This window comes from Mustelus asterias, chromosome 22 (genome assembly GCF_964213995.1).
Source record: "Mustelus asterias chromosome 22, sMusAst1.hap1.1, whole genome shotgun sequence".
In the NCBI taxonomy this organism is placed as follows: Eukaryota; Metazoa; Chordata; class Chondrichthyes; order Carcharhiniformes; family Triakidae; genus Mustelus; species Mustelus asterias.
In genome coordinates, this window is record NC_135822.1 from 53174418 (window position 1) to 53246506 (window position 72089).

Genomic DNA, 72089 nt, shown 5'->3' on the forward strand with positions numbered 1-72089 from the left:
CGGTTCCTCAGAGTTCCACATTCTTACTGCTCTTTGGATAAAGACGCTCATTTCGAAATCCCTATTGGATTTTGGAATTAATTCTCATATTCCCCAGCTCAATCCTCTTAAACCCCTTTCCTAATTACAAAGAAGGATGACTCCCAACTTCATTCTCCACTGGAAACGAACAAGTTCGGTATTTCCTGATAGTTTTACCAATCAGATCTGTTAACATTCCAGGTAACATTCTTGTTTTCACTTCAGAAATTCTTAATCTAACAAGTTAATTTTATTCTTAGGTTCTTATAGTCAAAAAGCCAATCAGGAATATTTACAAATTTATCTTCAGTGTTTCTTCATTGCAACTAACCACATCTGGAATGGCAATTATCCACAATGAATTGTAATTTAATCATATCTGGATGGCCCCTTCCGTTGTAACAACCTCGACTGGGGCTGAACAGCTTCCTCCTGTTCCGGTGTAACAGTCTCGAGTGGGGTTGCATGGCCTCTTCCTGTTCCTGTGTAACAACCTCGAGTGGGGCTGAATGACCTCTTTCTGTTTCTTTGTAACAGACTAGAGAGGAGTTGAATGGCCTCCTGTTCATCTCAAAGATGTTTCAGGCACATGGTCCTAGTGCACCTCCCTGCAGTCCAATTGGGGAAACCCAAAGCGTGAAGAACCACGCTGATGTTACCTGCCAGAGTGTCTCAAATTCCCAGAGGATAACCTGAAACACTGGTTCTTAGTGGTGAATGTCTGTTTGGAATATTGTAAGTAACAACGTACAACCCAGCGAGTAACCAGTCCAGTCTTGTGTAAACAATTATTAAAGGGTATTTATTAATGGAAAATTAAAAAATTAAAAATTACACAAGAAAGACTAATGAGCACAATGACACCTAAGTGTCTCAATGAAATTAAATGTATCGCTTTAAGTGAAATTGTCTCTTGTTCTTAAAATATACCCACATCCCCTGAATTCACTGACACACCCCTTTTCCCAAACAGCATCCAATTTAGTAACTCGGCCCGACAGCTCCATGCTGGTAACTTTAAAGACCTGGTAAAATGCAAACTTGTTCATTTTGAAAGAAGTAATGAGAAGGCGGATTATTATTAACTGGAGAGAGACTGCAGTGCTGTACCACAAAGGCACTTGGGGACCCGTGTTCATGAAATCCAGATGCAGAAAGTAATAGAGAAGAGAAATTGAATGCTAGATTTTACTACAAGGGGGCTCGAGTATACATTTGAAGGGGTATTTCTGCAATTGTACAAGTTACTAGTGAGGCCACATTTAGAATACTGTGTATAGTGTTGGCCTCTTTATTTAATGAAAATTATATTAACATTGGAAACAGTATGGTAGAGGTTTACTAGGATGATCCTGGGTACGGAGGGACAGCCGTACGAAGAAATACCAAACAGGTTGGTGTTGTACACCTTGGAGTTCAGAGGAATGAAAGGAGGTATGGTTGAAGCATAGAAGATTCTCGGGGTTAGGCAGCGTAAAGCTTTAGGGAATAATTGCTCTCTCGCACACTGGAATGCTGCATACAGTTCTGGTGCCCTTGCCTAAAAATGATACAGTAACATTGGATATCCACCAGACTATTTCCTGGGATGAACGAGTTGTCCTATCAAGAGAGACGAAAGGGCTTGACAGGGTGGATGGTAAGATTTTTCCACTAGTGGGAGCGCCTCGAACAAGGTGACGTAGCTACAAGAGAAAAGGCAGGTCATTTAACACTGATGTGCAGAGAAATTTCTTCTCGCAAAGGGTGGTGAATTTCTGGAATTGTCTGCCACAAAGGGTGGCGGAGGCTGGATCATTAGAAGTATTTAAAGTCGAGGTGGATAAAAATGTGATAAATCAAGGAATATGGGGAACTGGCAGAGAAAAGGAGCTGAGGCCATGATTGTACTGAATGGCAGAGTAGGCTTGAAGAGCCTGGTGGCCTATCCTGCTTCTATTTCTTGTGGTGCTGTGTTCTCTTCGGAGAGGACAGAGAAATATCGGGGCGCTCATTTAGGACAGGCCTGAGGAAGAATTTATCTCAAGCAGGGGCGAATCTTTGGAATTCTTTACTCCAAGACGGCGTGGAGACCGAGTCCTAGACATTTTCAAGGCTCAGATCGATAGGATTTCGGTCAGTTGGAGAATCAAGGATTACGGGGATAAGGCAGGAACGCGGACTTAGTGAGTGTTAGATCAGCCATGGTCTTATTAAAAGGCGGAAGAGGCTCGACGGGCTGATTAGCCCACCACTGTTCCTATTTCGTATGGCTCTAGCAGGTCTCACCACAATCTTCTCTATTCTATTGGTGGATATAGGAAGCTATTCAGCCTTTCCTGCTGGTTTTAACATCTCAGTTGTGATGTCAGACATTACCGATCTTTCTGTGTTCCTCCTGCACTGCGTCTATAATCATAGAATCATAGAAACCCCAGTACAGAAAGAGGCCATTTGGCCCATCGAGTCTGCACCGACCACAGTCCCACCCAGGCCCTACCCCCATATCCCGGCATATTTACCCACTAATCCCTCTAACCTACACATCTCAGGACACGAAGGGCAATTTTTAGCATGGCCAATCAACCTAACCCGCACATCTTTGGACTATGGGAGGAAACCGGAGCACCCGGAGGAAACCCACGCAGACACGAGGACAATATGCAAACTCCACACAGACAGTGACCCAAGCCGGGAATCGAACCCAGGTCCCTGGAGCTGTGAAGCAGCAGTGCTAACCACTGTGCTACCGTGCCGCCCGATAATCTAAGATCAATTACTCTTCATTTCACAGTAAAGTTCAACTTGCAAAATCGACACCAATTGAGAAAATGCTGGAAAATCTCAGCAGGTCTGGCAGCATCTGTAAGGAGAGAAAAGACCTGACGTTTCGAGTCCAAATGGCCCCTTGTCAAAACTCAAGGCTCAAAGCAGAGGCCGACATAGATGCCTCAGCTTTGTCAAAGCTCAAAGCTTTTAGCTTTGACAAAGGGTGATTTCCACTCGAAACTCAGCTCTTTTCTCTCCTTACAGATGCTGCCAGACCTGCTGAGATTGTCCAGCATTTTCTCTTTTGGTTTCAGATTCCAGCATCCGCAGCAATTTGCTTATTGTCGACACCGATAGAACCAGTTTTCTCATTCACAGCTGCTTGCTGCTGTCTTTGGGATTTTTGTTAAACTGCTGCATATCTCTCAGTCACTATGAAGACTCCAGGCGCAGTAATACATGGTCGAGTGATTCAACCGCAGGCTGGAGGAATTCAGGTTGAACTCATCGGCATTCGGTCCCTTCGCTGTGAAACCTTTCACCGGTCCATTTGGACTGACATGGTCTTTCGTGTGGGAGAAAAAACAACAGCTGCAGCTCCCTTCCGGGTATTGTCTGTCCCAGAATGCTAAGAGTACTGCTGTTCCCCTTCACAATGCATTTCAGTTCCACTCTCTCCCCAGGAAATTTGGAAACCGCAGGGGGAGTCTGGTGCATAGTCTGAGACTTCACATCTGAGGAAGAGACAGAGAGCAGAAATCAGGAAATGGGACACTCCGTATGATAGAATGAGAGGAAAGAGAAAAAGGGAAGACAATTAAGTGAAATAGAAAGAAAGAAGGACAGAAAGAAAGCAAGCAAGAGGGTGGTCAGCAGTGGAAGGAAAGTAAGATGTTGAATAAAAACTGTTCCGCAAGTTCCTCACGGTGAAACATGATGAACAGAGGCAGCGACTGATACATCTTCCACTTCAACTTTCCTTTTAAACAGTCTTTCTCACTGGAACAAAACAATTGCAATACTCCGCCTCCTCACTGTTTGATTGACAGCCCGACCCCTTCCGCAGCCGGAAGGCCCCGCCCTTTTTCTGCATCAGCCCCGCCCCTCACTCCGTGATTGGTTTATCTGGAACTAGCAGCAACAGGAAGTTACAAAGACACATTGAGGGGTTGGTGGAGGAATCACAGCTCAGGTCCACAGAACAATCCTGGGGTTTAGAGGGGAAATTCAGAAGACAGATTGCAAAAACCTGGATTACTTTTCCCTCAATGTAGAATATTGAGGGTGGTTTAATTAAACTGTTCAAAAGGGGTTTTGATAGACTAAGTGGGAGACCAACAATTTGCAATAATCCGAAAATTCGAGTTAGCAATGAGAGGTGAAGTTGTTGAGACAAATAGGATTGGTTTGAGCGGGTAAATAGTCGCGGATGTCTCCCTTCAGAGGGAATAGAGAACAAGGTATCCATTCAAAAAAAGAGTCACCCACTTAAGAGGGAGGTGAAGAGGAAGTTATTTGAAGATGGTGATCCTTTGGGCTTTTCACGTTCAGATCAGTGGGGCTGGGTCATGGAATCAAGGGAAGCCTGGTATAGATATTGAATAATGGCAAAGTACCGGATGCTGGATTCTGAAACAAAAGCTAAAAATGCTGAAAAAATTCAGCAGGTCTGACAGCATCTGTTGGAGAGAGAATAGAGTCAACGTTTCGAGTTGGGCTCCGACGAATGGTCATCCCGACACGAAACACAGATTTTGAATTATGAGGTGAGGGGGGCGGGGGGATTGGTAATGGTTTGGGATAGGTGCAGGCAGGAATACGAGGGAAAGGGCACAATGAGATCAGCAATGATCCTATTGAACAACGGCCCCGGCTCGAGGGGCGGAGTGGCCTACTCCTGTTACATAGCAGTTTATATCTTCCCCGGATATACCAGACTCAGACTTGGCTTCCATTAATTTAGAAACTTGATCAAATCAAAGTGTTTGAGATTAATACTGTAGTCACAAACTCTCATTTCTGGGATTATCCTTGTTAATCGACTCCAGTGTTTTTAAGAACATAAGAACTAGGAGCAGGAGTAGGCCATCTGGCCTTTCGAGCCTGCTCCGCCATTCAATAAGATCATGGCTGATCTTTTTGTGGACTCAGGTCCACTTACCCGCCCGCTTTATCCTCTCGGTTTTACGTTTATCGAGTACCCTCTTCTTGTAATAATTTCTGCAAGGATGTGGAAAATGAGGCATCTCCTTTTATTTTGTTTCCATTAACACCCGTTTCCTGCTGCCTTTGGGGTTTTTGCTGAACTGCTCCATTTCTCTGAGTCACTGGCGTGTAGACTGTGAGTTCACAACTGAGGAAGAGGTAGGAAGAGGAAGGGGTGAGGAAATTGGGAAATTCCAGATAGTGGGGAGAGAAAAAGTGTTGAGGGAGCAGCAGTGAGACGAACAATAAAAATGGATCATCAGACTTCGGAACAGAAGCACCGTTCAGTTGAACGTGGCCTCTTAATAATTTCACGGACAGAGCGCAGAGGAGAACTGCTCTTCTCAAATACTGAGGAAAGCACGAAGGAGCAGCGAGGTTTTAACATCCCCCACCCTCACCCCACTGCCGCCCATCAGAATTCAGGTGGTTGATAGTGAGGGAAGACTGGCTGCAGCTTCTCCACCGCATCCACCACCCCCTCCACCCACCTCCCCCGCCCCCCCACCCCGCGCCCCCCACACCGCCCACCCAAACGGGCTATTCAGCTTGAAAAGAATCAATAAACCTGATGTCTGGGAGATGGAGTCAGGAAATATCAGCAACGGGAGGTTGTCAATATCAAGGGTTTGTGTACTCAGTATGTATACTCAATCAAGATGAGGTACATGCTTTTGGTGTGGGTACTCTGTGTGTATATGCAGTGAAGGCGAGGATGTGTGCACTTAGTGTGTGTACTCAGTCAAGGTGAGGGTGTGTGCGAATTGTGTGTACTCGGTTGTATACACTGTGAAGGTGAGGGTGTGTACTCGGTGTGTACATGGTGAAGGTGACGGTCTGTGTACTCCGTATGCATGCACAGTGAAGGTAAAGGTGTGTACTCTTTGTATACATGAAGATGAGGGTGTGTGTAATCTGTATGCATACACAGAGAAGGTGAGGGTGTGTGCTCTGTGTATACACAGTGAAGGTGAGGATGTACGTATTTAGTCAAGGTGAGAACGCATACTTCCTATGGATACACACAGAAGGTGAGGGTGCTGGAGATTACAACAGTGCAAATAAATATCTAAATATTTCTTAAATGTTACCAGAGTTTCTGACTCCACCACCGTTTCAGGCAGTGAGTTCCAGACTTCCACCGCCCTTTGGGTGAAAAAGTTTATCTTCAACTGACGGATCGTGATCTGCACTCAGAGCCCTGGAAACCTCACAGAGAGAGAGAGAGAGCGAGATAGAAAGAGAGATAGAGAGGGAGACACACACACATACACACACACACACAGAAAGACAGACAGAATGACCACATCTCCTCTTCTCACCATCATAAAACCAGAGGAATAAAACTGAAAACGGATGGTGAGTAAAGGCTCGATTTTGGCTGCAAGTACTCTGTCAGCAGTGTGTGTGAAAGAGAGAGAGAGAGCAGAGCAGAGATTGTTAAACGTGTGAATGTGGAGTGGATGGATGGCATTTAATCTAATTGAAGTGGCTTCAGTTCACTGTTTGAAGAATTGTTTAATGCTGGGGACACCTAGTTGAACTGGGAGTCAGTCCACCGCTTGGTGGTAAACGCATGCAGCATTCCCTCTGGGTTCACAATACGGCCTGCACTGGAATAAAATAGCAACTTGGTTTGGACACGTCCTCGTCTCATGCAATCGATCAGAATTAATAAGATTATTGATAATTTCCCTTTTTTCGGAATTTGCTATTCATTAATGCATGCCTGATAGAGCCCAAGTGCATAACTAAATGGGTCATATCACTAACAAATGGCACGGTAGCACAGTGGTTAGCACTGCTGCTTCACAGCTCCAGGGTCCTGGGTTCGATTCCCTGCTCGGGTCACTGTCTGTGTGGAGTTTGCACATTCTCCTCGTGTCTGCGTGGGTTTCCTCCGGGTGCTCCGGTTTCCTCCCACAGTCCAAAGATGTGCGGGTTAGGTTGATTGGCCAGGTTAAAAAAAATTGCCCCTTAGAGTCCTGAGATGCGTATGTTAGCGGGATTAGTGGGTAAATATGTGGGGTAGGGCCTGGGTGGGATTGTGGTCGGTGCAGACTCGATGGGCCGAATGGCCTCCTTCTGCACTGTAGGGTTTCTATGATTTCAAACAGAGAATGCTGGAAAAGCTTGGCAGCCCCGGTAGCAAGAGAAACAGAGCTAATATTGCAAACCCATTTCGTTCTTTAGCAGAACTGAACGGGAAACCCGTTAGATATTATACTGCAGCAGGAAGAGATTGCAACAAAAGTGTAGCAACGTTAGGTAGAAGAGGTGGATGACCGGGAGGCGGGGAGGGAGGGTGGGGGAGGGGTTGAAGTGATTTTGTATTGAGACAAAAATGTTTGGGATATACACAAGGAGGTCAGATGGAGTTGAAAGGTGAGAGTGTAAACTGCACCAAAATCAATGGATCGAAGTACAAATGGTCGATAGCGTCAAGATTTTAGGTGTCCAGTTCATCAACAAGTTGTCTGGACCCCTCCATGCCGAGGCTTTAGTTAAGAAAGCCCAACAACGCCTCCACTTTCTCGGAAGGCTAAGGAAATTTGGTATGTCCGGTATAATTCTCACCAACTTTTAAAGGTGCACCATAGGCAGCTATCTTTCCGGTTGTATCATACTTTGGTATGGCTCCTGCTCTGTCCAAGATCACAAGAAACTATTCAGGGTTGTTAACAAAACCCAGTGCATCACTCAAACCAGCCTCCCACCCATTGACTCCGTCTATACTTCCCGCTGCCTCGGAAAAGCAGCCTGCATAATTAAGGACCCCACACAACCTATCCGTTCTCTCTTCTCCCTTCTTCCGTCGGAAAAAAATACAAAGCGCTGAGGCACATACCACCTGACTCAAGAACAGCTTCTTCCTTGCTGCCACTAGACTTTTGAATAAACCTATCTCACATGAAGTTGATCTTTCTCTACACCCTAGCTATGACTTTAACACGACATTCATCACTCTCTCTATTCCTACGCTGTGTACGGTATACTTTGTCCGTATAGCACGCAAGAAACAATACTTTTCACCGTATACTGTTAAGTCCTGAGGGCTGGAACGTACTCAATCAGAAGATGGGGTTCTGCTGCTTCAAGTTATTTTGGGCTTCTCTGGAACATTTCAGTTGTCAAAGGATGGCCATGTGGGCATGAGAGCAAGATGCGGAGTTAAAATGGCAAGCAAAAGGAAGGTTCGGGCCATGTTGTGGTCTGCGAAACGGTGCTCCGCAAAAGTGGTCACCCAGTCTGTGTTCCGTCTCCCCTGTAGAGAGACGGCAAATTAAGGCAAATGACATGTTGCTCTACGTGAATGTAAGGTGTTTGGAGCCATGATGGTGAGGGGGGAGGAGGTAAAGGGTCAGATGTTGCACCTTCGCAATTGCATGGGAATGTGATATTGGGGGAGTTTGAGAAGTTGGGGTAATGGAGGAGTGGACTAGAATGTCACTGAGGGAGCTGTCCCTGCAATGTTGTTGGGAGTGGTGGGGGGGGGGGGGGGGCATTGATGGGAAGATGTGTTTCATGGTGGCATCTCTAAGGAGATAAAACAGAGTTTGTTCGAATCTGCATTCAAAGGATCATTCTCCACCATTTCCACCGACTCCAGCAAGATGCCTGCTAAGTTTTTCCAGTATTCTCTTTTTGTTTCAGATTCCAGCATCCGCAGTATTTTGCTTATCTTGGGCATATCACTGTTGTCACTTCCTGTTGTTAGGTAATAGTTGAATAGCTTTATCTGCACTGACACGTCAATGTGTTTTGCAACTTCCTGTTGCTTCCAGCTTCACATAAACCAATCAGGGAGCGAGGGGCGGGGCTGATACAGGAAATAGGCGGGTCTGTCTGTCTGTGGGCGGGGCCGGGCTGTCAATCAAACAGTGAGGAGGAGGAGCATTGCAATTTAAGTGTTTTCTTCACAGTCAGAGAGAATGTTAAAAAGGGAAGCTGAAGGGGAAGATGCATCTGTTGCTGGCTTTGTTCATCATGTTTCACCGGAAGGAACTTTCCCAACCACAATTCTTATTTAACATCTAACGTTCCCTTCCACTTGCTGACCTTCCTCTTGCATTCTTTCCTTCTGTTCTTCATTCTGTTTCATTTTATTTCCCTCCCTTTTCTCTCCCTTTCATTTCTACGTTCGCGGCCAGGTGTCCCTGGAGAGGGAGCATGCGGTGTCCACGGGCGAGGTTGACGCTTTCCGCGCCCGCTGGGCACCGCAGGGGTTGGGGTGCATTATTGACCCTAATAATCACATTTTAATTTGATGTTTTTAAGTTTCCTTTGTATTTTGATTTCTGTTCGGGCTGTTCCCCCTCCTTTTGGGGGAGCTGCCCCTTTTACTTTGTCCTGATTTAATCTGAGTTTGTTTACTTGGTTTGGTTTGACCTAAAAAAAAAGAGGTCTCCCTTTCATTTCTTCCCACCACTCAGATTGTACTAATTTCCTCATCTCCCCTCCCTGTCCCTTCCGCGGATGTGAAGTCTCAGACTATCCACCACACTCCCGCCTCGCTCTCCCAATTTCCAGGGAAGAGAGTGGTACTGAAATGTACTGTGGAGGGAACAAGTAATCCTGATAGGTTCTGGTACAGACAATGCCAGGGAAGGAGCTGAAGCTGATGTTTTCCTCCCCAACTATACAAGGTGTGGATCCAAAGGGGACGGTGGACAGTTCCAGTAAGTGTCTGGAACAAGCTGCCAGAGGTAGTAGTAGAGGCAGGTACAATTTTGTCTTTTAAAAAGCATTTAGATAGTTTAAATGGGTACGATGGGTTTAGAGGGATATGGGCCAAATGCGGGCAATTGGGAATAGCTTAGGGGTTTTAAAAAAGAAAGGGCAGCATGGACAAGTTGGGCTGAAGGGCCTGTTTCCATGCTGTAAACCTCCATGACTCTATAACTCATGTTTGACGAATTTGTTGAAATTCTTTCAGGATATAGCTAATCGAGTTGACCAAGGACAACTGGTGGATGTGGTTGATTTAGACTTTCAGAAGGCTTTCGACAAGGTCTCACATAGCAGACTACTATTTAGTTTAAAACTCATGGCATTAAAGCCAGTGTTTTGAGATGAATGGAACACTGCTTAACATATAGGAAGAAAAGAGTTGACAGAAACGGATATTTGTGTAATTGGCAGGCAGTGACTCGGGGGTTGCACAGGGATCTGTGTTAGAACCCCAATTATTCACATTATATATTAAGGATTGGGAAGAGGGGAAAAAAATATTTGTTTCCAAATTTGCAGATGATATAAAGTTGGTTGAAAGTCTGAACTGTGACGAGGATTCACAGATGCTTCAGCGTGATTTGGACAGGCTGATAAGAACATAAGAACATCAGAAATAGGAGCAGGAGTAGGCCATCTGGCCCTTCGAGCCTGCCCCGCCATTCAACAAGATCATGGCTGATCTGAAGCGAATCAGTTCCACTTACCCGCCTGCTCCCCATAACCCCTAATTCCCTTATCGATCAGAAAACTATCTACCCGTGATTTAAACATATTCAACGAGGAAGCCTCCACCACTTCAATGGGCAGAGAATTCCAGAGATTCACTACCCTCTGAGAGAAGAACTTCCCCCTCAACTCTGTTCTGAACCGCCCCCCCCCCCCCCTTATGTTGAGGCTGTGCCCTCTAGTTCTGGTTTCCCTTCTAAGTGGAAAGAATCTCTCCACCTTTACCCTATTCCGCCCCTTCATTATCTTATATGTCTCTATAAGATCACCCCTCATCCTTCTAAACTCCAACGAGTACAGACCCAATCTGTTTAATCTCTCCTCATAAGCTACACCCCTCATCTCCGGTATCAATCTGGTGAACCTTCTCTGCACTCCCTCCAAGGCCAATATATCCTTTTGCAAATAAGGGGACCAAAACTGCACACAGTACTCCAGTTGCGGCCTCACCAGTGCCTTGTACAGTTGCAGCAAGACCTCCCTGCTTTTATATTCTATCCCCCTCTCGATAAAGGCCAACATTCCATTCGCCTTCTTGATCACCTGCTGCACCTGCAGACTGAGATTTTGCGATTCATGCACAAGGACCCCCACGTCCCTCTGCACAGTCACACGATGTAATTTTTCTCCATTTAAATAATATTCCAATTTACTATTATTTCTTCCAAAGTGGATAACCTCACATTTGCTAACATTATATTCCATCTGCCAGATCCTCGCCCACTCGCTCAGCCTATCCAAACCTCTCTGCAGACTTTCCGCGTCCTCCATGCAATTCGCTTTCCCACTCACCTTCGTGTCATCAGCAAACTTGAATACCCTAGATTCAGTCCCCTCCTCCAGATCATCTATGTAAATGGTAAACAATTGAGGCCCCAGCACCGATCCCTGCGGCACGCCACTGGTCACCAACTGCCAACCAGAAAAGCACCCATTTATCCCAACTCTCAGCTTCCTGTTAGATAGCCAATCCCCAATCCACGCCAACACCTTACCCCTAACTCCGTGTACCCCAATCTTCTGCAGCAACCTTTTGTGAGGCACCTTATGGAACGCCTTCTGGAAATCTAAAAACACCACATCCACCGGTTCCCCTCTGTCAACCGCACTCGTGACATCTTCATAAAAGTCCAGTAGATTCGTCAAACATGACTTTCCCTTCATGAATCCATGCTGCGTCTGCTTGATCGAACCATTCTTATTCAGGTGCTCTGTTATTTCCTCTTTAATAATGGACTCTAACATCTTCCCAACTACGGACGTTCAGCTAACCGCCCTGTAGTTACCCGCCTTTTGTCTACTTCCTTTTTTAAACAGCGGCGTAACAGTAGCTGTTTTCCAGTCAGCCGGCACTACCCCAGAGTCCAGCGAATTTTGATAAATTACTACTAACGCATCTGCTATTACCTCAGCCATTTCTTTCAGTACCCTGGGATGCATTCCATCCGGGCCCGGGGACTTGTCTACCTTCAGTCCTATTAGTCTACCAAGCACCACCTCCTTAGTAACAGTAATTGTATTAAGGACCTCCCCTCCCACCAACTCCCGATCTCTAATATTCGGCAAATTATTTGTGTCTTCCACCGTGAAGACCGACACAAAGAACTTATTTAAAGTCTCAGCCATTTCCTCGTTTTCCACTATTAAATCCCCCCTCTCATCTTCCAAGGGTCCAACATTCACTCTAGCCACTCTATTCCTTTTTATATACTTGTAAAAACCTTTACTATCATTTTTTATATTTTGAGCTAGTTTAGTTTCATAATCTATCTTTCCTTTCTTAATCGCTTTTTTAGTCGTTCTTTGTTTTTCTTTAAAGCTTTCCCAATCCACTAATTCTCCACTAATTTTGGCCACTCTGTACGCATCTGATTTTATTTTAATACTCTCCTTTATTTCCTTCGTTATCCACGTCCGGTTATCCTTTTTCTTACACTCCTTCTTTATCACCAGAATATATTTTTGCTGAGTACTTTAAAAAATCTCCTTAAAAATCCTCCACTGTTCCTCAGCTGTCCTACCTACCAGTCTGCTCGCCCAGTCTACATTAGCCAATTCCACCTCTACATTAGCCAATTCCACCCTCATCCTATCGTACTCCCCTCTGTTCAAGCAGAGGACACTGGTTTGGGACCCTACTTTCTCACCCTCCATCTGTATCAGAAATTCCACCATATTATGATCACTCATCCCAAGAGGATCCTTCACAAGAAGATCCTTAATCCTACCTGTCTCATTGCACAGAACCAGATCCAAGATAGCTCGCTCTCTCGTAGGTTCTGTAACATACTGTTCAATGAAACAATCCCGACAGCATTCCAAGAACTGTTCCTGAAGCGCTCCACGACCAATTTGAGTCGACCAATCAATATGTAGGTTAAAATCCCCCATGATTATTGCCGTTCCACTTTTGCACGCATCCATTATTTGCTTGTTTATAGCCCTCCCCACCTCTAAGTTGTTATTTGGGGGCCTATAGACCACACCTACCAGTGTCTTTCTCCCCCTACTATTCCTTATCTCCACCCACAACGATTCCACGTTTTGCTCCTTAGAGCCTATGTCGTCTCTCACTACCGTCCTGATATTATCCTTTATTAACAAAGCTACCCCAACTCCTTTTTCTACCTGTCAAGCCTTCCTAAATGCCTGATAACCCTGTATATTCAGTTCCCAGTCCCGGTCACCCTGCAACCACGTTTCTGTGATGGACACTAGATCATATTCATTTGTATGGATTTGTGCCATCAACTCATTTACTTTGTTTTGAATGCTTCGTGCATTCAAGCAAAGTGTCTTTATGCCAGCCTTTATCTGGACCCGGTTTGTTGAAGCGCTACTAACATCTCCCAAGCCCTCTCCTCCTTTAGCTAGTTGTTTATTCACTATACTCCTGGCATTAGAGTAGACACATCTCAATCCTATGGTCTGACCTCTCCCCTTCTCTGTTCCCAGTCCACCTGCCCTCTTGCACTGCCTATAACCCTTCTCTGTTTGCGAGCTACCTTCCTCACTCTCAGTCACGTCACTTTGATCCCCTCCCCCAACCTATCTAGTTTAAACTCTCCCCAGTAGCCTGAGCCAACCTTCCTGCCAGGATATTGGTCCCCCTGGGATTCAAGTGCCACCCGTTTTTAGTATACAGGTCACACCTGCCCCTAAAGAGGTCCCAATGGTCCAGGAACCTGAATCCCTGCCCCCTGCACCATTCCCTCAGCCACACATTCATCCTCCACCTCACTCCATTCCTTTCCTCACCTTCCCGTGGCACAAGCAGCAATCCCGAGATTACTACCTTTGCTTTCCTCCTTCTCAGCTGTCTCCCTAATTCCCTATACTCTTTTTTCATGTTCCCTTCCCCCTTCTTACCCACATCAGCGGTACCAATATGTACCGCTACCTCCGGCTCCTCTCCCTCCCACCTCAGGATTTCTGGGACTCACCCAGCGACATCCTGGATCCCAGCCCCAGGGAGGCAGACCACCATGCGAGACTCCCGCCTGCCTCCACAAAATCGCCTGTCCGTCCCCCTGACTGTCGAGTCCCCGATTAATACTGCCTTCCTCCTCCTTTCCTTAGCCCTCTGAGTTACAGGGCCGGACTCCACCCCGGAGACACGGCCACTGCTGCTTCCCCCAGATGGGCTGTCCCCCCCAACAGTACTCAGACAGGAGTACTTGTTTTGTAGGGGCACTTCCACCGGGGTGCTCTCAATCACCCGTGTTTTTCCCTTCCTGGCTGTTACCCACTTGGCCTCCTCCCGTGGCCCTGGTGTGACCACCTGATGATAGCTCTTGTCTATCACCTCCTCATTCTCCCTCACCCACCTAAGATCGTCAAGCTGCAGTTCCAGCTCCCTAACACGGGCCTTCAGGAACCGCAGCTCGACACACCCCTCACAGATGTGGATGTCCGGGAGGCCAGGTGCCTCCAGGACCTCCCACATACTGCACTGCGAGCAACACACTGGCTTAACACTCATATTTCACCCTTTCTTCCAAGGTACACAGAGAAAAGTAAATTATAAATAAAAAAATAAGAAACTCACCTCTGCTCGCCCTTTCTGCCTAAGCCCGATGAGCCAAAGCCCCTCCGTTCTCACTCAGCTCCCTCTCACTCCGCTGCCCGTTAGATAGTGGGGCCTGCCTTTTAAACCTCCCGTGCACTAAAAAAAACTCAAAAGACCCTTCCCAGTAAACCCCGCGGCCACTGCTGGTTTCGCGCCAAAATTTAAAAATAATTAAATAAATAAATAACACCCGCGAAAAAGTACTTTAAATTAAATCTTACCCCAAAAATCCTGTCACCAGTCACACCTCTGCCTTTCTCCAAAGCAAGAAGTTTAACAACACCAGGTTAAAGTCCAACAGGTTTATTTGGTAGCAAAAGCCACACAAGCTTTCGGAGCACTAAGCCCCTTCTTCAGGTGAGTGGGAATTCTGTTCACAAACAGAGCTTATAAAGACACAGACTCAATTTCCATGAATAATGGTTGGAATGCGAATACTTACAACTAATCAAGTCTTTAAGAAACAAAACAATGTGAGTGGAGAGAGCATCAAGACAGGCTAAAAAGATGTGTATTGTCTCCAGACAAGACAGCCAGGTACACAGGTAACAAGGTACACAGAGAAAAGTAAATTATAAATAAAGAAATAAGCAACTCACCCCTGCTCGCCCTTTCTGCCTAAGCCCGATGAGCCAAAGCCCCTCCAAAGCTTGTCTGGAGACAATACATAACTTTTTAGCCTGTCTTGATGCTCTCTCCACTCACATTGTTTTGTTTCTTAAAGACTTGATTAGTTGTAAGTATTCGCATTCCAACCATTATTCATGTAAATTGAGTCTGTGTCTTTATAAGCTCTGTTTGTGAACAGAATTCCCACTCACCTGAAGAAGGGGCTTAGAGCTCTGAAAGCTTGTGTGGCTTTTGCTACCAAATAAACCTGTTGGACTTTAACCTGGTGTTGTCAAACTTCTTACTGTGTTTACCCCAGTCCAACGCCGGCATCTCCACATCATTTCTCCAAAGCAACAAAGATAAGTGGGCAAGTTCATGACAGATGCAATATAATGTGAATAAAAGTGAGGTTATGCACTTCGGTCGCAATACTAGGGAGATAGATTGTTATTTGAATCTTATAAATTGAGAGGGGTGGATAGTCACCGAGATCTGGGTGATTGGGTGCATCAGTCGCTGAAAGTAGGCACGCAGGTGCACGCAATAAAAAAACCAAATTACATTTTGGCCTTCATTAAGAGATAAGGTAAGTATAAGATTGTTTCACTGTAATTGTACAGGGCCTTGGTGTTGCCGCACCTGGAAATTCATGTTGCAGTTTTGATATCCTTCTCTGAGGAAGGATGTCCTTGCTATAGAGGAAGGTCAGCAAAGGTTTACCAGGCTGATTTATTTGATGGCAGGTTTGCCAAATGAGAAACTATGACAGTTAGGATGATATCCATTGGAGCTTAGAAGAGTGAGAGGGGATCTCATAAAAACTGACAACATTCTAATAGGCTTAGAGAGGGTAGATTCATAAAGAATGACCCCGAAAGTGGTGTCATCCAGAACTAAGGGTCATAATTTGTGGTTTAGGGATAAACCTTTTTAGGGTTGAGGTGAGGTGAAATTAGTTCACCCACAGGGTTTTAAATCGATGGAATTCACGACCTCAGAAAGTAATTGAGGTCAAAATCTTGTGTGATTTCAAGAAGAAATTAGGTATAGCTGTTGGGGCTAACGGGATCAAGCAACATCGGGGTAAGGCGGGACCAAGATATTGAATTCGATGTTCAGCGATGCTAAAATGGTATGGTGGAGTGGCCTCAAAAGGCCTAATGACCTCAAGTTTCTATGTTTGTATCTATTAAATTGTATGTCTCTATTTACTTTAGTGTGTGTGTAGGTTTCTGTGTGTGCGGGTTAGCATGTGTGTGTGCATTTATTTTTACATCTCCATTTCTGTGTATATTTGTGTGCACGTATTTCATTGTTCGCAAATTCGATTTTTTGTATGCTTATATTGCAGTGTATCTATTCGAGCATTGCTCTATTCACGCGTGTGTCTGCCTGTGTGATTGCATATCTGTCTGTGTGTATAAGTGTGTGTGTGTGTGTGTGTGCGTTTGTGCGTGTGTGCATGTGTTTGTGTATTTGTAAATCCAATCTCGCAGGTTATTAAAGCGGTAAATGCGTTTCCTGTTCTGCAGGTTGCCTCTGTGTCTCTTTCTGTTCGTTCCAGCTGACAGTACAATTATTCTGAGGGAGTGGCAGGGACATATCACGTCTTCCGGGTATCCTCGAGGATGTCCAAGTAATGGATCCGAACACTGGCACATGACTGTTCCCAGTGATTATGGTGTCATCATTTCATTCACTAATATTGATATTAAACCATCAACTGACTGCGTCATTGATAACATTCAGGTAAAACATTTCTTTCTTTCTATCTAGGGTTTTTTTGCTATTATTTAGTGTCACATGTAGGCTTACATTAACACTGCAATGAAGTTACTGTGAAAATCCCCTAGTCGCCAGACTCCGGCGCCTCTTCTGGGACACGAATGTGCAAATTAGCATGTCCAATGTACCTAACCAGCACGTCTTTCGGACTGTGGGAGGAAACCGGAGCACCTGGAGGAAACCCACGCAGACACGGGGAGAACGTGCAGACTCCAGACAGACACTCACCCGAGGCTGGAATCGAATCCGGGTCCTTGGCCCTATCTATCTATCTGTCTGACTTTCTCTTTCCTTTCTATCTGTTATGCTAAATACCGAGCCTCCCCTATTCCGAAAAAAGCGAAGATCTCTATCCATATATTTGTTGCTTTATACAATAGAAAGGTGGAATCGAGTGATGAACAATTCATTAATCTGCTACACCGTGCTCTTGCTATTTATCAGCTCGAATACAGCGAGAAACAATAAATGTACAATGTCATTTTATTCTTTGTGTGATACCCCAACCCCACAGATAGATTCTGAAGAAGCCACTTATCCCCCAATCTGTGGCACCAGCAGACATTATGAGAAAAGCTTCCAATTTCCACAAGAGTACTACACTGCTGGAAACTGGATGACAGTCATCTTGAACTCCGATTGTTCCAAAAAGCAATTCTACACTGGATTTTCTGCTAATTATTCAGCATTTGGTACGAGTTACAAAACATTATATAATTTGCCGTGCCCAGCAAGTCTATATTATGCACAACCAGCCCATCCCCGTGTATATACTGTCATAAGCGGTGTCCCAGAATGCTTGTTTTTTAAAAAATATATTTTTACGGGATATGAGCATTATCGTGATTGTGAGTATTTTCTGTATTGCCCTTGGTAACATCGTTGTGGGTTTCTGAACTGCAGTGATAAGTGTACATGCACAGACAATGCTATTAAGGAGAGAGATGAAGGATCTTGACCCATCAATTTCTTTATATTTTATATACATTCTCCCTTGTGCTGAATCAGTTCGGTCATTTGTTTTTCGAGTCCTGAGGTCAACCAATTTCCTTCACCACAGAATAGAAAAAACAAACAACAAAGAAAATTACAGCACAGGAACAGACCCTTAGGGCCTCCAAGACTGCACTGACCATGCTCCCGACTTAACTATAACCCTCTACCCTTCCGGGGAACATATCCCTCTATTCCCATCCTATTCACGTATTTGTCAAGACGCCCCTTGAAAGTCATTACTGTATCCACTTCCACTACCTTCCCGAGAAACGAGTTCCAGGCACCCACCATCCTCTCTGTTAAAAAGCCTGCCTCGTACATCTCCTTTAAACCTTGCCCCTCGCACCATAAACTTATGCCCGCCAGTAATTGACTCTTCCACCCTGGGAAAAAGCTTCTGACTATCCACTCAGTCGATGCTTCTCATAATCGTGTAAATTTCTACCAGTTCGCCCCTCAACCTCCGTCGTTCCAGTGAGAATAAACCAGTTTCTCCAACCTCTCATAGCTAATGCGCTCCATACCAGGCAACATCCTGGTAAATCTTTTCTGTACCCTCTCCAAAGCTTCCACATCCTTCTGGTAGTGTGGCGACCAGAATTGAACACTATATTCCAAGTGCAGCCCCACTAAGGGTCTATAAAACTGCAATATGACTTGCCAATTTTTAAACTCAGTGCCCCGGCCGATGAAGGCAAGTATGTCGTATGCTTTCTTGACTACCTTCTCCAATTGCATTGCCACTTTCAGTGACCTGTGTACCTGCACACCCTGATCCCTTTGCCTATCAATACTATTAAGGGTTCTGCCATTTACTGTATATTTCGTATCTGTATTAGACCTTCCAAAATGCATAACTCACATTTGTCCAGATTAAACTCCAACTGCCATCTCTCCACCCAAGTCTCCAACTGATCTATATCCTGCCGTATCCTCTGGAGGTCCTCATTGCTATCCACAAATCCATGAACCTTTGCGTCATCCGCAAACATACTAATCAAACCAGTTACATTTTCCTCCAAATCATTTATATATATATTACAAACAGCAAAGGTCCCAGCACTGATCCCTGAGGAATGCCACTTATTACAACCCTCCATTCAGAAAAGTACCCTTCCACTGCTACCCTCTGTCTTCTTTGACCGAGCCAGTTTTGTATCCACCTTGCCAGCTCACCTCTGATCCCACGCAACTTCACCTTCTGCACCAGTCTGCCACAAGGGACCTTGTCAAAGGCCTTACTGAAGTCCATGTAGACAACATCCACTGCCCTACCCTCATCAATCATCTTTGTCACTTCCTCGAAAAACTCGATCAAGTTCGTGAGGCACGACCTTCCCTTCACAAAACCATATTGCCTCTCACTAATACGTCCACTTATTTCCAAGTGGGAATAAATCCTGTCTCGAAGAATCCTCTACAATAATTTCCCTACCATTGAAGTGAGGCTCACTGGCCTGTAATTACCTGGATCATTCTTGCTACCCTTCTTAAACAAAGAAACAACTTTGGCTATTCTCCAATCTTCTGGGACCTCCCCTGTAGCCAGTGAGGATACAAATATTTTTCTCAAGGCCCCAGCAATTTCCTCCTTTGCCTCTCTCAGTATTCTGGGGTATATCCCATCAGGCCCTGAGGACTTGTCTACCTTAATGTTTCTCAAGAACCCCAATATCTCCTCCTTTTTGATCACAACATAACTCAAACTATCTACACACCCTTCCCAAGACTCATCATCCACCAAGTCCTTCTCTTTGGTGAACACTGACGCAAAGTACTCATTTAATACCTCACCCATTTCCTCTGGCTCCACGTATAGATTCCCTCCCTTGTCCTTGAGTGGGCCAAACCTCTCCCTGGCTACCCTCTTGCTCTTTATATATGTATAAAATGCCTTGGGATTTTCCTTAATCCTGCTGGCCAATGCTTTCTCGTTACCCCTTTTAGCCCTCCTTACTCCTTGCTTAAGTTTCTTTCTACTTTCCTTGTATTCCACACTTGCTTCATGTGTTCCCAGCCTCCGAGCTTTGACAAATGCTTCCTTTTTCTCTTTCACCAGGCTCACAATATCTCTCGTTATCCAAGGTTCCCAAAACCTGCCATATTCATCCTTACAGGAATCTACCGGTCTGGAATCCCCTATCAACTTACACATGAAAGCCTCCCACCTGCCAGATGTTGATTTGCCCTCAAACATCTGCCCCCAATCTACATTCTTCAGTTCCTGCCGAATATTTGTTGTAATTAGCCTTCCCCCAATTTAGCACCTTAACTTGAGGACTACATTTATCTTTATCCATCAGAACCTTAAAGCTTACTAAATTGTGGTCACTGTTCCCGAACTGCTCCCCTGCTGAAACATCGACTACCTGGCCGGGCTCATTCCCCAATACCAGGTCCAGTGTGGCCCCTTCCCTAGTTGGACTATCTACATACTGCTTCAAGAAGCCCTTCTGGATGCTCCTTACAAACTCTGCCCCATCCATGCCCCTGGCACTAAGCGAGTCCCAGTCAATATAGGGGAAGTTAACATCTCCCACCACAACAACACTGTTACTTTTACACCTTGCCAAAAGCTGTCTACATATCTCTTCCTCTTTCTCCCACTGGCAGTTGGGTGGCCTATTGTAAACCCCCAACATTGTGACTACACACTTTCTATTCCTGAGCTCCACCCATATTGCCTCGCTGTACGAGCCCTCCGAGGTGTCCTCCCGCAGTACAGCTGTGATGTTCTCCTTAACCAATAATGAAACTCCCCCACCCCCTTTACATCACCCTCTATCCCGCCTGAAACATCTGTATCCTGGAATGTTAAGCTGCCAACCCTGTCCTTCCCTTAACCAAGTCTCTGTAATGGCAACTACGTCTAGAATCTCAACTTATCATCATTTTATGCAGCTAAATATATTTTCTGTACGTGCCTGGTTGAACAGTAACAATCACATAGATCGATCTTTGTTCCTGATGCCCCAAAGCAGAATACGCTTCCCCATGTGCAAATTATCAGATTCATGTACCCGCAAAAAGAAAACAACCTCCTTTTATAGTGCTACCCAGCCTTCTGTTACTGGAGCTAAGAACCTAAACATCTACAATATTTTCAAAGGTGTAGTCAATCGGGACTCCTTAATTGATTATTTTTCCACCATCTCAGGAGCCTCTAAATCAGGCGAGAGAAACGAAAGTCAAACTCAAATCTTGCACGAATCATGTTGTATTTGGAGCGTAACTTATTACTCTAAGTGTTGCCTTATAAAGATTGATTGAATCCAAAACTCTGTAAAGAGCTCCAGATGCGCCGAAATAAAGTTTTCGACATGCTGGATCCATGCAGAGTGTCCTGAGTATGGTGTGTCCGCGTGTTCTGGAAACCAAACCCGCGCAGTTTCTTTGGTGTATTTTGCAACGAGGTTCAATACAAGTTCAAGGGACTTGTGCTACATCTCGATTGATGAATGTCACATTGAAAGGTAACATGTCTATTTGCTATGTTTTCACCGATAGTGAAATGCGCAAATGGAACACCAATCCTTTGAGATATTGTATTTAAGTTTTGTCCAGGTGTTCTGACTGTGCTGATAAATGCACTGTTCTCAAAATGCACTGGCAAAAAAGACCACAGGATTCAGTGGAAAAATTCGCAAAGGACACCACGGAAACATAAATAAATTTAATTAATTCAACAAAAGAAAGATTATGACAACTAATTGGATAGTTTTTGTGAGCTCAAATCTGGATATAATTTGTTAAATTTCCACGGGTTTGTCTGCACCTCTCTACGGAGAAAACATGTCTTCTCCATGAAAGTCTGACACGGTTTATGTTCCTTCATCCTTCAGTTAAGCATTGTTCTGATGATATTCTGGAGCACGGCATTATTGAGCCACAGAAAAGCGAGTTTGATTTTAAAGATTGGGTGCAAGCGAGCTGTGAGCTGGGATATCAACTTTATGTAAGTTGACTAAATTTATTTTGCTTCATTTGGCAGAAATTGCAACAGCCATCATTGCTGTTAATTTTGTGGCATGGTCGGTGCAGGCTTGGAGGGCCGACGAGCTTGTTCCAGTGTTGTAATGTTCTTTGATCTTTGTTCAATAATGCCGTGCTCCAGAATATCATCAGAACAAAGTTTGCTTCTGTACTCACTTTCGCAGCTCTTTACCGGGACATGTTGATGCCTGTCTGAATCAATGCCTGTCTGACTTTACCATGTTTTCGCGACCGCAAACGGACCCGACAAAATGGTAAAATCGGGCCCTCTATCATCCTGGCATTTATTAATATTTTTCTGGGCAAGGAAGTTGGTAAATCTTATACAGGGCACAACGTATACCTCAGATGTGGAATTTAGTTAAATTCCTGGCAGCACACAATAGGGAAGATGTGCATGCATTGGGGATAGTGCAGCAGAGGTTTACAGGAACGATTCCAGGTGTGAGAAAGTTCAATTGTGAGGATATTTTGACGAGGTCGGGATTAATTTACTGTAGAGAAGATGTCAAGAGGGTTATTTGATAGAGGTACTCACGCTCATAGGAGTCAGCAAAGAGTAGCGAATGAAAAACTGTTGCCATTCTTGAGGTGATCGAGAACGAGGTGGGTGCAGATTTAAAGTGATTTGCAGAAAAAGCAAATGTGAGGTGAGAATAATGTTTTATTAAACATCCAATGCTCTGGGAATGGAATCCATTTCAGGGAAGGTTGAGTTTGGTTTAGTGAAGGTATTCAAAAGGGTATTAGAATGTTCTTTACTGAAAGTCCATGGTACATGGGGAAAATGCAGGGAAATAGCATGACGTGATACTACTCACTTAGCGAACATAGCTTGGCAGGCAGGGCCATTCTTCAGCGTCATAACAGTCACGTGAACATGTTATTAATGTGCCAGGGCAGCCGATTTGTCTTTGCTGTGGAATTCTCCATGTTCCTTTTTCATTAATTCTTCCGACAACAGTTTACAGATTCAGATTTGGGGGCGGCACGGTGGCACAATGGTGGGGGCGGCACGGTGGCACAATGGTTAGACACTGCTGCCTCACAGCTCCAGGGACTTGGGTTTGATTCCAGGCTTGGGTCACTGTCTGTGTGGAGTTTGCACGTTCTCTCCCGTGTCTGCCTCGGTTTCCTCCGGGTGCTTCTGTTTCCTGCCACGGTCCAAAGATGTGCGGGTTAGGTGGATTGGGCATGCTAAATTGCCCCTTAGTGTTCGGGGGACTAACAGCGTAAATACTTGTGGTTATGGGGATAGGGTCTGGATGGGATTTTGGTCGTTGCAGACTCGAAGGGCCGAATCGCCTCCTCCTGCAGTGAAAGGCTCTATAATCTATGATTCTGGATCTTCCTGCATTATACTCCCACTGCAAATATTTAATCACTAATTAATAGTATCCGTATGTATTTGTAGAAACTTCCTATACAGAGGTGAGTTTGCGATATTATTGATTTTATTATTAGTGTCACATGTAGGTTTACATTAACACTGCAATAAAGTTGCTGTGAAAATCCCCCAGTCACCACACTCTAGCCCCTGTGGGTACACTGAGGGGCAACTTCAGCATGGCAAATGCACATAAACAGCACCGCGTTGGACTATGGCAGGAAACTGGAGCACCTGAAGGAAACCCACACAGACACAGGGAAAACATACAAACTCCACACAAACAGTGACCCAAGTTGGGAATCAAATCCAGGTCCCTGGCGCTGTGAGGCAGCCATTGTGCCACTGTGTGGCCCATGTCGATAAATCCGTGGGGGAAGGGCGTTTTTAAGGGAGGTGCGCAGTGCCCCTTGGGTGGTTGGAGGTTGGGAGATGTCCTCTGGGTTCGGTGTGTGATGGTATCCAAATGTGTTTTGCGTACAAGCTAGATCATTAGAACAGTTTTCAAAACTTGAGGGTGGATTTTAATTCATCTAACATTTTCTGAGTAACTACTGGTGTCACTTAGAAACATAGAAACTGGAAGAATGAGTAGGCCATTCGGCCTTTCGAGTATCTCCAACTTTAATTTTGATTATGACTGTTCATCGAATTCAATATCCTGATTCTCCCGTTCTGTCCATATCCCTTGATCCGTGTAGCCCCTGGAGCAAGATCTAATTTTTTCTTGAAATCAGACAATGTTTTGGCCTCAACTACATGCTGTGGTATTGAATTCCACACACTCCCCATCCTCTGGATGAATAAACTTCTCCTCATCTCAGTTCTAAAATGTTTACCCCTTATCCTGAAACTACGACTCCTAACTTTGGGCTCCCCCATCATTTGCAACATTCTTTCTGAATCTACCCTGTCTGAACCTGATAGAATTGTACACCTCTCTATGAGATCCCCTCTCACTCTTCTAAACTCCAGTGAATATAATCCTAACCGACTTAGCCCCTCCGCATATGACACACCTGCCATCCCAGGAATCAATGTCTACAAAATGATGGAGATTGACCTTTAAACTAGGCTACTGAAGTTACAGGGGGAAAAAAAGGGAAACACTAACCAACACTTATCAATACCAACAACAGCTGGCCGTGTGTAAGCTCACTGAACAATTGGTGTGCAAACATTGGCATGTGAAGTTCTAACAGTCATTCACCAGGTTATCAACACACAACAGTATCACAAAACCCACGCTCGGAAATAGTTAAGTATTTTCAAGGCGTCACCATGCAATTCCTGTTCAAAATGTGACTGCCTCCTGAAATCAGAAAAAAACTAAAACTAATCCCCCTCCCCACTTCTTTCAGCAGTGCCCGAGGATAAAACTCTGACTATTAAACACAGAAACAAATGTGCTCTAACTTCCGACATGCGTAGCAGATGGAATGTCTGTCGGGTAATTTCAGGTGTCCCTCAGCAACCAAGTACAACAGCTTCCACATTCAGTATCTGCTCCCAAATGGAATTTGATTATTTTTGTCCATTCACAAATATCATTCAACAGCAGACATCGTGGCGTTGAACCAGTTGGATGATGGATGCATTCCAAAAATGAATATTTTATTAGTGCAGTTTTGAGAAAAGATTCCTGAGAGAAAAATACATTTTAATCACAGCACTAATCACTTACAAACATATCATATTACACTATCTGGGATTCAGTTTTCTCCTTCGGCTATCTACAGTTCCCTAACTTGGAAACCCACTTTTTTCAAAGGTAAAATTAAAATGTTGTCCCTTAGTCGCCAATTTCCACATTTCTGGAGATCCTGTGGTGACATTCAATCAATTCTGTGTTATCTGTTGATTTGCATTGTGCAGTTTTAGAACCTCCTGTGGTTTAGTGATACGATATGACAGACTTTGATCATGCACTGTTCGCTGTGGAAGACGACTTTATTTACTGCCTGCAGCTTCTAATGTAGCCTAATTGTCACTGAATATGACTTCAATAAGTTATGATTTACTGGCACAGTCAAGAGAAATGTAAAATATATGTTTGACATGTTGATGGACACAGATCAACACTTAGAATTCCCTAACTTGTCAAACTGATGAGTGATACATTCGCTTTCCAACAAAGGTATGACATATCAACACGAACTGTAACTGAGCTAAAGAATAATCTATGACTTATAACATGATTTCCTAACCATCATCTTACCTTCACAGGTGTGGATTGTGGGAAACCTGCCGCCCTGAGGAATGGGAATGAAAGCTACATATCCACTTTTTACAAGTCCAGATCACTGTACAGCTGTGCAGATCCCGACTACACTCTTAAAGGAAATGATGAGAAGCATGCGACTTAGCACTGTTTGTTCTTCAAAATATCACAGCAGGAGAAGTCAGAAGTGAAGTTATTATATTTCTTCTATCGCCAACCTCTCCAAAAATCAGTTCTGGATAAAAACAGGAAAGAATGCATAGGATACATGGACATTCTCCTCGTCTGGTTTTGAAACTGATGGGAAAATATACTGAGCCTAACAGGAAGTCAGAGCAAGATAAAAGTTATTGCAATCAAATAGTTTGAGATGGGGTGGTGTAACAAAGGGGCAGGATGCAGGAATGGAAAGATTTGTGGGGTCTGCAGAGAGTTATCGAGACCGGGAGCGTTGCAGAGGATGGGGTAGGTTACGGACATATGAAATTCTGCAGGACAAAGGAATAGGCCTGATTATAGGTGCTGGCATGAGTCACAGAGAATTTGAGGGGCTGTGGGAGTCTGAAGGCCGTTATTGAACTGAGCAGAATTGTGGGTTTAGAAGAGTGGAAACGATAGGGAGGCCTGAAAGAGTTGGAAGTTATTCCAGAGAAAGGTAGCCTTCCAGGGGCTGAACTAGTCACAGAGGTGGGGCGGGGTCTCCGAGCAGATGGATTTTTGATAGATGGGGAGGGATGTAAAGGCTTAAGTGGATACAGAGTTAATATGGCCTCTAGGGTTGGAAAAGGTTAAAAAAAATGAGGAGAGACATAGGGGCTAGTGGGGTTACAGTATTTGGAAGCACTGTAGGTGGAGGAGGAGGTGACAGAGAGAGGGGAGTTGCAGGGACTGTCAAGTTTGTAGAGGTCAGAGATCCTTGCTGGAGGAATGGGCAGGTGATGCCTTGATGGAATGGGAATGTATAAAACCCAATCATTACAGGTAATTGATAAGTAAATGCGCCTTGACTTGGAGAGGGTGGGAAGGGTTTCGCTTCCTAATATGGGAGCGCAGTCACTGCATAAGGGCTGGAGCTTAGATAAGTTCGGATGTGGCCTTTGAATAAGCTCTAAGTTAATTTTTCATCTATTGTATAAAAATATTTATTTTAAGGGATGGGCCATGGGCTCTGTGCTGTGATAACAATGTTGTGTGATTGGATATTAGAGGGGTATCCATCTCGTTAACCAATATCTCCCTCTGGCCTACTGTTTCTCGGCAGCTCTCTTCGAATGCTCGGCTAATGGAACCTGGGTGGATATTTTCACCGGGAATCAGACCCTCCCAAAATGTCAACCAGGTAATTTAGCGAGTTATAGATATCTCACTCTGAAACCAGTCGGACCACGATAACTGTACGAGCTCTTTGAAAGCACCGTTCGAGTTTTGTTCCAGTGCTCCCCTCACGTTGCCCTAATTATTAGATGGAAAGGTGAAATCAGCCAGAACTCTGGCTTGATGATTGATTTGCCTATTAAAAGCCTCCACTGCATCAGGAAGGCAGTTCGCATCTGCGCCTTGAAATGATGTGACAGTCAAGGGTTTCGTGCCCATATTGCTATGAGTCTAGTGCCACTGTGCCTTCAGCTCCCGCTGGTTGAATGGCATTCTTGACACTTCAACTTGAAAGAGAAGGAGCGAATGTCTAAGCCACCGGTGGGCTCACGAAAGGACCTGGGTTATTGGGTATTATCTAGATTCCTGAGTAGTTTTGCAGCTGCACATGCTCAGGCAAGTGGAGAATATCGCATCACACTTATAACTTGTATCATACCTCTGCGGGACAAGGCTTTATTGAGTCGGGAGTTGAGTAATTCGATGCAGAATTCACATGCTACTCCTGCATTTCACGTTGTATGTTGCGATTATTTGGGGTTGTTTGGGGAGATTTGTTTTTTTGCCTCATAGTTTGGAGCTTCATAATGTCGCTATTCGGCCCATCGAGTCTGCACAAACCACAATCCCACCCAGGCCCTTCGCCTATTTACCCTCTAATCCCTCTAACCTACGCATCCCGGGACACTAAGGGGCAATTTAGTATGGCCAATCAACCTAACCCGCACATCTTTGGAGTGTGGGAGGAAACCGGAGCACCCAGAGGAAACCCACGCAGACACGGGGAGGACGTGCAAACTCCGCACAGACAGTGACCCGAGGCTGGAATTGAACCCGACTCCCTGGCGCTGTTCGGCAGCAGTGCTGACCAGTGTGTCACCGTGCCACCTGAGGTTGTATTTCAAGGGGGTTATATAAATGTAGGGAAGTCTCTCTGTACAGGATAATGCTGAGGTCACATCTGGAGTACTGCGAACAGACTCCGTTCCCTTATTTAAGGAAATATATTATTTCATTGGGGGCAGTTCAGAGAATGTTCACTAGCATGATTCTCTAAAGGTAAACTTGCAGGTTGAGTCCGTAATTAAGAAAGCAAATGTAATGTTGTCATTTATCTCAAGAGGCTTGGAATACAAAAGCAGGGATGTACTTCTGAGGCTTTATAAAGCACTGGTTAGGCCCCATTTGGAGTACTGTGAGCAATTTTGGGCCCCACACCTCAGGAAGGACATACTGGCACTGGAGCGGGTCCAGCGGAGATTCACACGGATGATCCCAGGAATGGTAGGCCTGACATACGATGAACGTCTGAGGATCGTGGGATTATATTCATTGGAGTTTAGGAGGTTGAGGGGAGATCTAATAGAAACTTACAAGATAATGAACGGCTTAGATAGGATGGACGTAGGGAAGTTGTTTCCATTAGCAGGGGAGACTAGGACGCGGGGGCACAGCCTTAGAATAAAAGGGAGTCACTTTAGAACAGAGATGAGGAGAAATTTCTTCAGCCAGAGAGTGGTAGGTCTGTGGAATTCATTGCCACAGAGGGCTGTGGAGGCCGAGACGTTGAGCGTCTTCAAGACAGAAATTGATAAATTCTTGATTTCTCGAGGAATTAAGGGCTATGGGGAGAGAGCGGGTAAATGGAGTTGAAATCAACCATGATTGAATGGTGGAGTGGACTCGATGGGCCGAATGGCCTTACTTCCGCTCCTATGTCTTATGGTCTTATGATCCTATGTGGAAGGATTGCCTTTTGATAAAAAGTTAAACAGGTTGCGAATCTACTCTTTGGGTCCTCGCTGTCCACGGGGATGGTGCCAGAGGACTGGAGAGTGGCGAATGTTGTTCCTCTGTTTAAGAAAGGGAATAGAAATGACCCTGGTAATTATAGACCGGTTAGTCTGACTTCGGTGGTTGGTAAATTGATGGAAAAGGTCCTTAGGGATGGGATTTACGACCATTTAGAAAGATGCGGATTAATCCGGGATAGTCAGCACGGATTTGTGAAGGGCAAATCGTGCCTCACAAATTTGATAGAATTTTTTGAGGAGGTAACTAGGTGTGTTGATGAAGGTAGGGCGGTTGATGTCATATACATGGATTTTAGTAAGGCGTTTGATAAGGTCCCCCATGGTCGGCTTATGATGAAAGTGAGGAGGTGTGGGATAGAGGGAAAGTTGGCCGATTGGATAGGTAACTGGCTGTCTGATCGAAGACAGAGGGTGGTGGTGGATGGAAAATTTTCGGACTGGAGGCAGGTTGCTAGCGGAGTGCCGCAGGGATCGGTGCTTGGTCCTCTGCTCTTTGTGATTTTTATTAATGACTTAGAGGAGGGGGCTGAAGGGTGGATCAGTAAATTTGCTGATGACACCAAGATTGGTGGAGTAGTGGATGAGGTGGAGGGCTGTTGTAGGCTGCAAAGAGACATAGATAGGATGCAAAGCTGGGCTGAAAAATGGCAAATGGAGTTTAACCCTGATAAATGTGAGGTGATTCATTTTGGTAGGACTAATTTAAATGTGGATTACAGGGTCAAAGGTAGGGTTCTGAAGACTGTGGAGGAACAGAGAGATCTTGGGGTCCATATCCACAGATCGCTAAAGGTTGCCACTCAAGTGGATAGAGCTGTGAAGAAGGCATATAGTGTGTTAGCTTTTATTAACAGGGGGTTGGAGTTTAAGAGCCGTGGGGTTATGCTGCAACTGTACAGGACCTTGGTGAGACCGCATTTGGAATATTGCGTGCAGTTCTGGTCACCTCACTATAAGAAGGATGTGGAAGCGCTGGAAAGAGTGCAGAGGAGATTTACCAGGATGCTGCCTGGTTTGGAGTGTCGGTCTTATGAGGAAAGGTTGAGGGAGCTGGGGCTGTTCTCTCTGGAGCGGAGGAGATTGAGGGGAGACTTAATAGAGGTTTATAAAATGATGAAGGGGATAGATCGAGTGAACGTTCAAAGACTATTTCCTCGGGTGGATGGAGCTATTACAAGGGGGCATAACTATAGGGTTCATGGTGGGAGATATAGGAAGGATATCAGAGGTAGGTTCTTCACGCAGAGAGTGGTTGGGGTGTGGAATGGACTGCCTGCAGTGATAGTGGAGTCAGACACTTTAGGAACATTTAAGCGGTTATTGGATAGGCACATGGAGCACACCAGGATGATAGGGAGTGGGATAGCTTGATCTTGGTTTCAGATGAAGGTCAGCACAACATCGTGGGCCGAAGGGCCTGTTCTGTGCTGTAATGTTCTATGTTCTATGTTCTATGTTTAGGACTGAATGGGTCAACTTTCTGCTTGTCTCAAACTTGGCTTGTTTGCAGAAATCTTTGGCAATGTGCCATTTTTATACAGAAAGCATTTTTTGACCTTGGAGCTGTATCTTTTTAAACCCATTTTTTAAAAATGACTTAGAATCATAGAATCCTACAGTGCAGAAAGAGGCCATTCGGCCCATCGAGTCTGCACCAACCACAATCCCACCCAGGCCCTATCCACATATCCCTACATATTTACCCACTAACCCCTCTAACCTCAGGACACTAAGGGGCAATTTAGAATGGCCAATCAACCTAACCCGCACATCTTTGGACTGTGGGAGGAAACCGGAGCACCCGGGGGAAACCCACGCAGACACAGGGAGTATGTGCAAACTCCACACAGACAGCGACCCGAGCCGGGATTCGAACCCAGGTCTCTGGAGCTGTGAAGCAGCAGTGCTAACCACTGTGCTACCGTGCCGCCCACTTATTTTTTAGTTATAATGTTTTTTACAAGTTCTGCATTGTTAAATTGCCGTTTAACTCTTATTTCTCTTTTTCTTTAAGTTGTATCTTCGATATTTTACAACTTATCCGTATTTGACTCCCAGTTAATTCTCCAGTATTTTTAAATGGTCTGTTTTAACTAATACGAGTGTGGCATTGCTGCCCCGCTGTGTCAGCGAAACTAACTCCCTTTATCTTAGTTTCCTGTTTTATGTCCCCTTAACTACCATATGATCGGTATGTTCTTGTGGAACCTGCTGTATGTGTGTAAGTTGCTATCTCGACCCACACCTTTGCGCCGATACTCCTTAAAACTCAATATAATCAGCGCGTCCTTGCGGAACCTGCTATATATGGGTAAGTTGCTATCCCTACCCACATTTTTATGCTGATACTCTTTAAAATCCTTGTGGAACCTGCTGTAGGTGGGTAAGTTCCTATCCCTACCCCCACCTTTGTGCCGATAAACCTTTTACAATTTTCTTTTTGCCTTTGTGACCCACAAGGGGTCCAGACGTCTAACGGATCCAGTGATTCAGAGTGCCCCCCCACCCCACTCCTCTACTAAACACGATGAGCAATATAAAGTATGTACTCCCCGTTCCAGGGGAACGTAAGAACATAAGAAATAGGAGCAGGAGTAGGCCATCTAGCCCCCGAGCCTGCCCCACCATTCAATAAGATCATGGCTGATCTGATAGTGGTTTAGTTCCACTTACCCGCCCGTTCCCCATAACCCTTAATTCCCTTATTGATCAGAAATCTATCTACCTGTGACTTAAACATATTTAACGAGGTAGCCTCCACTGCTTCAATGGGCAGAGAATTCCAGAGATTCACTACCCTCTGAGAGAAGAAGTTCCTCCTCAACTCTGTCCTAAACTGACTCCCCCTTATTTTGAGGCTGTGTCCTCTAGTTTTTGTTTCCTTTCTAAGTGGAAAGAATCTCTCTGCCTCTACCCTGTCTAGCCGCTTCATTATCTTATATGTCTCTATAAGATCTCCCCTCAGCCTTCTAAGCTCCAACGAGTACAGGCCCAATCTACTCAATCTCTCCTCATAAGCTAACCCCCTCATCTCCGGTATCTACCTGGTGAACCTTCTCTGTATTCCCTCCAAGGCCAATATATACTTTCGCAAATAAGGAGACCAAAATTGCACACAGTACTCTAGTTGCGGCCTCACCAGTACCTTGTACAATTGCAGCAAGACCTCCCTGCTTTTATACTCCATCCCCTTCGCGATAAAGGCCAACATTCCATTCGCCTTCTTGATCACCTGCTGCACCTGCAGACTGAAGTTTTGCGATTCATGCACAAGGACCCCCAGGTCCCTCTGCACAGTAGCATGGTGTAATTTTTCACCATTTAAGTAATAGTCCATTTTACTATTATTCCTTCCAAAGTGGATAACCTCACACTTCTCAACGTCATACTCCATCTGCCAGATCCTCGCCCACTCACTTAGCCTTTCCAAATCTCTCCTCAGACTTTCCGCATCCTCCACACAATTCGCTTTCCCACTCATCTTTGTGTCATCCGCAAATTTTGTTACCCTACACTCGGTCCCCTCCTCCAGATCGTCTATGTATATGGTAAACAGTTGAGGCCCCAGCACCGATCCCTGCAGCACACCACCAGTCACCAACTGCCATCCAGAAAAGCACCCATTTATTCCAACTCTCTGCTTCCTGTTAGATAGCCAATCCTCAATCCACGCTAACACTTTACCCCCAACTCCGTGTACCCTAATCTTCTGCAGCAACCTTTTGTGAGGCACCTTATCGAACGCCTTCTGGAAATCTAAAAACACCACATCCACCGGTTCCCCTCTGTCAACTGCACTCGTTACATCTTCATAAAAATCCAGCAAATTCGTCAAACACGACTTTCCCTTCATGAATCCATGCTGCGTCTGCTTGATCGAACCATTTTTTCCAGGTGTCCTGCTATTTCTTCTTTAATGATGGATTCCAGCAATTTCCCAACTACGGACGTTAAGCTAACCGGCCTGTAGTTACCCGCCTTTTGTCCACCTCCTTTTTTAAACAGTGGCATCACATGAGCTGTTTTCCAATCAGCCAGCACTTCCCCAGAGTCCAGCGAATTTTGATAAATTACAACCAATGCATCTGCTATTACTTCTGCCATTTCTTTCAGTACCCTGGGATGCATTCCATCCGGGCCCGGGGACTTGTCTACCTTTAGTCCCATTAGCCTATCAAGCACTACGTCTTTAGTAATAGTAATCGTTTTAAGGACCTCACCCCCTACAGTCCCACGACCGTCAATTTTCGGTAAGCTATTTGTGTCCTCTACCGTGAAGACCGACACAAAAAACGTGTTTAAGGCCTTGGCCATTTCCTCATTTCCCATTATTAAATCCCCCTTCTCATCTTCTAAGGGTCCAAACATTTACTTTAGCTACTCTTTTCCTTTTTATATATTTGTAAAAACTTTTACTATCAGTTTTTATATTTTGTGCTAGTTTAGTTTCATAATCTATCTTTCCTTTCTTTAGTAGTTCTTTGTTGTTTTTTAAAGAGTGCAGTTGAACAGAGGGAACTGGGAATACAGGTACAGAATTCCCTAAAAGTGACGTCACAGGTGGATAGGGTCGTAAAGAGTGCCTTTGGTACATTGGCCTTTATAAATCGGAGTATCGAGTATAAAAGTTGGAGTGTTATGGTAAGGTTATATAAGGCATTGGTGAGGCCGAATTTGGAGTATTGTGTACAGTTTTGGTCACATAGTTACAGGAAGGATGTAAATAAGATTGAAAGAGTGCAGAGAAGGTTCACAAGGATGTTGCCAGGACTTGAGAAGCTGAGTTACAGAGAGAGATTGAATAGAACAAAGAACAATACAGCACAGGAACAGGCCCTTCGGCCCTCCAAGCCCGCGCCGCTCCCCGGTCCAGGATTGAATCCTGAATCCAGGATCCCCGCCCAATTTTCCAGCCTATCTACATACCAATATCCTATCCACCGAGCTGTCCCTCACAGCTACGATGCTTTGTTCATTACAACCTATTAACTCACCCCCACCCCCCTATTCCAGACCATGTGATCCCCAGGGAGAGGCGAAAACCCAGAGTGAAAAACCCCAGGGCCAATATGGGGAGAAAAAAAAATCTGGGAAATTCCTCTCCGACCCCCTGAGGCGATCGAAACGAGTCCAGGAGATCACAATGGCCCTGATCGGAAAATGCTTCCCAACCCTAGTCATTTCCACTTCCATGAACACCATATGAATTCCCTGCCCCCGAGACAGGTTCCCAACTATCCGCAGTCTCGCTCTGTACTGGCACCAGCAAGATGATCATAGAATGAAGCCTTGAAACGAGAAACAAGGAACAATTAGCCCGCGCCGCTCCCTGGTCCAAACTAGACCACTCTTTTGTATCCCTCCATTCCCACTCCGGTCATATAGCTGTCTAGATAAGTCTTAAACGTTCCCAGTGTGTCCGCCTCCACCACCTTGCCCGGCAACACATTCCAGGCCCCCACGACCCTCTGTGTGAAATATGTCCTTCTGATATCTGTGTGAAACCTCCCCCCCTTCAAAGAACAAAGAACAAAGAACAGTACAGCACAGGAAACAGGCCTTCGGCCCTCCAAGCCTGTGCCGCTCCTTGGTCCAACTAGACCAATCGTTTGTATCCCTCCATTCCCAGGCTGCTCATGTGACTATCCAGGTAAGTCTTAAACGATGTCAGCGTGCCTGCCTCCACCACCCTACTTGGCAGCGCATTCCAGGCCCCCACCACCCTCTGTGTAAAAATAGGTTGGGACTTTATTCCCTGGAGCGTAGAAAATTGAGGGGAGATTTGATAGAGGTGTATAAGATTTTGATGGGTATAGATAGAGTGAATGCAAGCAGGCTTTTTCCGCTGAGGCGAGGGGAGAAAAAAACCAGAGGGCATGGGTTAAGGGTGAAAGGAGAAAAGTTTAAAGGGAACATTAGGGGGGGGCTTCTTCATGCAGAGAGTGGTGGGAGTGTGGAATGAGCTGCCGGATAACATTTAAGAAAAACTTGGACGGGTTCATGGATGAGAGGGGTGTGGAGGGATATGGTCCAAGTGCAGGTCAGTGGGACTAGGCATAAAATGGTTCGGCACAGACAAGAAGGGCCAAAAGGCCTGTTTCTGAGCTGTAATTTTCTATGGTTCTATGGTTCTAATTCCCCACTAGTTTTGGAAGTGTTCACCCAACCATTGGCTCCAAGATCATCCTGTATCATTACCAAATTGTTGTGGGAAATTCTTTTAGGTGGCCTGGTTAATTTGAAGACCTTTCTTTAAGATTTAAAAATCTTTTCATTAAAACATTTCATTTCAAAAAGGCAAAAAATGAAACTCTTCAATTAAACTGCTTTTTAGTAAAACAGTGAAATGTTAGAATCAAAAACATTACAAATTAACAATATTCAGACAAACATACAATTAAGAAAAGACAAATCGCATTTTGGCCAAAATGGGAGATCAATGGTTCCATCTACACAGCTAATGAGCTAGCAGCTTTCACAAAAGATCTCAGATTTCATGCCAAAGAACAGAATTGGTTACAGTTTTCGTTAATAGATAATAAAGCCCAGCACTTAATTAAAAGCAATTTCATTCATTCGCTGTTCTGTCAATCTAACAATGACATGTCCCTTAATCAATCTTATTTTCAAATACTGTATTGATCTGTCATTCATCTGTCCGTTTTATGGAAGTTCTCTCCCAAAAATGGCTTCTTATGATTCAGCATTTCTCTAACCAATTTAACCTAGTTCTATTGAAGTCATCTTTATCTATTAGACGTATTCCCCAGCCTTAGGTATGCATTGGTAATTTACTCTGTTACATTACTTGTGCCTAACTTGCTGATATCTTTCATGAATACATCTTTCATTTTAATGTCATGTTAAAAAACATTTCCTCCAGACATTATTAAGATGTTATTTACATATTTCATATTATTCCCAAACCGCGTATTAAACCATTAGCTGCTAATTATTCTCATGTTGGGTATTAAGAATGAATCAGAATTCTCAACTACAGCGGGACCATGTCAATTTGATGGGTGATATTGATTGAAGTGTTTGTCTCAGTTTGAGGGGTTATATTGATTGGAGTCTCACGTAGGTGAGTGGGAAAGTGAATTGCGTGGAGGACGCGGAAAGTCTGCAGAGAGATTTGGATAGGCTGAGCGAGTGGGTGAGGATCTGGCAGATGGAATATAACGTTAGCAAATGTGAGGTTATCCACTTTGGAAGAAATAATAGTAAATTGGAATATTATTTAAATGGAGAAAAATTACATCGTGCGACTGTGCAGAGGGACCTGGGGGTCCTTGTGCACGAATCGCAAAAACTCAGTTTGCAGGTGCAGCAGGTGATCAAGAAGGTGAATGGAATGTTGGCCTTTATCGCGAGGGGGATAGAATATAAAAGCAGGGAGGTCTTGCTGCAACTGTACAAGGCACTGGTGAGGCCGCAACTGGAGTACTGTGTGCAGTTCTGGTCCCCTTATTTGCGAAAGGACATATTGGCCTTGGAGGGAGTGCAGAGAAGGTTCACCAGGTTGATACCGGAGATGAGGGGTGTAGCTTATGAGGAGAGATTAAACAGATTGGGTCTGTACTCGTTGGAGTTTAGAAGGATGAGGGGTGATCTTATAGAGACATATAAGATAATGAAGGGGCTGGATAGGGGTAGAGGTGGAGAGATTCTTTCCACTTAGAAGGGAAACCAGAACTAGAGGGCACAGCCTCAAAATAAGGGGGGGCCGGTTCAGAACAGAGTTGAGGGGGAAGTTCTTCTCTCAGAGGGTAGTGAATCTCTGGAATTCTCTGCCCATTGAAGTGGTGGAGGCTTCCTCGTTGAATATGTTTAAATCACGGGTAGATAGTTTTCTGATCGATAAGGGAATTAGGGGATATGGGGAGCAGGCGGGTAAGTGGAACTGATTCGCTTCAGATCAGCCATGATCTTGTTGAATGGCGGGGCAGGCTCGAAGGGCCAGATGGCCTACTCCTGCTCCTATTTCTTATGTTCTTATGTTCTTATGTCTTTATCAGTTTGAGGGGTTATATTGATTGGAGTCTGTGTCAGTTTGAGGGGTTATATTGATTAGAGTCTGTGTCAGTTTGAGGGGTTATATTGATTGGAGTCTGTATCAGTTTGAGGGGTTATATTGATTAGAGTCTGTGTCAGTTTGAGGGGTTATATTGATTGGAGTCTGTGTCAGTTTGAGGGGTTATATTGATTAGAGTCTGTGTCAGTTTGAGGGGTGATATTGATTGGAGTCTGTGTCAGTTTGAGGGGTTATATTGGCTGGAGCCTCTGTATCAGTTTGAAGTTTATATTGATTGGAGTCTGTATCAGTGTGAGGGGTTATTTTGGTTGCATTCTGTATCAGTTTGAGGGGTTATATTGATTAGAGCCTCTGTATCAGTCATATTGATTGTGATGTGTATCAGTTTCAGGGGTTAAATTGTTTGGAGGATCTGTATCAATTTCAGGGGTTATATGTATTGATGATTGTACCAATTTGAGGGGTTACATTGATTGGACTCTGTGTCAGTTTGAGGGGTTATATTGATTGGAGTCTGTGTCAGTTTGAGGGGTTATATTGATTGGAGTCTGTGTCAGTTTGAGGGGTTATATTGGTTGGAGATCCTGTATCAGTTTGAGGGGTTATATTGATTGGAGTCTGTGTCAGTTTGAGGGGTTATATTGATTGGAGTCTGTGTCAGTTTGAGGGGTTATATTGATTGGAGTCTGTGTCAGTTTGAGGGGTTATATTGATTGGAGACTGTATTGGTTTGAGGGGCTATTTTGATCGGGGTCTGTCTTAGTTTGAGGGGTTATATTGATTGGAGAGCCTGTTTCACTTTGAGGAGTTTACTGATTGGAGTCTGTATCAGTTTGAGGGGTTATATTGATTGGAGTCTGTCTCAACCTGAAGGCTGCCACTCAGGTGGATAGAGCTGTGAAGAAGGCCTATAGTGTGTTAGCTTTTATTAACAGGGGGTTGGAGTTTAAGAGCCGTGGGGTTATGCTGCAACTGTACAGGACCTTGGTGAGATCACATTTGGAATATTGTGTGCAGTTCTGGTCACCTCACTATAAGAAGGATGTGGAAGCACTGGAAAGAGTGCAAAGGAGATTTACCAGGATGCTGCCTGGTTTGGCGGGTAGGTCTTATGAGGAAAGGTTGAGGGAGCTAGGGTTTTTCTCTTTAGAGCGGAGGAGGTTGAGAGGTGAGTTAATAGAGCTTTATAAGATGATGAGGGGGATAGATAGAGTGGACGTTCAGATACTATTTCCTCGGGTGGATGTAACTGTGACTAGGGGGCATAACTATAAGGTTCGTGGTGGAAGATATAGGAGGGATGTACGAGGTAGGTTCTTTACTCAGAGAGTGGTTGGGGTGTGGAATGGACTGCCTGCTGTGATCGTGGAGTCGGACACTTTAGGAACTATCAAGCGGTTATTGGATAGGCACATGGAGCACGCTAGAATGATAGGGGCTGGGATGGCTTGATCTTGGTTCCGGAAAAGGTTCGGCACAACATCATGGGCCAAAGGGCCTGTACTGTGCTGTGCTGTTCTATGTTCTATTTTCTACGTTCTATGTTCTCAGGGATGGTAAATAAGGTGCCGACTAAATATCTTGGGATGTTCCAGAACTGTTCATGAGCTGATCACCCAGCCTAGCTATGCAGTTCATTGGAACCTATATGCATTGTGTCTTGCCGGAATGGGCTGAATAACTGGATAAGTATTGATGATTTTCTTTGTTCGTTGGAGTTGTACATGGTCAGCCACCTGGCTTCGCCCCGCTGGAAGAGCTCAAAATACTGTTTGTTGATTGAATCAGTCTTTAGTGTTGAATGGGTTTTTCAAGTTAATTCTCCCGAGCAGAAGCCACTCTGAGAAATAGAATTAATCTGCACATGGAGAGGCAGGGATTAAACAAGAACAGGCAGCATGGTGTTGTTAAGGGGAGGTCTGACTTGCTTGATATTTCTTTCCAGGAAGTGACCAGATGTGTACATGAGGACAATGTATTTGACATTGTCAAAAGCCTTGCTGAAGCCCAAGTAGACAATCTCCCACAGGCGATTGGCCGCCTTCTGCACAGTAGGGATTCTATGGTTCTGTAGAAAAGCTTTTTCACTCAGATTGTGATGGGAATCTGGATCTCACTGCCTGAAAGGGCGATGGAGGCGTGAACCCTCACAACATTTAAGAGGCAGTTAGATAAGCCACGGCACACAAGGCTGTGGGGAAAGTGCTGGAAAATGGATTAGAATAGATTGGTGCTTGATGGCTGACACAGACACGATGGGCCAAAGGGCATCTTTCTGTGCTGAAAAACTCTACAATGGCCCAGGGGATGGAAGTTATGAACCAAAAAGTGAATTTTCACTGACTCCTGTTATTTCTCTCTGACACAAAGGCAATGGAATATCGATCCCCCTGAGTTTTGTGCCGAGGGTGTGGGGGAATGATGTGACGGTGACCCTCTGAGGGCCCTTTCACATGCTCACAGGGGGACAGCCATCACCCAGTCATACAACCCTTGATTTGTGAGAGAGAAAAGGGTGAATGGAGGCAATTGATAACAAGCAGCCCAGAAACTCCAAGGTGTTTTGTGAAGTTAGCCTCGGCCCTACGTTTTAAATTTGATTTTGACATTAGATAGCATGAGGTGTTTCACTCCAGGTATGAATCAAGTGACCCATGAGAATGCTTTTATTAAACAAAGTTTACTTAAGAACACAGGATGTAACAAAAAGAATTAACATAACCTTTATGAATTGCAAGACTTAAACAACAGAACACTGCATTAGTTCAGATTAAAATCAACATAATACCAATTATACTGCGTCAGTAACAATAAAGGACACCGGCGACAGATAACAGGGTGCCGACAAACCAACCTGCACAGAAACATGATTAAAATAGAAATTGGAAGCAGGAGTTGGCCATTCAAGCTTGCTCCGCCATTCATTTTGTTCATGGCTGATCATCGAATTCAATAACCTTCAATCTTCAATATTTTTTAAATGATATAGTTTGTCACAAAATGTACATTCCAACATGTCCTTCAGACTGTTCCATGTGACCAGTAATGGGCACAAGGTCTATGTGTTGCGAGTACCAGAGAGTCTCCTGTGCCCATCCATTCCACTGCTCACACTCAGCTCCACAACCAATATCACAATCAGCGATTTCCCGCCCTATCTGCTGTTCTCCCAGCTCCAGCGCTGCTACTTCTCGGTGTTAGGATGACAAGATCTGGATGCTGCCACCATTTTTAGTTAATTCCCTGACGTTTTGTGCTCTCTTCTACAGGCACATAAATTTCCATTGTTACTCTCCCATCAAAGACCCAAGCTTGTGCTGGTGTCAACCTGACTGACCATCATGTCTACACAGGGAAAGCCTCCTGCGTGTGACCATTCCAGTCTCACAGTGCAAGAGTTATCTGACTAACCAGAACTCTGCAAAGAGAGGCTGACATGCCTCTGACAGTCCATGCTGCTGCCTGGGCATTGCCGGTGTCTGGGTGGGGATGAGCTTTCTACAATTTCACTTTCATTCACATTCGACCCCATATGCCTCAGATTATGTGCTGTAAGATGCTTCACCACCTTGTCAGAACAAAGCAGGTTATTGATCGTTTTGCCTCACTGCAACCACGTAGCCCATGCCTGCTCAGGCCTTTGGCAATCTCCATCCAGACTTGTTTGGATGGATGTGGCAGATATCCTCCAGTCCAGAAAGAACAGAAATTTGCTCCAAACCCATGTAGCCTTTAGGAGCACTACCACGGATGCATCATTGAATTGAGTTTAATCTTCCTCCTGCCATTTCTACCCTATGTTCAGTAACCAGGTCTTCTTCACTGCTCTCTTCAGAGCTGCTGCCTTTGAAAGTGCTTCTGGTTCCAGCATTGCCTGAACCGGCCCTTCCCCTGCAGTGAGTGGTTAGAGTCTGTAATGCACTGTCTGAGACTGTGGTGGAGACCGGTTCAATTGAAGCTTTCCAAAGGGAATTGGGCTGTTATCTGAAAAGGAAGAATGCGCAGGTTAGCGGGGAGAAGGTGGGGGAGTGACAGTGAACTGTTCATTCGGAGAGTCAGTGCAGACACCATGGGCTAAGTGGCCTCCTTCTGCTCTGTAACAATTCTGTGATACTGCCTGTGCTGCCGGAGTGGACGGATCCCCCTCACCTGTCAGGCATTAATGTGCTGGTTCTGGCTATAGTGTGGAGTTGGTTAGTTCAGTTGATTTGGTGTGTTGAGTGTGATGTAGAATGATGCTAATGTTGATGGTTTGATCCCCGTACTGACTCTGGGAGTTCCCCTTCCATTGCTTGACGTTTACTAACTTGTGTCCCTGAAGTGACATATAACAAATTGTGTCTCTGTATTGGAGAGAAATACTAATGATTCATTGTGGACACTGGCTAAATTACCTTACCCTGTCGACACTGCAACATCATCAGCTTCCAGTAGAAACATCGATACATTTCCAACCATTATCTTCAAAGAATTGTTTTAGTGCACAATGAGGCCATTTGGCCCAACGTGTCTGCATCGGCTCCCCAACTAGCATTAGGACATCGACATTCTCCTGCCTTTTTCTCGTATTGTTGCACATTGTTTCTATTCAAATATTAATCTAATACCCTCTGTAATGTCTCGTTTCAGCCTGCCTCCACCACACTTCCACGATGTACATTCCAGACCTGAACCACTGGCAGCGGGAAAAAGGTTTTTCTCACATCATCTTCAACCCCACCACAAACTCCATTCCTGAGCCACTGACCATCCCATGTCCCTCCCTAGTGGCCCAGGGTAAGGACATGGGAATCCTGTACTTTTTCCTTTCACTGTCATCCGTTTTGCCATTTAATCGCTCCGGCCCTTCCATTTTGTTCTTTCCTTGTCACCCGCCCATCCCCATCTCGCTGTTGCAAACCAATTTAATTCACTGCTCTTTCCAAGTTCTAATGATAGCTAACTGAACTGAAACTAAATCTGTTTCTCTCTTCACAGATGCTGCCAGCCCTGCTGAGAGTTTCCAGTATATTTTATTCATATTTCAGACTTACAGCATCGATAGTATTTTGCCTTCTCTATGAACTGAAGTTGATGTTTCTGAATGTCCTGTGCTGTACATTATGATTGTTAATAATTGTGATCTGAAAAACACTCTGCACTTTCCCTGATTCCTGTTATGTTTCGCTCTCTGATCTCCAGTCTGCATCGTAACAATCTCGCAGGATCTTGTGCCGAGGACCTGGCCTCTGCTCTCAGTACAAACTGTTCACTGATAGATCTGAATCTGGGTAAGAATAAACTGGGAAATTCAGGCGTGAAACTGCTGTCTGTGGCATTGAGAAATCCAGACTGTAAAATACAGAAACTGCAGTCAGTACCAAACTGTGTGAGATTGTGTCTATAATAATTTAACATTCAACAATATAATTTGACCACTGGATTTGTATAAAAAAGCTCTGTCCATTACTATTGGTGTTAGTTATTAATGTAAGGAAAACTGCTTTTATTCTGACTCCTTTCGCTTCTCTCGCTGATCCCTTAGCAATGGGATGTCAGTGCCACAAATCCTATGTCGAGGGTGCGGGGGAATAATGTTATGGTTCACCATCTGAGGTCCTCTCCTCCTCCTCAGAAGTGCACCACTCACCCTGGACACAGAATCCATTGATTTGTGAAAAGAGGGAGAGTGAATGGATGACAATAAATGGAGGACGGGACATGGTGGTGGAGTCTCTCTGTTAGTAACAGGTGACTCACCTGATGAAGGAGCAATGCTCCGAAAGTTTGCGCTACCAAATAAACCTGTTGGACTTTAAACTGGTGTTGTGAGACTACTTACCATAGCAATGCAGGTTGTGTTTTTTGAATATCTCATACCATGAATTATTATCGTCATTAATATATTCTGTCTAATTTCCAGTCTTCATAGTAACACGCTCACAGATTCCTGTGCTGAGGATCTCGTCTCCTCTCTCAGTACAAACCAGTCACTGAGGATTCTGCACCTGAGTACAACCAACTTCACAGACCAATCTGTCCCTGCTCTTGGCCCCTCATACTGACCTGCAAGAGTCTGGAATGGATCGGGTGAGCGTTCATGTTAATTTTTAGTGAAATCAATAATATATCAATGGGATTTTAAAATACAAATGGGCCTGAATGATAAGCGGATTGTGTGTGAAGACTCTCACAACCTGATACTGCTGCATATTTCAACTGGGATCTTCAGCACAGTGATACTGGGGAGCTCTTTCAGAGCAGAGTTGGGGAAGAGAGAGGACACACCCTATTTACAGCACAGTGACTCCAAGGATCTCCATCAGAGCAGAGCGGAGTCGGAGAAGAGAGAGCACACACCCTATTTACAGCAAAGTGACCCCGAGGATCTCCACTGGAGCAGAGCAGAGTCGGGGAAGAGAGAGCACACATCCTATTTACAGCACAGTGACCCTGGGGAGCCCCATAGGAGGAGAGTCAGGGAACAGAGAGAGCACACACCCTATCACCCTATTTTCAGCACAGTGACACCAGGGAGCTCCATCAGAGCAGAGTAGAGTCGTGGAAGAGAGAGCACACACCCTATTTACAGTGCAGTAACCCCGGGGAGCTCCATCAGAGCAGAGTCAGAGCAGAGAGAGCACACATCCTAGTTACAGCACAGTGACCCCGGGAGCTCCATCAGAGTAGAGTTGGGGGAAGAGAAAGCACACACTCTATTACAGCACTTGTTTCAATGTGATAAGGTTAAAGGTCCAGATATTTAATTCATGTTAGTTAATGGTGGACTGAATGGATAGGTTTGCACCTGGATGAATGGTTAATCAGGGACCTGGGGAGAGTTCAGATGAATAGTTTTGGGTGTCAGACGAATGGTTGTGTGGCAGTTCTGTTGGGTTTAGGTTTTAGTCGGATGTTTGGATCGTAGTTGGGTGTTGTTCATGTTGTTGGGGTCAAGTCAGATCTTAGTGAGTGGTGTGGGGTTGGGGTTGGTTAATAGAGTTGGAGGTGGTAGTGGGATCGAGTTGTATCAGGGTAATGGGGTTAAGTCAGAGGCTTAGTCAGGTCAGGAGAGGTTGGGTCAGGGTGTAGTCAGGTTGGGAGGTTAAGTCAGATTTGTTCAAGGGCTGGTGTGGAGGTAGTCGGACTGGTGGCATTGTTTGGGGTAGTTGTGATGAATCAGGGCTTAGTCGGTTCATGGGAGGTGACGAATGCTTGTCAGTCATGGGTGACTGGAGAACTCGGCTGTGGATCAGGTTGTGTGCTCCGTAACATTACCTGTGTAACCATCCAGGGATCAGTCCCAAGTCTGTGAATCTAACTATCAGAGACATTCATAAAGGGTCCCGGGCAATAGTGGAATTCCCAAATGGAAATGTAAACCACTGGGGCAATTTCCACAGAGACCTGTGCGTCAGGACACTCAAGTATCCCATTGTTCATCTTCAGTTGTGTGTCTGGTCTCCCACGATCCAGTGACCTGAAGATTTGTCCTATTAACTCCAGTCTCCTGTTACTTACACTGTTGTTCAATCTGTTTATTTCCTGTTTCATCTTTAATCTGTTTCAGGCTGGAGAATAACCAGTTCAGTCAAAATGGAGAGAGACACCTGGAGTCTCTGCAGGGATCCAGACGTAGACTGGAAGTGAAAGTGTGAACGTTTCAATTTATAAACATTGCTGCTCCACAGGTTACAATGAAATCCTGAATTGTGAAGATCTTCCACGGCCGCTTCCAAACCCTTCGTTCCTGCCCCTCTCCCTCCCTATTCCATCAGTGATTTCCCTGCTTACCTGGTTTCGTTGAGATTCCCAGCTGGAAAACTGTTGCAGTTTTCGTCTCCACATTGAAGGAAAGATTGCTGCAAACCATTGTTGAAGCAGCAATGTGTTGTCAGTGTTCTCAGTAACAGAGTCGACACCCTCCTTTCAAAATGGAGCAGCAAAGATAATTCCCCAGGGAGAGAAGTGTGTGTACTCATGTGGTGTGCATGTGGTGTGTCCGCGTGTGTGCATGTGTGTGGTGTGTGCATGTGTTCAGAATGGGAGTGGATCAACTGCTGCACTCTCTAATTCCTGTGTCAGACATGTCAGTGTTTAATCTTACACAGTGGATCTTGCTAACTGTGTTTTTACTGTTTCCAATACAATTGCCTCAATTTCAGACTGATTATTTGAACATTGAACACACAAACATTTTAAGGCGCAGATTTTTTAAAAACATCTTAGCAGCCTTTATTTACATTGTATCTGTGCTCGAACAGAAAATAAGTTCTAAATAAACTACTCCCATTTTGCAGCACTTGCTCTACAAGTCCACATGTTTCGGTGATACCAAGAGAGCGGCTCAGTTGGAATCCAAATGTTCTGCATCCACTCTCGCCCCCTTTACCCTGCCAGTTGTAAACCTTAACAAAAGTTCTCACATATTTATCAGGGGGAGTTACAGTGTTGACACAGGTGAAGCAGGGTAACCATTCCTCTACCCACAACACACACACAGAGTAAATGGTAGTTCATAATTATTTCTGGAACTGTTAACATCCAGTTAACAGCTCCCAAACCTTCTCACAAACACAAACCCACACACATGCACACTCAGCCACGTTATAGCACAGAGAAATATACAGACAGAGGAATATAAAATCTCTCTCAAATACACGCTGCAGACAGACACTTACAAATATGAAGAGTCATCCAGACTCAAGGTTAGCTCTATTCTCTCTTCACAGATGCTGAGACCTGCTGCGATTTTCCGTTTTCTGTTTTTATGACACAGAAGGACAGAATTTTCACACACATACAAAACCACATAGAGACTGGAGACAACTAATATCAATCACAACCTTGTGATGGTACTGTGCCTTTAAGAAATGTATGTTTCTCTGCAGGATTTTGCTGGGGTCCGAAGCAATTTTTCCACACCGTGTTAACTGTAGTCAGTGTCTTTATTGTACTGAGGCAGTATAATTAATATCATTTTGATTTAAAGCTGGACTAATACAATGTTCTGTGGTGTTAATGGTCCCTCAGGTGTTAATGGTCCCTCCACCCACTCACCCCCCCCGCTCCCCTCTCGCCACCCCCCTCCCCCCCCCGCTCCCGCCTCACTCCCCCACGCTCCCTCCCCCCCGCTCCCCCACTCCCTCCCCCCTCCCGCTCCCTCCCCCTCCCCCTCCCTCCACCCTCCCCCCTCCCTGCCCCCTCCCCCCCTCCCTCCCCGCTCCCCCCCTCCCTCCCCTCCCCCCTCACTCCCCCTCTCCCCCACTAACTCCCCCCCCGCTCCCCCCCTCCGCTCCGCTCCCTCCCCCCTCGCTCCTCCCTCCTCTCCCCCTCTCTCCCCCCCCCGTCCCTCCCGTCCCCCCCAACGCTCCCCCCTCCCCACCCTCCTCACCCCCGTCCAGCTTGCATCCCCCCTTCCGCCCCCCCTCCCCACCCTCCCCCCCACCCCTCCCTCCCCCCTCCCCTCCCCCCTCCCTTCCCCCCTCCCCTCCCCCTCCCATCCCCCCTCCCCCTCCCCTCCCCCTCCCCTCCCCCTCCCCCTCCCCCTCCCCTCCCCCTCCCATTCCCCCTCCCCCTCCCCCTCCCCCCCCCCTCCTTCCCACCCCCCTCCCCTCTCTTCCCCCCTCCCCTCCCCCCTCCTTTCCCCCCTCCCCTCCCCCTACCATCACCCCTCCCTGCCTCCTCCCCCATCACTCCCCCCCTCCCCCCTCGCTCCCACCCCTCACTCCCCCCTCCCCCCTCACTCCCCCCTCCCCCCATCACTCCCCCCTCCACCCCTCACTCCCCCCCTCCCTCGCTCCCACCCCCTCACTCCCCCCTCCCCCTCGCTCCCCCCTCGCTCCCGCCCCCCTCCCTCATCCCTCCCCCTCCCCTCCCCCCTCCCCTCCCCTCCCTGCCTCCTCCCTCCCCACTCCCCCTCGCTCCCCCTCCCCCATCCCCCCATCACCCCCCCCACCCCCTCGCTCCCACCCCCTCACTCCCCTCTCCCCCCTCACTCCCCCTCCCCCTCACCTCCCCTTGCTCCCCCCTCCCCCCTCCCCCCTCACTCCCCCCTCACTCCCGCCCCCCCCCCCCTCCCTCGTCCCTCCCCCCTTCCCCACCCTCCTCACCCCCGTCCGGCTTGCATCCCCCCTTCCGCTCCCCCCCCTCCCCTCGCTTCCCCCCTCGCTCTCCCCCTCCCTCCCCCCGCACTCACCCCATCGCTCCCCCCGCATTCCCCCCTCGCTCCCCCCCACTCCCCCCTCCCTCCCCCGCACTCCCCCACTCCCCCCTCGCTCCACCCACTCCCCCCACCGCTCCCCCACTCCTTCCCCTACCCGCTCGCTCCCCCCTATCATCCCTCACTCCACCCTACCCCCCTTGCTCCCCCCTAGCCCCCCTCGCTCCCCCCTACCCTCCCTCCCGGTCCCCCCCTCCCCCCCTCGCTCCCCCTCCTCCCCTCACCCTCCTCTCCCCACCCTCCCCACTCCCCCTCCCCTCTCCCCCCTCCCCCCTCCCCCTCCCCTCTCCCCCTCCCCTCTCCCCTCTCCCCCCCTCCCCCTCCCCTCTCCCCCCTCCCCTCTCCCCCCTCCCCTCTCCCCCCTCCCTCCTCCCCCCTCCCCTCTCCCCCCTCCCCTCTCCCCCTCCCCCTCTTCCCCCTCTCCCTCTCCCCCCTCCCCCCTCCCCCTCTCCCCCCCCTCGCCCCCTCCCCCCTCTCTCCCCCCCTTCCCCCTCCCCCCCCTCGCTCCCCCTCGCTCCCCCCTCCCGCCCCTCCGGTCCCTTCGCTCCCCCCCGTCGCTCCAACCCCCCCCCCCTCGCTCCACCCCCCCTCCCCCCTCGCTCCACCCCCCCTCCCCCCTCGCTCCACCCCCCCTCCCCCCCTCGCTCCATCCCCCCTCCCCCCCTCGCTCCCCCCTCCCCCCCTCGCTCCCCACTCCTGCCTCCCCACTCCCCCCTCCCGCCCCCCCTCGCTCCCCCCTCCCGCCTCCCCACTCCCCCCTCCCGCCCCCTCCCGCCCCCTCCCGCCCCCCTCGTTCCCCCCTCGTTCCCCCCTCGTTCCCCCCTCGTTCCCCCCTCGTTCCCCCCTCGTTCCCCCCTCCCACCCCACTCCCCCCCCACGCTCCCCCCTCCCCCCCCACCCCGTTCCCCCCCCTCACCCTGCTCCCCCCTCCCTCCCCCGCTCGCTCCCCCCCCACGCTCCCCCCGCCTCGATCCCCCCCTCCCTCCCCCTCCTCCCCCCTCCCCTCCCCCCCACCGTCCCCCCTTCCCTCACCCTCCTCTCCCCACCCTCCCCCCTTCCCCCCTCACCTCCCTCCCCCCCTCACTCCCCCCCTCTCGCTCCCCCCTCCCTACCCCCTCGCTCCCCCCCTCCCCCCCTCGCTCCAGCTGCAATCCATGTGGTGTAGGTACACCCACAGTGCTGTTCGGGAGGGAGTTCGGGGGTTTTGACCCAGCAGCTGTGAGGGAATGGCCAATATATTTCCAAGTCAGGATAGTAAGTGACTCGGAGGGGAACTTGTAGCTGGTGGTAGTCCCAGGTATCTGTTGCTCTTGTCCTTTTAGATGATAGAGGTGGTGGGTTTGGAAGGTGCTGTCGAAGGAACCTTGGCAAGTTGCTGCAGTCATCTTGTAGATGGTACACACTGCTGCTACTGAGCGTCGGTGGTGGAGGGAGTGAGTGTTTGTGGATGGGGTGCCAATCAAGCGGGGCTGCTTTGTCCTGGATGGTGTCGAGCTTCTTGAGTGTTGTTGGGGCCGCACCCATCCAGGCAAGTGGGGAGTATTCCATCACACTCCTGACTTGTGCCTTGTAGATGGTGGACAGGCTTTGGGGGAGTCAGGAGGTGAGTTACTCTCCGCAGGGTTCACAGCCTCTGACCTGCTCTGGTAGCCACAGTATTTCTATGGCTGGGTCCAGCTCAGTTTCTGGTCAATGGTAACTCCCAGGATGTTGATAGTGGGGGAAGGGAAATCAGTGATGGTAATGCCATTGAATGTCAAGGTGGAGATGGTTAGATTCTGTCTTGTTGGAGATGGTCATTGCCTGACACTCGTGTGGGGTGAATGTTACTCGCCACTGATGGGGAAGCTGCATTAGTAATCCAGCGAGCCGGGGAGCCGGTTTCAAATCCAACCACAGCAGCTGGTAGAATTAAAAGCTATGAGTAACTCTGGAATATAAAGTTAGTTGCAGTCAAATTTATTTAAAGTTTATTTATTATTATAAGTAGGCTTACATTAACACTGCAATGAAGTTACTGTGAAAATCGCCTAGTCGCCACACTCTGGCGCCTGTTCGGGTTACACTGAGGGAGAATTTAGCACCGAACCAGCACGTCTTCCGGACTGTGGGAGGAAACCGGAGCACCCGGAGGAAAGCCACGCAGACACGGGAAGAATGTGCAGACTCCGCACAGACAGTGACCCAAGCCGGGAATCGAACCCAGGTCCCTGGCGCTGTGAGGCCAACAATGTCTGTGAGAACTTGGCTGATTCACTCGAGAGAGGGAAATTTGCCATCCTTACTCAGCCTGGCCTGCACACGGTTCCACACACACAGCAACCTGGTTGAGTCTGAAATGGGCTAGTCAGCTGGAACTAACAACTATTCACACCATGATGAAGAGAGCTTACATAAGAACTAGGAGCAGCAGCAGGCCATCTAGCCCCTCGAGCCTGCTCCGCCATTCAATAAGATCATGGCTGATCTGATAGTGGTTTAGTTCCACTTACCCGCCCGCTCCCCATAACCCTTAATTCTCTTATTGATCAGAAATCTATCTACCTGTGACTTAAACATATTTAATGAGGTAGCTTCCACTGCTTCAATGGGCAGAGATTTACTACCCTCTGAGAGAAGAGGTTCCTCCTCAACTCTGTCCTAAACTGACTCCCCCTTATTTTGAGGCTGTCCTCTCTAGTTCTTGTTTCCTTTCTAAGTGGAAAGAATCGTTCTGCCTCAACTCTGTCGAGCCCCTTCATTATCTTATATGTCTCTATAAAATCTCCCCTCAGCCTTCTAAACTCCAACGAGTACAGGCCCGATCTACTCAATCTCTCCTCATAAGCTAAACCCTCATCTCCAGTATCAACCTGGTGAACCTTCTCTGTACTCCCTCCAAGAGCAATACATCCTTCCGCAAAGAAGGGGACCAAAATTGCACGCAGTACTCCAGTTGCGGCCTCACCAGTACCTTGTACAATTGCAGCGAGACCTCCCTGCTTTTATACTCCATCCCCTTCACGATAAAGGCCAACATTCCATTTGCCTTCTTGATCACCTGCTGCACCTGCAGACTGAGTTTTTGTGATTCATGCACAAGGACCCACAGGTCCCTCTGTACAGTGGCATGTTGTAATTTTTCACCATTTAAATAATAGTCCATTTTACTATTATTCCTTCCAAAGTGGATAACCTCACACTTGTCAACGTGATACTCCATCTGCCAGATCCTCACCCACTCACTTAGCCTATCCAAATCTCTCTGCAGACTTTCCGCATCATCCACTCAATTCGCTTTAGAACATACGAACATAAGAAATAGGAGCAGGAATAGGCCATCTAGCCCCTCGAGCCTGCCCCGCCATTCAATAAGATCATGGCTGATCTGAAGTGGATCAGTTCCACTTACCCGCCTGATCCCCATAACCCCTAATTCCCTTACCGATCAGGAATCCATCTATCCGTGGTTTAAACATATTCAACGAGGTAGCCTCCACCACTTCAGTGGGCAGAGAATTCCAGAGATTCATCACCCTCTGAGAGAAGAAGTTCCTCCTCAACTCTGTCCTAAACTGACCCCCCTATATTTTGAGGCTGTGCCCTCTAGTTCTAGCTTCCTTTCTAAGTGGAAAGAATCTCTCCACCTCTACCCTATCCAGCCCTTTCATTATCTTATAGGTCTCTATAAGATCCCCCCTCAGCCTTCTAAATTCCAATAAGTACAAACCCAATCTGCTCAGTCACTCCTCATAATCAACACCCCTCATCTCTGGTATCAACCTGGTGAACCTTCTCTGCACTCCCTCCAAGGCCAATATATCCTTCCGCAAATAAGGGGACCAATACTGCACACAGTATTCCAGCTGTGGCCTCACCAATGCCCTGTACAGATGCAGCAAGACATCTCTGCTTTTATATTCTATCCCCCTTGCGATATAGGCCAACATTCCATTTGCCTTCTTGATCACCTGTTGCACCTGCAGACTGGGTTTTTGCGTCTCATGCACAAGGACCCCCAGGTCCCTTTGCACAGTAGCATGTTGTAATTTTTTTCCATTTAGATAATCAATTTGCTATTATTTCCTCCAAAGTGAATAACCTCGCATTTGTCAACATTATACTCCATCTGCCAGATCCTCGCCCACCCACTCAGCCTGTCCAAATCTCTCTGCAGACCTTCTACGCCCTCCTCACGATTCACTTTTCCACTTACCTTTGTGTCGTCTGCAAACTTTGTTACTCTACACTCAGTCCCCTCCTCCAGAGTGTCTATATAAATGGTAAATAGTTGAGGCACCAGTACCGATCCCTGCGGCACGCCACCAGTTACCATCTGCCAACCAGAAAAGCACCCATTTATTCCGACTCTCTGCTTCCTGTCTGATAGCCAATCCCCAATCCACGCTAACACCCTACCCCCAACTCCATGTGACCCAATCTTCTTCAGCAACCTTTTGTGAGGCACCTTATCAAACGCCTTTTGGAAATCCAAAAACACCGCATCCACCGGTTCCCCTCTGTCAACCGCACTCGTCACATCTTCATAAAAATCCAACAAGTTCGTCAAGCACGACTTTCCCCTCATGAATCCATGCTGCGTCTGCTTAATCAAACCATTCTTATCCTGATGGCCTGCTATTTCTTCTTTAATGAAGGATTCCAGCATTTTCCAACTACAGACGTTAAGCTAACCAACTTGTAGTTACCCGCCTTTTGTCTATTTCCTTTTTTAAACAGCGGCGTAACATTAGCCGTTTTCCAATCCACCGGCACTACCCCAGAATCCAACGAATTTTGATAAATAACCACTAACGCATCCGCTATTACCTCTGACATTTCTTTCAGTACCCTGGGATGCATTCCATCCGGGCCCGTGGACTTGTCCACCTTCAGTCCTGTTAGTCTACCAAGCACTGCCTCCCTGGTAACATTGATTGTATTGAGTACCTCTCCTCCTACCAACCCTCTATCGTTAATATTCGGTAAACTATTTGTGTCTTCCACCGTGAAGACCAACACAAAAAACTTATTTAAAGTTTCAGCCATTTCCTCATTTCCCACTATTAAATCCCCACTCTCGTCCTCCAAGGGTCCAACATTCACTCTTGCCACTCTATTCCTTTTTATATATTTGTAAAAGCTTTTACTATCACTTTTTATATTTAGAGCTAGCCTAGCTTCATAACCTATCTTTCCTTTCTTTATCGCTTTCTTAGTCGTTCTTTGTTGTTTCTTAAAGTTTTCCCAATCTTCCGATTCTCCACTATTTCTGGCCACTCTGTACGCATCGGTCTTTAATTTAATACTCTCCTTCATTTCCTTCGTTATCCACGGCTGGCTATCCCTTTTCTTACAGTCCTTCTTTGTCACCGGAATTTATTGTTGCTGAGTATTGAAAAGGATTTCCTTAAAAATCCTCCACTGTTCCTCAGCTGTCCTACCTACCAGTCTGCTCTCCCAGTCCACCTCAGCCAATTCAGCCCTCATCCTATCGTACTTCCCTCTGTTCAGAGGACACTGGTATGGGACCCTACTTTCTCCTCTTCCATTCATCTTTCCCACTCATCTTTGTATCATCCGCAAACTTTGTTACCCTACACTCGGTCCCCTCCTCCAGATCGTCTATGTATATGGTACCGACTGCTCTTCTCCACTGATATCTCTGACAATTGCAGTTGCTCTGCAGTTACTGTGTCTACACTCTCACTTTCCTCCTGGGAGGCGGCCGGGGGCGAGGGGGGGAGGGGGGGGGGTAGTTTATCAGGAAATGTCCCTGCTCGCTACCTTTTAAACCGGTACCAGCCTCCAAGATCTTTATCACACATCCATTTTCCGGAACATTCTCTCCCTCTGCAATACGCGCTCTCCCAGGTCTGGTTCAGGACAGTGTGATCCTTACACGGGTCAGTGAGTGCAGAGTCTGTGACTGAGAGGCAGAGAGATGTTTAATGTTAGTACAAAGTACAGCTCATGTTACAAAGTGACTTGTGATTCCCAAAGAACCGATAACCTCAGGTCCCCCTCCGCCCCCCGCAAACCCGATTGAAAATATCCAATCTAGAATCTTTCCTCCTTGTATGAACCAGATGTCTCTCTGTGTCCCAGCACAACCTCACCCCTCGACCTCACCCCTCTGACATAGTCCTCCCTGTTCGAGATGAAGCAGTCGCGTCCAGGTGACGGAAAACAGCAATAAGTACAGCACTACCTCAACCCAACAGAGAGAGATTGCAAATGGTCAGGCAGAGCTACCCGCAGGAGTATCTCAGTCTTTGGCTGAATACTGAGCACAGATGGTGTGGGACACTTGATGGTCAGAGTGAGAAACCATGGGCCATCGCAGCGGAATCTGATCTGTAACAACATTTCCTTATTGGTTGTTCATTGAAAACAAATTACAAAATAAATGTGAATACATTAAATTTATAACGTTAAATAGATGTTAAGAATTATTCGTTATACAATTTTCAAACAAAAATTCACTGCTCGAAACATTGTGTATATAAATATCGATCCAAATATAGGAGCTGTAGACAACAAAATCATTTTGTATTGATTTGTTTCATTGTACCTGGGTGTCGCTCACTCGGTGAGCATTTAGTTTTTTTTAGTTTATTTATTAGTCACACGTTAGGCTTACATTAACACTGCAATGAAGTTTCTGTGAAAATCCCCTAGTTGTCACACTCCGGCACCTGTTCGGGTAAACTGAAGGAGAATTTAGTAATTAACCAGCACGTCTCAGACAGCTGAGAAGGAGGAAAGCAAAGGTAGTAATCTCAGGATTGCTGCCTGTGCCACGGGAGGGTGAGGGCAGGAATGGAGTGAGGTGGAGGATGAATGTGTGGCTGAGGGACTGGTGCAGGGGGCAGGGATTCAGGTTCCTGGACCATTGGGACCTCTTTAGGGGCAGGTGTGACCTGTACACAAAAGACAGGTGGCACTTGCATCCCAGGGGGACCAATATCCTGGCGGGAAGGTTGGCTAAGGCTACTGGGGAGAGTTTAAACTAGATAGCTTGGGGGGAGGGGATCGAGACGAGGTGACTGGGAGAGAGGAAGTTAGCTCGCAAACAGAGAAGGGTTATAGACGGTGCAAGAGGGAGGATGGACGGGGGATAGAGAAGGGGAGAGCTCAGACCAAAGGATTGAGATGTGTTTACTTTAATGCCAGGAGTATAGTGAGTAAAGGGGATGAGCTCAGAGCGTGGATCGATGCCTGGAAGTGTGATGTGGTGGCCATTCCGGAGACTTGGATGTCTCAGGGACAGGACTGGATACTACAGGTGCCGGGATTCAGATGTTTCAGGAAGGACAGGGAGGGAGGCAAGAGAGGGGGTGGAGTGGCACTGCCGATCAGGAATAGTGTCACAGCTGTAGAGAAGGTGTATGCTGTGGAGGGATTGTCTACAGAGTCTCTGTGGGTGGAAGTTCGGAGTGGGAAGGGATCGATCACTTTGCTGGGAGTTTTCTATAGGCCACCCAATAGTGACAGGGAGGTGGAGGAGCAGATAGGGAAACAGATCCTGGAGAGTTGCAATAATAGCAGAGTTGTTGTGATGGGAGACTTTAATTTCCCAAACATAGATTGGAATATCCCGAGGGTAAGAGGATTGGATGGGGAGGAGTTCGTTAGGTGTGTTCAGGAGGGTTTCCTAACACAGCATGTGGACAAGCCTACAAGAGGAGAGGCTGTACTTGATCTGATACTGACCAATGAGCCTGTGCAGGTGTCAGATCTCTCAGTGGGAGAGCATCTTGGGGATAGCGATCATAACTCTATCTCCTTTATGCTTGCATTGGAAAAAGAGAGGATCAGACAAGATAGGAAAACGTTTATATGGAGTAAGGGGAAATACGAAGACATAAGGCAGCAAATTAGAGGAGTAAATTGGAAGGAGGTATTCTCGGGGAAATCTACTGAAGAGAGGCGGCAGTTTTTCAAGGAATGTCTGTCTAGGGTTCTACAGGACAATGTTCCGAGCAGACAGTGAGGAGTTGGTAGGTTAAAGGAACCGTGGTGTACGAAAGCTGTGCGGGACCAAGTCGAGAAGAAAAGGAAAGCGTACAAAAGGTTCAGAGAGCTTGGTGAAGATAGGGATCTAGATGAGTATACGGCTTGTAGGAAGGGACTAAAGAAGGAAATTAGGAGAGCCAGAAGGGGTCACGAGAAGGCCTTGGCAAGTAGAATTAAGGAAAACCCTAAGGCGTTCTATAAATATGTGAAGAGTAAAAGGATGAGACATGAAGGAATCGGGCCTATAAAAGGTGAAGGCGGAAAAATCAGTACGGAACCAGTAGAAATGGCAGAGGTGCTTAATGAGTATTTTGCCTCGGTTTTCACAGAGGAGAAGGACATGGGTGGATGTACTGTGGGCTTGCGGTGGACTGAAAAGATTGAGTATGTGGACTTTAACTAAGAGGTTGTGCTGGAATCTTTGAATGGCATCAAGATAGATAAGTCGCCGGGTCCGGATGGGATGTACCCCAGGTTACTGTGGGAGGCGAGGGAAGAGATTGCAGAGCCTCTGGCGATGATCTTTGCGTCGTCGATGGAGACGGGAGAGGTGCCGGAGGATTGGAGGATTGCGGATGTGGTTCCTATTTTCAAGAAGGGGAATAGGGATAGCCCAGGAAATTACCGACCGGTGAATCTAACCTCAGTGGTTGGTAAGCTGATGGAGAAGATCCTGAGGGACAAGATTTATGAGCATTTGGAGAGGTTTAGTATGCTCAAGAATACTCAGCATGGCTTTGTCAAAGGCAGATCGTGCCTTACGAGCCTGGTAGAGTTCTTCGAAAATGTGACTAAACACATTGACGAAGGGAAAGCGGTAGATGTGGTTTAGATGGATTTTAGCAAGGCGTTCGATAAGGTCCCCTATGCAAGGCTTCTAGAAAAAGTGAGAGGGCATGGGATCCAAGGGGTTGCTGCCCTGTGGATCCAGAACTGGCTTGCCCAAAGGAGGCAGACAGTGTGTATAGATGGGTCTTTTTCTAAATGGAGGTCGGTCACCAGTGGTGTGCCCCAGGGATCTGTTCTGGGACCCTTGCTGTTTGTCATTTTCATAAATGACCTGGATGAGGAAGTGGAGGGATGGGTTGGTAAGTTTGCCGACGACACGAAGTTTGGTGGGGTTGTGCATAGTCTGGAGGGGTGTCAGAAGTTACAGAGGGACATAGATAGGATGCAAGACTGGGCGGAGAAGTGGCAGATGGACTTCAACCCAGATAGATCCGTGGTGGTCCATTTTGGCAGGTCAAATGGGATGAAGGAGTACAATACTAAGGGAAAGACTTAGTACTGTAGAGGATCAGAAGGACCTTGGGGTCTGGGTCCATAGGACTCTAAAATCGGCCCCACAGGTGGAGGAGGTGGTTTGAAAGGCGTATGGTGTGCTGGCCTTTATCAATCGAGGGATTGAGTTTAGGAGTCCGGGGATAATGATGCAGCTATATAAGACCCTTGTCAGACCCCACTTGGAGTACTGTGCTCAGTTCTGGTCGCCTCATTACAGGAAGGATGTGGAAAAGATTGAAAGGGTGCAGAGGAGATTTACAAGGATGTTGCCTAGATTGAGTGGCATGCCTTATGAGGATAGGCTGAGGGAGCTTGGTCTTTTCTCCTTGGAGAGACGTAGGATGAGAGGAGACCTAATAGAGGTATATAAGATGTTGAGAGGCATAGATCGGCTGGACTTTCAGAGGCTTTTTCCCAGGGTCGAAATGGCTGCTCCGAGAGGACACAGGTTTAAGGTGCTCGGGGGTAGGTACAGGGGAAATGTTAGGGGGAAGTTTTTCTCACAGAGGGTGGTGGGTGAGTGGAATCGGCTGCCGTCAGTGGTGGTGGAGGCAAACTCAATTGGGTCTTTTAAGAAACTCCTGGATGAGTACATGGGACTTAATAGGATGGAGGGTTATAGATAGGCCTAAAAGGTAGAGATATGTTCAGCACAACTTGTGGGGCCGAAGGGTCTGTTTTGTGCTGTAGTTTTCTATGTTTCTATGTCTTTCGGACTGTGGGAGTAAACCGGAGCACCTGGAGGAAACCCACGCAGACACGGTGATGGGGGGTAGTATAGAATTCTTAGTATGAGGCCCTTCATTTTAGTTTTACTATAATAAATAGACTAGATTAAGGTAATTATAAAGTGCCTTATATATAGTGAGAATTCACAATGTGCCTGGAACAATATATGCAAAGTTATTATAAATTGCAAAGCTATTATAAACTGTATAACCACAAATTAACCAAGTATTATAAGCTTAAACTATATTTTCAATATATATGTATTGTGCGCCTTGGCCAACTTCGTTCTGAATGCAGCATGATGGGAAACACAGTGATAGACAGGCCAAATTCTGTTAATATAATGGAGCACAGAAAGGCAGCTTCTGTTATTTGTTTTGGGATATGCAAAAACAAATTTAATCAGAGGCCTGCTACTTAAGGGAGTAAATTCGGACATGGGTGGCGAGGCTGGAGCAGTCTCCCAAGCTGATAAAGGAGGCCCTGGTTCCATTGAAAGAGTGACTCCTTTCACCAATTAAAATTCGCAGCGTTAATAATGGCCTTGGTTACTGGTAATGACGTGGGTTAAGTTGCCTTGGTAAAGGGGAAGGAAGGGGAAGCTGAAGGGGAATTAGAGAGTAGGGCCAGTAAGACCCAGAGAAACAGCAGGCAGGGTGGGGTTACTAATCAGAGAGGGTCTGGTGGACTGAAGTGCATCCGTTTCAACGCGAGAAGTGTAACAGGTAAGGCAAATGAACTTAGAGCTTGGATTAGTACGAGGAACTACGATGTTGTTGCCATTACAGAGACTTGGTTCAGGGAAGGACAGGATTGACAGCTTAATATTCCAGGATACAGATGTTCCAGGCCGGATAGAGGGGGATGTAAAAGGGGTTTAACCAATCTATTCGAGTTTTTCGAGGAGGTAACCAGGAAAAAGGATGAAGGGAAGGCAGTGGATGATGTCTACATGGACTTCAGTAAGGCCTTTGACAAGGTCCCGCATGGGAGGTTAGTTAGGAAGGTTCAGTCGCTAGGTATACATGGAGAGGTAGTAAATTGGATTAGACATTGGCTCAATGTAAGAAGCCAGAGAGTGGTAGTGGAGGATTGCTTCTCTGAGTGGAGGCCTGTGACTAGTGGTGTGCCACAGGGATCAGTGCTGGGTGCATTGTTGTTTGTCATCGATATCAATGATCTGGATGATAATGTGGTCAATTGGATCAGCAAATTTGCTGATGATACAAAGATTGGAGGTGGAGTGGACAGTGAGGAAGGTTTTCAAAGCTTGCAGAGGGATTTGGACCAGCTAGAAAAATGGGCTGAAAAATGGCAGATGGAGTTTAATGCACACAAGTGTGAGGTATTGCACTTTGGAAGGACAAACCAAGGTAGAACATACAAGGTAAATGGTAGGACACTGAAGAGTGCAGTAGAACAGAGGGATCTGGGAATACAGATACAGAATTCCCTAAAAGTGGCGTCACAGGTAGATAGGGTCGGAAAGAGTGTTTTTGGTACATTGGCCTTTATAAATCAAAGTATTGAGTATAAGAGTTGGAATGTTATGGTGAGGTTGCATAGGACATTGGTGAGGCCAAATTTAGAGTATTGTGTGCAGTTTTGGTCACCTAATTACAGGAAGGATATTAATAAGGTTGAAAGAGTGCAGAGAAGGTTTACATGGATGTTGCCGGGATTTGAGAAACTGAGTTACAGAGAAAGGTTGAATAGGTTAGGACTTTATTTCCTGGAGCGTAGAAGAATGAGGGGAGATTTGATAGAGGTGTATAAAATTATGATGGGTATGGATAGAGTGAATGCAAGCAGGCTTTTTCCACTGAGGCGAGGGGAGAAAAAAACTAGAGGACATGGGTTAAGGGTGAAGGGGGAAAAGTTTAAAGGGAATATTAGGGGGGGCTTCTTCACAGAGAGTGGGGGGAGTGTGGAATGAGCTGCCAGATGAAGTGGTGAATGCGGGCTCACTTTTAACATTTAAGAAAAACTTGGACAGGTACATGGATGAGAGGGGTGTGGAGGGATATGGTCCAGGTGCAGGTCAGTGGGACTAGGCAAAAAAATGGTTCGGCACAGCCAAGAAGGGCCAAAAGGCCTGTTTCTGTGCTGTAATGTTCTATGGTTCTATGGGTGGGTGAGTTGCATGACTGGTTAAGGAGAATATCACAGCTGTACTCTGGGAGGACACCTCGGAGGGCAAATACAGCGAGGCAATATGGGTAGAGCTCAAGAATAGGAAAGGTGTAGTCACAATGTTGGGGGTTTACTATAGGCCACCCAACTGCCAGCCGGAGATAGAGGAACAGATATGTAGGCAGATTTTGGCAAGGTGTAAAAGTAACATGGTTGTTGTGGTGGGAGATTTTAACTTCCCCTATATTGACTGGGACTCACTTAGTGCTAGGGGCATGGATGGGGCAGAGTTTGGAAGGAGCATCCAGAGGGCTTCTTGAAACAGTATGTCGATCGTCCAACTAGGGAAGGGGCCACACTGGACCTGTATTGGGGAATGAGCCCAGCCAGGTGGTCGATGTTTCAATAGGGGAGCAGTCTGAGAACAGTGACCACAATTCAGTAAGCTTTAAGGTACTGATGGGTAAAGATAAGTGTAGTCCTCAAGTTAAGGAGCTAAATTGGGGGAAGGCTAATTACAACAATATTAGACAGGAACTGAAGAATGTAGATTGGGGGCAGATGTTTGAGGGCAAATCAACATCTGGCATGTGGGAGGCTTTCAAGTGTAAGTTGATAGGGATTCAGGACCGGCACATTCCTGTAAGGATGAAGGATAGTCATGATGTGGAGATGCCGGCATTGGACTGGGGTGAACACAGTAAGAGGTTTAACAACAACCTGGTGTCGTTAAAACTCTTAGGATGAAGGATAAGCATGGCAAGTTTTGGGAACCTTGGATAACGAGAGATATTGTGAGCCAAGTCAAAGAGAAAAAGGAAGCATTTGTCAAAGCTAGGAGGCTGGGAACACACGAAGCAAGTGTAGAATACAAGGAAAGTAGAAAGAAACTTAAGCAAGGAGTAAGGAGGGCTAAAAGGTGTCACGAAAAAGCATTGGCCAGTAGGATTAAGGAAAATCCCAAGGCTTTTTATACATATGTAAAGAGCAAGAGGGTAGCCAGGGAGAGGGTTGGCCCACTCAAGGACAAGGGAGGGAATCTATGCGTGGAGCCAGAGGAAATGGGCGAGGTATTAAATGAATACTTTGCGTCAGTATCCACCAAAAAGAAGGACTTGGTGGATGATGAGTCTGGGAAAGGATGTGTAGATAGTTTGAGTCATGTTGAGGTCAAAAAGGAGGTGGTATTGGTGTTCTTGAGAAACATTAACGTAGACAAGTCCCCAGGGCCTGATGGGATCTACCCCAGAATACTGAGAGAGGCAAGGAAGGAAATTGCTGGGGCCTTGAGAGAAATCTTTGTATCCTCACTGGCGACAGGGGAGGCCCCAGAGGATTGGAGAATAGCCAATGCTCTTCCTTTGTTTAAGAAGGGTAGCAAGAATAATCCAGGTAATTACAGGCTGGTGACCCTTACATCAGTGGTAGGGAAATTATTGGAGAGGAGTCTTCGAGACAGGATTTATTCCACTTGGAAATAAGTGGGCGTATTAGTGAGAGGCAACATGGTTTTGTGAAGGGGAGGTCGTGTCTCACGAACTTGATTGAGTTTTTCGAGGAAGTGACGAAGATAATTGATGAGGGTCGGGCAGTGGATGTTGTCTACATGGACTTCAGTAAGGCCTTTGACAAGGTCCCCCATGGCAGACTGGTGCAGAAAGTGAAGTCGCATGGGATCAGAGGTGAGCTGGCAAGGTGGATACAAAACTGGCTCTGTCAAAGAAACAGAGGGTAGCAGTGGAAGGGTGCATTTCTGAATGGAGGGCTGTGACAAGTGGCATTCCTCAGGGATCAGTGCTGGGACCTTTGCTGTTTGTAATATATATAAATGATTTGGAGGAAAATGTAACTGGTTTGATGAGTTAGTTTGCGGACAACACAAAGGTTGGTGGATTTGCGGATAGCGATGAGGACCATCGGAGGATACAGCAGGATATAGATCAGTTGGAGACTTGGGCAGAGAGAGATGGCAGTTGGAGTTTAATACGGACAAATGTGAGGTAATGCATTTTGGAAGGTCTAATAGAGATAGGAAATATACAGTAAATGGCAGACCTCTTGAGAGTATTGATAGGCAAAGGGATCTGGGTGTACAGGTGGCAATGCAGGTGGAGAAGGTAGTCAAGAAGGCATACGGCATGCTTGCCTTCATCGGCCGGGGCATTGAGTTTAAAAATTGGCAAGTCATGTTGCAGCTTTATAGGACCTTAATTAGGCCGCACTTGGAATATAGTGTTCAATTCTGGTCGCCACACTACCAGAAGGATGTGGAGGCTTTGTAGAGGGTACAGAAAAGATTTACCAGAATGTTGCCTGGTATGGAGGACATTAGCTATGAGGAGAGGTTGGAGAAATTTGGTTTGTTCTCACTGGAACGACAAAGGTTGAGGGACTTCTATCTAATCTGATAGAAGTCTACAAGATTATGAGAGGCATGGACAGAATGGATAGTCAGAAGCTTTTTCCCAGGGTGGCAGAGTCAATTACTAGGGGGCACAGGCTTAAGGTGCGAGGGGCAAGGTTTAAAGGAGATGTACGAGGCAGATGTTTTTCACAGAGAGTAGTGGGTGCCTGGAACTCGTTGCCGGGGGAGGTAGTGGAATCGGATACGGTAGTGAGTTTTAAGGGGCGTCTTGACAAATACATGAATAGGATGGGAATAGAGGGATATGGTCCCCGGAAGCGTAGGGGGTTTTTGTTAAGTCGGGCAGCATGGTCGGTGCAGGCTTGGAGGGCTGAAGGGCCTGTTCCTGTGCTGTAATTTTCTTTGTTCTTTGAACCTACATGAGCAATAAGCTAATAAGCTCCTATTCCTGTTGACAGGTGGAACATTATTGGCTAAGGTAATAATGTTGAATATTGTGATTGGGTCTTCCAGTCTGATTGATGAGACTGGGTGGGATATTGAAATGTTCAGAATAATATAATAATTTTACTTAGCAATATTAGCTCAGAGAGGACAGTCAACCCTCAATGACTGTGTCTATCTCCTGATGCATGCATTAGCAAAGAAATTCCTTTTCGTTCTTTAAAATATATGCTGTCTTTCACAGTCTATGTATTGATGGAGTGAGGTTATCATCATAGAGTCACAGAGGTTTACAGCATGGAAACAGGCCCTTCGGCCCAACTTGTCCATGCCGCCCTTTTTTATTAAACTCCTAAGCTAGTCCCAATTGCCCGCATTTGGCCCACATCCCTCTATACCCATCTTACCCATGTAACTGTCTAAACTCTTTTTAAAAGACAAAATTGTACCCACCTCTACTACCACCTCTGGCAGCTTGTTCCAGACACTCACTACCCTCCGTGTGAAAAAATTGCCCTTCTGGACCCTTTTGTATCTCTCCCCTCTCACCTTAAACCACAACGAGTACCTTCAACAAGTACAGAGCACCCCAGGGGATACCTCACAAAATTCCTCTTACAATTTGGTGCTGCGAGCAGGGCACTCACCGGTGACCGGCGGCGAGACATGTTCCCAAAAGGTGGGTGAGTACTTTCTTTAAATACCACCCAGTAGCTAAGGGGCTACGTATCTGGCAGCTGGAAGGTGTAAGTTGAGTATCTCGGACTGGGGAAGAGGTGCGAAAGCAGTGTGTATGTAAAGAGCCCACGCTTAACGAAGAGGGGCCGGGGACAGACTCTCGGATCTCCTACGGAGCGGAACGAAAAGCCATGTGGGTAGAAGGGGCGTTTGCAGAGAAGCTATGCTTAAACATAGCAGGGCCAGGGATGGACTCTCGGACACTCCGATGCAGCGGAGCCAAAGAGGCCACGTAGCTCGAGAAGCGTCAAGTGGCTAGACCGTGCATACAGACGGCAGCCGGCTCGGGCGCAAGGAACTCACAGGGAGGGGTTCCAGAGATAGAGAAGGGACAAGGCTATGAGAGAGAAGTCCCAGGAGTACAGAGCTCCTGTGAGAGACTTGTGTGTGGGTGTGAGAGGGAGAGAGTGGTTAAATTAGTTGGTCTAAAGCATCATAGACCAAAGAGGGGAGTAAAGGGTTAAAAGCAGGCATGGACTCTCTGTGTATGGCACACAGAGAGAGAGAGAGGATGTAATTGTGCGATTCATGGTCATTTTCACGAATAGGAATCCGACAGAGATTTGAGCTCTGCCATGTTGGGAAAGGAAAATCAATTTCAAGATAGCGTTACGTTACGTCTGAAAAGTTGTCAGGAGAGTTAACCATTTCAACACACAGTTGATTAGATTTTGTATTTGCCTGTGTTGGTTATGGAGGCAAACTTGTAGAAGTAATTAATGATGCAAATTTTGAGTTAAACTGGAGAGATTGTAAGTAAGTATAGAAGTTTTAATTTAGTAGGGATATTGAAAAGTGAAAAAAATAAATTTAATTTTGGATTAATCAGGATCAAGCATGTGGTTACTTTCAAGAAAGTATTCTTGATAGAACTGACAATGAAAAGATAAATGAAAAGAATTATTCCAGAGTGTTTGAAGTGATAATGTCAGTCTGAGCGAATTAACTCCACCCCTGCTGAAAGAAGCAGAGAATTAACCCATTCTGTCCCAGACAGGATGGATCTTTGTGTTATAAGACTTGAAGTAGTTTTAAGACATAAAATCAAAAATCTTACAGAAAGGGGAGTTGCATGAGGTAGAATGGGAGTGCGTGTTTAATGATGGGAATTATTATACTGCCATAATGCATTCTTGTTAAAATGTGTAACATGGATGTGCAAAGTAGGGAATCAACCACAAAACTGGAGTAGTTTTGAACACAAAGCACATCCTGTTGTAAATTTTGAATATGGGAAGGTTGAAAGCTGTATTTAGATGCCAGACGGGCCTAAAAGAGAGAGCCCGCCTATAATACCAGGTTAACAGATTAATATAATTAGAGATGAGGGAAGTAATTCAGTGGAATAAATGATAAAGGAAAATGAACAGGGTAATGAAAGATATGTTATAGAGAAGCTGATAGTAAACAGAGGAGGACAGAATCAAAAGTGGCATTCATTGGATACAAGAGAGACATTTAAAGGTATTAAGAACATAAGAAATAGGAGCAGGAGTAGGTCATCTAGCCCCTCGAGCCTGCCCCGCCATTCAATAAGATCATGGCTGATCTGAAGTGGATCAGTTCCACTTACCCGCCTGATCCCTATAACCCCTAATTCCCTTCCCGATCAGAAATCCATCTATCCGTGATTTAAACATATTCAACGAGGTAGCCTCCACCACTTCAGTGGGCAGAGAATTCCAGAGATTCATCACCCTCTGAGAGAAGAAATTCCTCCTCAACTCTGTCCTAAACTGACCCCCCTTTATTTTGAGGCTGTGCCCTCTAGTTCTGGTTTCCTTTCTAAGTGGAAAGAATCTCTCCACTTCTACCCTATCCAGCCCCCGCATTATCTTATATGCCTCTATAAGATCCCCCCTCAGCCTTATAAATTCCAATGAATACAAACCCAATCTGCTCAGTCTCTCCTCATAATCAACACCCCTCATCTTTGGTATCAACCTGGTGAACCTTCTCTGCACTCCCTCCAAGGCCAATATATCCTTCCGCAAATAAGGGGACCAATACTGCACACAGTGTTCCAGCTGCGGCCTCACCAATGCCCTGTACAGATGCAGCAAGACATCTCTGCTTTTATGTTCTATCCCCCTTGCGATATAGGCCAACATCCCATTTGCCTTCTTGATCACCTGTTGCACCTGCAAACTGCACCTGCAGATTCTAGGAAGTCGAATGCGGTTTAGGTGATAGCTATAGATGAAGGAACAAAGTTTTCTTAAAAGAGAGATAAGATAGACACTAATGGGCAGTTGGAAGCCCACAACACTGTTTTCTGAGTTTGGGATGATTCTGACATAAGAAAATGTGCTGTAAGCAAGTTCCCTTAATAAGATGATGTTATTTAAGATGAGAACAAACAATTCAAAAAAGTTATGGCCTTGGATCAAATTGAAAGATTTGATCTTTGTTTCAAAGCTGTTATGAGGTTCTAGTATTTGGGGAAAAAAAAGGTAGTTTCCGGAGGGATATTGATGTAAAACAAATGCAGGAACAAGCAGATAAAGAGGAAAAGAAGCAATGGAAAAAAGATGGAGGATGGTAAGGTCATGATGGAATATGGAGAAAGGGAAGGGAAAATAGTTCCTAAAGTAATACAGCATCCACTGCTGAAGATTTATCACAGAATAGCACACACCAGCAGGGACATAATGCTTGATTTATTGAAGAAATGTTAGTATTGTCAGAGGCGTCTGCAGTGCACCCGAGCGGTGCCAGGACATCCCTGCAAGATTAAAATGGGAAGTCAACCTAGACACAAAGGACCCTGGGAGAATTTACAAATGGATGTTACAGGGCCGTTATCACGGGTACAAGAAAAGCGGACTGTTTAGTAATTGTAGACCAGTTTACTCAATGGGTTGAAGCATTCCCATGTAAAGATGCCACAGCTACGACAGCAGCTGTGATATTAGCAAATGAGACCATTCCCAGGTGGGGAATGCCTCTTTGCTGGATTCTGATCAGGGAACTCATTTCACAGGGAGAGTTTTGAAAGAGGGATCTGTCGTATGTTGGGAATAAAGCAGAGGTTTCACATACCATACCATCCTCAGAGTTGAGGGATGGTGGAGAGGATGAATTGAATACGGAGGGATCTAACAGACCATCGACATTTTCTCAAAAAGCAGGTGATCACGCAACAGCTGCACCGAGATTGGCAGGAGAGAGGACTCCTAAGTTGCCTTCACCGGGAGATAAGGTAATGGTGAAACTCATGACAGACAAAAAGGAGCTCGAACTCGCCTGGAGGGGCCTTTTGATGTGGTGGTTACAGGGCAGACATGTGCCCTAATTGATGAGAAGTGCGGCCCGCGCTGGAGGCCCTGGACTCAGTTAAGGCCGTACCCTGGTGGTAAGCCCCAAGATAGCGAACCTGACCCAGCGACTGAGTGATTTAATATAATAGTAGAAGAGAGAATCTGATTAGATCAAATTCATTCTGATTGCTAAATTTAAGGTTGCGAGACCATCTGGATTGTATTAGAGATTATATGCACAGAATGTAGAGTCATAGAGGTTTACAGTGTGGAAACAGGCCCTTTGGCCCAACTTGTCCATGCCGTTCTTTTTTTTTAAACCCCAAAGCTGGTCCATACCCCTCGATACCCATCCTACCCATGTAACTGTCTGAATGCTTTTTAAAAGACAAAATTGTACCCGCCTCTACTACTACCTCTGGCAGTTTATTCCAGACACTCACCACCCTCTGTGTGAGCAAATTGCCCCTCTGGACACTTTTGTATCTCTCCCCTCTCACCTTAAACTTATGCCCTCTAGTTTTGGACTCCCCTACCTTTGGGAAAAAATATTGACTTCCTAGCTGATCTATGCCCCTCATTATTTTATAGACCTCGATAAGATCAATCCTCAGTCTTCTACGCTCCAGAGAAAAAGCCCCAGTTTATCAAGCCTCTCCTTATAACTCAAACCATCAGGTCCTGGTAGCATCCTAGTAAATCTCTTCTGCACTCTTTCTAGTTTAATAATATCCTTTCTATAATAGGGTGACCAGAACTGTACACAGTATTCCAAGTGTGGCCTTTCCAATGTCTTGTACAACTTCAACAAGACATTCCAACTCCTGTATTCAATGTTCTGACCAATGAAACTAAGCATGCTGAATGCCTTCTTCACCTCTCTGTCCACCTGTGACTCCACTTTCAAGGAACTATGAACCTGTACCCCTCGATCATTTTGTTCTGTAACTCTCCCCAATGCCCTACCATTAACTGAGTAAGTCCTGCCCTGGTTCAACCTACCAAAATGCATCACCTCACATTTATCTAAATTAAACTCCATCTGCCATTCGTCAGCCCACTGGCCCAATTGATCAAAACCCCTTGGAATCCGAGATGACCTTCTTCATTGTCCACTATGCCACCAATCTCTGACCTGCCACTGCTACAACCAAGGCACAGCTCCAATCAAGATCGACCGGTCATCCCCCAACGCAGAAGTGAGTCAGGTCACGAGCGCGTGCAAAGTGTGGCGCAGTGATTGTGCAAGTTTTGTAAACAAGCTGTATTATTACCTGACACTGATCAACAATTGTGTTTGATGGTAAGACAGAAGTTGTAGAGACGGCTACAATGAATGCATGCAATTATATCTTTTTGTTATTGAATGTACAGATTTTGACTCAGGTGGGACCCGCAATGAGGTCCTTCAGCGTTCCCCTCGGGAGGTACGTGTTATTTATGACACACACATATTCTAGATTGACCAGTCAGGCGAAATGTTGGGTATGTTTGCACATCCCCATTCGTGCAGGACGGGGAATACCATTGCAGCCAATGCCCTTAACATGGTCACAATTAGTAATAGTGGATCAAACAGGCAGAATTCCAAGTTTCCTGGACACCCAATACCAGGATTCATCAGTAGAGATAAGGAAAGAATTTCATAACAGTGAGATTTGTGCAGGGACGTTAGGTTATATAAACACATACACACCTATCCGTAACCTCGGGAAACCAGCTCCAAGTTTAGTTTTAAAACAGCCAACACCAAAACCAAAAGGGATATATTGTGCTAGAAACATGGAAGGCCAAGGGGAAAGCTTGGGCATGAGTGAATGTGACCACATGGTAGATCGGTCACCTAACTCCAGTGACCCAGGTTCAATTCTGGCCTCGGGCCATTGTCTGTGTGGAGTTTTCACATTCTCCTCATGTCTGTATGGGTTTCCTCCGGTTTCCCCCCACAGTCCAAAGATGTACAGGTTAGGTTGACTGGCCATGCTAAATTGCCCCTTAGTGTCAGAAGATTAGCAGGGCAAATATGTGGTCACAGGAATAGGGCCTGGTTGGGATTGTTGTCAGTGCAGTCTCAATGGGCTGAATGGCCTCCTTCTGCACTGCAGATTCTAATGTGTCCCTTACAGTCCAAAGATGTGTAGGTTAGGTGGATTGGCCATGCTAAATTGCCCCTTACAGTCCAAATATGTGCAGGTTAGGGGGATCGGCCATGCTAAATTGCCATTAGGGTCCAAAGTTTTTTACGTTAGGTGGATTGACCATGATCAATGAGCGGGGTAACGGGGATCGGACAGGGGAGCAGGCCGAGGTCGAGTGGTCCTTTGAAAGGTTAATGCAGCCTTGATGGGCCGAATGACCCCCTACTTCACTGTAGTGATCCTATGATTCCATGAAAGAGATGCTCTCGGCACAGATTACAAACTGAAAGTAAAGCAGTAGGCTGTGCAACATCCTAATGACATCATCATCAAATCATGTGATCAGCTCGTAAAGCAGTCATGGAAACACTTAAATATATAACAGGGAACCGCAATGCAGTGGGGCTTTGACATCCCTACTGACCCAGGAAGCCGAGAATCAGCAGCAGGGTCATCTCACTGGCTGAGAGTCTAGAAAGGGAAACACAGAATCCACATGAGACAGAGTTAAGGGGGGATGTGGAGGATTGGGAGCCAGTATTAAACAGCGAGTGCTGCAAGAGATCAGTGTGCTTATCCAGTTAGAATTATCCAGCTCTGACTGGGCCCTCGAAAGACAGAGGTGAGCTCCACTTCCTGGCCCACTAAATCCTGACTCAATCTTCCCTGGTTCGGCAATCAATTTTTAAAGGGCATCCAGGAGAGCTTTTTGTGCTAGCACGTAGATAGTCTGACTAGGAATGGGGCAGTGTTAGGCCTAATCCTAGGGAATGAAGCTCGGCAACTAATTGAACTGTCAGTGTGTGAGCATTGTGGGGATCATAACACCGAGTTTCAAAGTCTTTATTCTTTATTCATTTGTGGGACATGGGCGTCACTGGCTGGGCCAGCATTTATTGCCCATCCCTAGTTGCCCGAGGGCAGTTGAGTCAACCACATTGCTGTGGCTCTGGAGTCACATGTAGACCAGACCAGCGAAGAGCGGCAGATTTCCTTCCCTAAAATAACCAGATGGGTTTTTCCGACAATCAACAATGGTTTCATGGGTCATCAGTAGATTCTTAATTCCAGATTTTTTTATTCGATTCAAATTCCACCATCTGCCGTGACGGGATTCCCTGGAACATTAGCTGAGTTTCTGGATTAATATTCCAGTGATAATACCACTAGGCCATCGCCTCTCCCTTTATGGAAAAGGATAAGGATAGTCCAGAAATCAAGTGTCTGAACTGGGGGAAGGGCAACTTCAATATTGTCAAACAAGATCTGGCAACGTCAACTGGGAGCGGCTACATCAAACATTCTGCAGGAATTGAATTATTTGGTGAACATTTACTAAGATGTTAAAGGAATTAAGGAGCTGGAGAGGGTGATTTATGAAAAGAAATTGACCGATTATTCCATTTAATATTGAAAATAAATCTGCCAAAATGTATTAAACTGAAGATGGAAAATACAACAGATATTAAATTCAAGCTTGAACTAAATAACTAACAAAAGATATTGAACTTACAATTGAAATTAAAGATATTCAATCTAATATCAAATTTAAGTAAATCTTCTTAAACTTAAGTATCTTAATTGGCACAACACACACTAGTCTAGATAACTTAAACATTACCACGAAATATGTTAAGTGGAGTCTGCAAGTTCTCCCCGTGTCTGCGTGGGTTTCCTCCGGGTGCTCCGGTTTCCTCCCACAGTGCAAAAGACGTGCTGGTTAGGTGCTAAATTCTCCCTCAGTGTAACCCGAACAAGCGACGGAGTGTGGCAACTGGGGGATTTTCACAGTAACTTCATTGCGGTGTTAATGTAAGCCGACTTGTGACAGGAATAAATAAACTTCAAAACGTTAACTTTAAAATGCAGGTTTAGGAAAATCTGTCAATTGATGCAAACACAAATTTAGATAAAGTAAATCTGGTGATTAAAATATATTAACGGGACAGATGCAAGTTTAGGAAAATCCATCAATTGATATAAATGCAAATTTAGGTGAAGTAAATCTAATGATTAAGGATGTCCAACAAGTAGTTAAGGCGGCAAATGGCATTTTGGCCTTTATTGGAAATGAGTTGGAGTTTGAAAATAGCGAGATTTTATTGCAATTGTACAGGGTCCTGGTGAGGCCTTATCTGGAACACTGTGTAGTTTTGGTCCCCTTACCTAAGAAAGGATACAGTAACATTGGAGGCAGTCCAAAGGAGATTCATCAGGCTAATTCCTGGGATGAGAGGGCTGTCCTCTTAAGAGACTAAATAGTCTGGGTCTAGATTTCTTGGGAGTTTAGAAGAGTGAGGGGTTCCCTTATTCAAACATATCAGATGCTGAGATGGCTTGACAGGGTAGATGGTGAAATGTTTTCACTCGTGGGAGAGTCTCGAACAAGAAGACGTAACTACAAGATAAAGGGCCGGTCATTTAAAACTGAGGTGCATAGAAACCTTTCTTGCAGAGGGTCGTGGATCTCTGGAATTCTCTGCCCCAAAGGGTAGTGGAGGTTGGATCATTACAAGTATTTAAAGTGGAGGTGGATATTTGATAGATCTAGGAATAGAGGGCTATGGACAAATGACCCAGAAAGGGAGTTGAGGCTGGCATAGATCATTTAATAAAAAAAGGTGCGGAACGGTGACACAGTGGTTACCACTGCTGCCTCACAGCGCCAGGGACCTGGGTTCAATTCCGGCCTCGGGTCACTGTCTTATGCGGAGTTTGCACATTCTCCCTGTGACTGCGTGGGTTTCCTCCGGGTGCTCCGGTTTCCTCCCACAATCCAAAGATGTGCAGGTTAATTGTCCATGTTAAATTCACCCTAGTGTCAGGAGGATTAGAAGGGTAAATATGTGGGGTTATGTGGAGAAGACCTGGGTGGGATTGTGGTCAGTGCAGACTTGATGGGCCGAATGGCCTCTTTCTGCACTGTAGGGATTCTATAATTCTATGATCTTATGGAATAGCGGGGCAAGCTTGAAGGTCGGTTGACCTATCCTGTTTCTATTTCTTGTGTTAACGAACAGGACAAATGCAAGTTTAGGATAATCCATCAACTGATTATAAATATAAGTTTAGCTAAAGTAAACCTGACAGTTAAATGTGTTGACGAACGGGACAAAGACAAGTTTAGGAATATCCATCAATTGCTATAAATGAGATTAGAAAAAATAAATCTGACGATTAAATATGTTAACGAAATGAATAAATGCAAGTTCAGGAAAATCAGTCAATTGACACCAACACAAACGGAGATTAAATTGAGCTGATGGTGAAAAGTACTTTCTACCAACAGGGAAGGGCGGGGGGGGCAATGCACCAATCGGTCCGAAAACAGGGTCCCTGGGACGAAGCCAGGACGGGAGGCAAGGAAACGTGCCGACGGAGCGGAATGCGGGAGAGGCCTGAAACACGGGTCAGCGCGCACCAACTCAATCCCAGCCGGATGAAGGATGGCAAGAGAAGGTGGGAGACGCCATCAAAGAGAACAAAGAACAGTACAGCACAGGAAACAGGCCCTTCGGCCCTCCAAGCCTGTGCCGCTCCTTGGTCCAACTACACCAATTGTTTGTATCCCTCCATTCCCAGGCTGCTCATGTGACTATTCAGGTAAGTCTTAAACGATGTCAGCGTGCCTGCCTCCACCACCCTACTTGGCAGCGCATTCCAGGCCCCCACCACCCTCTGTGTAAAAAAAATCCCTCTAATATCTGAGTTATACTTCGCCCCTCTCACCTTGAGCCCGTGACCCCTCGTGAACGTCACTTCTGATCTGGGAAAAAGCTTCCCACCGTTCACCCTATCTATCCCCTTCATAATCTTGTACACCTCTATTAGATCTCCCCTCATTCTCCGTCCTTTCTCTAATCCGCCCCGCATGGCCCCAACCAGCGGTGAAGATGTCAAACCTCACCCGGCTGGACAGACAGACAGCCAGCCAATGGAGGCCTGAGCCAGCGGCATGGAGGCCAGGCAGTGGGGACGGTTAAATCCCTCGATCAGGAAGGTGGAGGGGACGAGGAGGGTCAGATGTGAGTGAAAATTGAACTTTAACCTCAGACTCAATCGAAATTTGCCTAAAATGA

At 46.1% G+C, this 72089-nt stretch overlaps 1 protein-coding gene and 1 long non-coding RNA gene across 2 annotated transcripts; both read left to right on the plus strand.

Annotated features, from left to right (window-relative positions):
• The first annotated feature begins 16652 nt into the window (after positions 1 to 16652).
• LOC144509769 (complement C1s-1 subcomponent-like) lies at positions 16653 to 26425 on the plus strand. The gene is made up of 4 exons (XM_078238558.1): positions 16653 to 16864; positions 17415 to 17592; positions 21739 to 21851; positions 25503 to 26425. Exons 1-4 carry the CDS (start codon positions 16775 to 16777, stop codon positions 25530 to 25532), a joined length of 411 nt encoding a protein of 136 aa, XP_078094684.1. The 5' UTR covers positions 16653 to 16774; the 3' UTR covers positions 25533 to 26425.
• Positions 26426 to 26671: 246 nt separating this feature from the next.
• Positions 26672 to 45222, plus strand: LOC144509770 (uncharacterized). Its single transcript, XR_013500523.1, has 4 exons — positions 26672 to 26836; positions 41902 to 41990; positions 42623 to 42789; positions 44270 to 45222. It is a non-coding gene; the product is annotated as an uncharacterized LOC144509770 (long non-coding RNA).
• The last annotated feature ends 26867 nt before the right edge of the window (positions 45223 to 72089 follow it).

Bases quoted from the DNA above. Each gene is read 5' to 3' on its own strand.
- LOC144509769 (XM_078238558.1), top strand. From the start codon at position 16,775: ATGACTGTTCCCAGTGATTATGGTGTCATCATTTCATTCACTAATATT. The intron at 16,865-17,414 runs GTAAAACATTTC...CCAACCCCACAG, and splicing joins GCGTCATTGATAACATTCAG to ATAGATTCTGAAGAAGCCAC. The intron at 17,593-21,738 runs GTACGAGTTACA...TTCATCCTTCAG, and splicing joins TGCTAATTATTCAGCATTTG to TTAAGCATTGTTCTGATGAT.